Here is a 65,364-nt window from a genome sequence, read left to right as displayed (position 1 = left end):
TTACTTTGTGGTTTAAAAAGTGTGAATGTTTATACTGTAGTGCATTTGTTCATGTATATTTAAAGTATTTGGTAATTTTATAATTAAAGCCTTTTTAATGTTTTTAAATGGTTGTATTTGTGTTTTACTGCTGAATTACATTTAGCAGTTTCTGGCCACATTCGGCCCGGGGACCAAGCGAATCTCAGCCAGATCTGGCTTAAAGTGTCTGGGCCAGACCTGGGCCACATAAAATAATAGAAGTCACTCTACAGTATGCGGGCCAGATCTGGGCCACGTCAATAAATAAGAGTCATTTTACAGGTTGTGGGCCACATCTGGGCCAGAGGAAATTGTTTGAGTCGGTTTTCAGTGTGTGTGCCAGTTTTGGGCCGGGGACCCAGCCAGAACTGGGCCAGAAGTGAAGCAAGGTTGTGGCCCAGAGGTGGGCCAGACAAATTTTGCTATCTGGGGAGCGTTCAAAACGTCATGACAAAAAATAAAATAAAATGCATTACAAATTAAATTAATTAAACACGTTCAGGTATTTAAAAACCTTTATTCTTGGTTATGTGAATGTTAGACAACATTAAAGAGAACATTCCATTTTATTGTTTTGCGAACATTATGGGATATTTAAACGTTCTCTAAAACACGGAACGTCCAACTAAAATTTGTCAGAAAAACGCTCCATGCTCAATTTATACATAATGTTCTTGTGAACGTTAGTTAACTTGAAATGAATATTCTCTTAACGTTTGTTCATAATTTTGAGAGAGCCTATAGCTGGGTAACTGCACTCCGATTGTAACCGAGCCGACCAGACATGAGGAGTGCGGATCCAATTGCAAAGCTTTATTTCTGAACATAGACATGGTCATAACAGGCAGGGTCAAACAAAGGCAAACAGGTATATAGAGGGCAAGGCAAGAGAAGTATTCTAAACAGGTGTGTTCAATCGTGGGCTAACAATATCCAGAGGGTTTAGACAAAAGAGGTAATCTGTAAACAAAGCAATGGTCCGGGCTGGGATAAACAGTATCCAAACGGCAAGGCAAGGGTTAATCAAGGGAACACGGGCTAGAATAAGAACGCGGGAAAAACAGGCAAGGCAAGACTTATGACAACTAAGTAGACAAGGCTAAACAAACACAGAAAGGCTAGGTAAAGCAGCTATGGCTAGGAGAGGGACATATGCAGAACTAAACAGAGTTAAACATAAACACAGAATGGCGCGATAAGGCAGCTAACACTAGTAGAGTACTACACACAGAACAATACTCAGCAAACTGTGAACAGAAGTCCACAGTTTATATAGGGTGTGTGATTGTGTGATAGCTGTGTGATCAGAGCATTCAGCTGTGTAAGTGCAATCAGTGTAATCAGCTGTGTATGTGTCATCAGTGCAATGGATGATGGGAAATGCAGTCCAGTGTGATGTATGGTGTGAGAGTCAATGTGGTGAGCTAGTGACCTCTGGTGGTGAGTGAACGGAAGTTCATAGACCGGATTTGTGACACCGATGTAGTCAAGAGGCTGCGATAATTAGATAAAACAATGCAAGTGCCATTTATTCTAAAGCACGTAAATGTATGTGCTGGTTTGCAGGAAAGAAATTTAGGACATTTTAATGCCTAATGAAACTTGACACCAGTTTTGTAACAACAAATATATAGCCTACTCAGTCATTTTCTGAACAAATAAAAAATTATTTTCTGTAGAATTTCCAGGATTTTACTGGCAAAAAGGTTGTCAATAAAATCCTGTAAAAATCATGTTAATTGCTGTAAAATAGATTACAGTATAATTATAATAATGCATATAAGTATAATAATTGCTGTATGTGAAATGCACACTGTAAAAAATGTGCTGCTAAATAACGGTAATCTGACAGCACTGTGAACTTATTTAATTTGAGTCCACTGAGAAGGAATAGCTCTTAGTATAAAACTTTAAACACTTAATGTGTAATAGTGAAATAACTAAAAATATGACTTTAACTCAAATCTTTATAGTTCACTTTTAGCTAACACACATGTATGCACTGAAGTACATAAAGAGATCATTTCTGTATTAGCAACTCGGCAGTTATTGCTTTTAAATAAAGCATCAGAACATCAGTGTTTGGGGCTCATCATTGACTGAAGCACAGGCTCTACTCTCCACCACAATGGTGACCCACAAAACTACATTAAACTAACAGATCTCTCTTGTGCAAAAACACATTAATACAGCTCAGATTAATATTTACTCTCCTTATCAGTTAATGACTTTGCATAACTTTTTTCTCTATGGACCTTCACTAATATTTCAGTGAAAATAACTTGTTTGGTTTAGTAAATCAGACTGTTACGTTTTACAGTATATTACTGTTTTTCTTGATTTTAAGGTAACTTACTGGCTGATTTTCTACAGTTTGTTCCCTAAATGAATTACAGTTAAATTATATTTCATGCTGTTTAACCTTTAACCCTTTAAACCTCACAACAAAATCCTCAGTTTTAAGTGAACACATACAGTAATATGTCTACACTACACTAGTGTTAACTAGTGTTAAAGTAACACTGAAGCAGTGCTGAAGTTAATGAGATAATTAAGTGATTAATTAAGTGATGATTGTGCATTAGTGATGAACAGCTGCTGTTAACAAGCAGAATCACTGAAGGAAAGAGAAACACAAGAAGTACAACTGATGAAATCAACTGAAATAAAAGAAGACATCAAATCTCTAAAGATCTGATTAAACAACACCTAAAACAACATTGCCATCTTCACATTTCTAACTAGACTGATGCTATTTCTGTCAGATATGTACAGAAGTGCTTATTGAGAATTAACAAAGGTTTAGATGTTGTTGTTGTTGTTTTGGGGCACTACCATGATGGAGATCAAAAAAAAAAAAATAAATGACAATCAAGAAAATAAATAAACAGATCAACTCTGAACATCACAAAACATGCTACTGAAGCGCAACACAAAAACAAAAGCAAAAATAAAAACAAAAACACATAGTAAGAATTAAGTAAAATAATGGACAATTCAACAGCATAATTAATTCATGCTGCGATGTATGCTGGGAGTCATGGTTTAGTTTTGTCCTGTTCTGGTACCCAGCATGCATTGCAGCATGAAGCTTTTGATTGTCAGCATTGTTGAGATTCATATGCTGATTCTTGATGTCTGTGTGTGTCTAAATGATGCTGTAGTTCTAAAGGTTTTGTGCACACAATGGTATTTTTTTTCATAACAGCTTGTCATCTCGTCTTGCAGTGTCACATAAACCAATTATAACCTATAACATTTTACATTTAACGTTACCTATTTTGTCTCACAATTCTTTTTTGAGACTTTTTTTCTCGCAAATGTAACTTTATATTTTGTATTTCGGACTTTATAACTCGATTTAATTAAACAATAGTGAGTTTGTCCATTCTGAGGGGGAAAAAAAGACAGATGTTTGGGATATAACTCAAAAGAGAGAATGAAGAGTTGATTTTTCTTATCAGAATTGTGAGATATATCATATACTACAAATTGATTGCTTTGCTAACCCAAGTTTGTGTGTCTTCTTAATGATGATTCCAGTCGTAATAGAAAAGAGAATGTTGTTTGCTGGTTTTACAGCTGCGAAGAAGACAATAATATAGAACTGGTTTACACCGCACATGTGTGGAAAAACATATTGGATCCATAGCCTCCTGAAAATAGTGACTTGTGAATGTACAACAGCGCAAATTAATGGGGCCAAGCCTTCTACTATTGATGCTTGGCAAGGTTTTTTCTTTAACATACTCGATTATATAAAGGAATAACTTTTTGACTCTCCTTTTTGACTGGACCTTTAAAGTATTGATTATATGTCTGTTGTTTTGTTTTGTTTGTTTTGAATGAATGTTCTGTTATGATGACAGAAACGATCATCAAAAATGCTATTTCCTATTCCTATTTAGCGCCCAAACTCTGGAGCAATCTACCTAACACTGTTCGGGAGGCAGACACACTCTGTCAGTTTAAATCTAGATTAAAGACCCATCTCTTTAACCTGGCTTACACATAACACGCTATCACAATTCTATCATTCAAATCCGTTAAAGGATTGTTAGGCTGCATTAATGAGGTCAACCGGAACTGGGAACACTTCCCAAAACACCCGATGTACTTGTTACATCATTAGAAGAATGGCATCTACGCTAATATTAGTCTGTTTCTTTCTTATTCCGAGATCACCATAGCCATCCGATCCAGTCCGTATCCAGATCAGATGGTGGATCAGCACCCAGAGATGACCTCTACAGCCCTGAACGTCAGCAGAGACCAGGACACCTAGATGAACCCCAGAGACAAATCCCCAGTGAGGACCTCTTCACCTAGACATCCATCGGGACAAGACCACGGGAACCAAATGAGTCCTTTACAAAATCTGACTTTGCTGCAGTTGGAATTGAACTGCTGTTTCGTCTGGCCAGATAAAGCTAGTTTGCAGCCCTCGTCCCTGGTTAGGCTTTTACATAAAATCAAAACAACCAAATAAAAAACAAGCACAATCATCACAAGAAACAAAACGAGTACAAATAAACATATATAAAGTTAACTGTGTGTGTATATGTTGAACATATTGTCATACCTGAGCCCACATGCAACTTTATACAAAGTCACAAACATAAAATGTAAATCAACCTGCATACAGAAATAAATTGTAAACTACACCAGCCTGAGGTACGTACTCAAAGTTCACATTGCTGAAAAGATTTCAGCCATTGTTTCAGCTTTGTAGAAAAAACTTCGAATTCTGATTGCAACTTTAAATCAACAGGCATGGTATTCCATAGATGTGAACCTTTTACTGAGAAGGATGATTGACCCATAGTAATTCTGCATCGCTGATCTCTACAATTCCCACTTACTGCCCCTCTGGCTTTTTGCCCCATCGCTACAGAGTTTTTTGTATCAACTGACAGACTATATCAGGGGCAAGGCCATGTATACACTTAAATACTGTTTTTATAAATGAAAACTTTAAAAGATTATCAAAACTTAAATTATACTTTTGAAGAATTTCACAGTGATGCCATTTCATTGGTTTCTGATCCATTACTTTTAAAGTTTGTTTGTATAGTGACATCACAGGCTTAACAACTGATTGAGAAGCTTGACCCCCAAATTATCGCACAATAGGTCATATGTGATAATATCATAGCATGCATAAACATTTGAGCTGCTTTACATCGTCTTATCATACGAAAACAGTTCAAATTTGTCTTGATAGTCTTAGACATTTTCTTAATATGGGCATCAAACTTAAGTTTAGAGTCGATAAAAACACCTAAATATGTTAATTCACTTACTACCTTGATTTCCTTTTGGTCACTTTTGATTTTAAATACATCCAGTGCTTTGTTCTTTAATGAAAAACACATTGAAACTGTTTTGTTGTAATTTAAAGTTAAAGAGTTATCCTGCAGCCACTGGGAAATACAGACCAGTTGCCTGGTTAACATTTCTGCAGCCATATTAGAAGTTTCTGCTGTTACATAAATAATTGTGTCATCTGCATACATTTGACAATCAACCTCCTTGCAACTTTCAGGTAAATCATTTATATACAAGCAGAAGAGCAACGGACCTAATATTGAACCTTGTGGTACACGTAGTTTGCATTTTTGAAGTGACACACCATTAATTTTAACACATTGCTGTCTACAATCCAGGTATGATTTGAACCAGTTTAGAGCTTGTTGAGAAAAGTTGAGTATGAGTACTGCATGATTTACAGTATCAAAAGCCTTTTTAAGGTCTAGAAATACTGCTCTCCCTACTTTTCCTTGATCCAAACTACTTTTTAGGTTATCTATAAAATGACATATAGCCATTTCTGTTGAGTGCTTTGGCCGAAATCCAAACTGCTTAGGCTTCAGCAGATTATTATTATTATTTATTTTTTCCAAATAATTCATTAATTGTTCAACCACTAACTTTTCTAAAACTATGGAAATTACTGGCACAATTGAGATGGGTCTATAATTACACACATCATCAGTCTCCCCAGACTTAAAAACAGGGGTCACCACAGCTGTTCTAAAATTGTGTGGAAACTCACCAGTTTTAATAGATAAATTTACCAAATGAGCTATTGGGCTTACCAACGTTTCATTAATGTTTTTTAATAAAAGAAGCATCTAAACCAAATATATCTTTAGCTTTTGAACTGTTTAGTTGATTAATAATTTTACCAATTTTATCTTTGTCAACCTGTGAAATATAAAAAGATGATGAATTTTTTACTACATCATATGTTAAACAAACAGAATTGAAAGTGGTTGCGAGTTCTTCTACTGATTTAACAAAAAAAGTATTAAATTAATTTGCAATTTCCAAAGCATCAGTGCTAACATTTCAATTTATATTCAGCTTTTATATGCCTTTACTTTGACTACATTTCTGATTGGTTAATTTATTCATATGTTTCCAAATTAGTGAGCAATTGCCCTGAGATTCAGCAAACAACTGCATGAAATAAGATGACTTTGCTTTTCGAAGTTCACTAACCACTTTATTTCTTAAGCCTTTAAAAATCAATATATCTGTTCTGTATTTGCAAGTGTGTCTATCACAAAATCACAGCACTCATTTAGATTATCAATTTTAAATATTCTCTCCCAATTTATATTATTCAACTCATTTTCAAACTGAAACATTTTCTATTTGGGAATTCCAATTTGTGAATTATTAACTCTAGATCCAAAAAACGGCTCTGAAATCGTTGTTTCGTTAATTTTCTGGCAATCAAGGTCAAGTTATGATCAGACAGACATGTTAACAAATTATAATTTTTTGTAACTCGCTCTGGTTTATTTGTAAAGATTAAATCTATCAGTGTTTTACTTATTTGAGTGATTCTTGTAGGGCTCATTATCATTTGATGCAATTTATATTTAGATGTCATATTTTTAAGTTGTTTTTTTTTTCTTACTATTATTCAACCAATTCATATTAAAATCTCCCAATAAAATTATTTCAGTGTGGCAATTAAACAATTTAAACAGTTCATCAAAATCATGGTAAAACTAATCATTATGAGAAGGAGGGTTATATAACACCATAATATTAAAATTCATTCTCGCTGATAACACTACATTTAAAATTAAACATTCTAACCAAAAAGTCTCCCGTTCAATCACAGAACATTTAAAAGTATCTCTAATATAAATCAGTACCCCACCTCTTTTACCAGACGATCTATCTTTCCTGCAACATGTATAACCAGGGACATCAATCATATTTGTAGGAATATTAGTGTTTAACCAAGTTTCACTCAGTGCTAAGAAGACCACATTTGATTCACTCAATAATTGTTGAACTACATCTTTTTTTTTGATAAAACACTACGTATATTAAGATGACCTCCAAAAGTACCTTTTGGCTTTGACTTTAAGTCCCAGATCACTTTTGCATGATTCACTGTTTGAAAGTATTGCAATTCTTTATGCTTACATACTGCATAACCAAAAGTTCCTTTACCAACATGTGGTTTTGATGACTTTCTAGCAAATTGTTCCACGTTAGGCAAATTATTTGTATGTGCTCGATCAATGTAGAGAGCAGAGTTTGGAGCTAGTTTTTGCAAGCCATTTCCTATGATTTCCAGTGAAGATACCAAGATCACTGTTCTCCACTTCTGCTGTTCCAACAATGACTGAGTTCTGATTAAACTCCATGAAGGAGCCACTATCCCGTGCGAGGCCTTTAGAAGGCCTCACCACCTCAACACCATGTGTGTCCACCAGTTCCCACTGCAGACATCCTTCAGACCGCATATCAACAGACAAACCCAAGTTGATGTTAGTTGAAGGGCCTGGGTTTATGGAATTAGATTTGTGCCAAATAAAATGAATGTAATTTTTAAAGAAACGTATGAAAATATCAAGTGAAACTGAATAAAATGTCTATGAAACTAAAAAATAAATAAATTACAGGCAAAATCTTTGACCTTGTTTTTAATACACTGCAGGTTTTGCAACTGTTTTCTCATCTTTCATTCGTTGATCTGTACTTACAAATGCACTACCAGAGTTTTCATTTACGCTTCTAAAGTTTTCGTTCGCCATTCTGGCACAAAGCTCTCGTGAGGGCGGGGTTAACAGCGGTGTGTTCTCATTGGCTACTGAGTTTTTGATTGACAGCTTCTTGACCTGGAAGTGAAGGCGTCAGTATCTTTGCGCCTGTGTGCATGTGAGCGTCTGTTAGTGGCTTCCTATTTCATTTTAATGATATAAAATGATATATAAAGATTTTTTATTATTATTTTATCAGTATTTTTCTGCTGCTACACTACATTGATGAGATGATTTCTTAGGAATAGCACAGATGAATGATATAATCATCATGATCATCAATCATCGTCGTTATCAGGACACTCACGGTAAGTTGTCTTGATTTAGTCCAATCGAGGACCTGGTTATCTACACACAGTTACAGTCTTCAATTAGATCATATTTGCTTCGATTAGTTCATATTTTCCCCCAGCACATAGAGTGTACAGTACTAAATTTACTGTATCTGATAATAACCAATGCTATTTTACAAGCCCGCTGTCAATCACTGCGCTGTCAACTTTAGCAAGGTAAGCCGTTTTACCATGCTTTTTCTGTTAATGAAAAAATAGTCACTTCAGATGAACATTTCGGGGGGAAAAACAAACAAACTTTGACAAATAATGCCTAAATATATATCCAAATGCAAAACCTAATACATGCAAATAATTATGACTGAAAACAGTTTCCAGCAACTAGGGTATACAGTCATGATTAGGCCTATACAGAGCCATCTAATGGTTACACAGCGGTATTACAGATGATTAATGGTATATAACTTTGAGGTATTTTTAATTTAATAATATTATATATTAAATAATTATATTGTGTATTTATTTGTTTTAAATATTTTAAGTTTGAAATGTGCCATGGGAGTTCAAAGCAGTTTGTATTGTTAGACTATAATACATGTCCTTTCTCTGTTTCCAGGGAGCGGAGCAACTTTTCCATAAACTTCTGATGCTGACCCAGAGGATGTAGTGATGGTACCAGAGATCCACTGCCCTCATCAGACAAGAATCTTATGGTGTTCAGACACGTCACCTTTGAATGACTGGGATCTTGATCTTCAGACACCTGATATTATGCAAATATTTTTACTTCTTTGGAGCTCTAGATAAAACAAACACTGTTCACAAGTACACAAATATATATATTTTTAATTTTACTCACCCTCATGCTGTCCCAAATGCATATTACTGTACTTTCTTTCTACTGAACAGGTAAACACAAGTTAAGAAGGAGGGTTATATAACACCATAATATTAAAATTCATTTTTAGGCAAATAATTAATCTCTGTGACTCCTAAAGATGCTTTAAAAACCACACACAGCGACCGTGACCGTAATCCATCTGACCTTAGTTTTTAAATCAGTATCTTTTGAAGTGAAACAACAGATAAGAAAAACATTAATAATATAAACTTTTGACTATTAATAATCGCTTCCACTCAACTGTCAAATGTGCATGGGTTACAGTTTACTTGTGTTATGTGGATTCTCAGAGATGGATTATTTCCTTAAAAATCTTTGTGTCAAGAAAGAAAGTTATATACATCTGGAATAGCATGAAGGTGAGTAAATGAAATAATTGTATTTTTTTGGCGTGGACTATCCCTGTAAAGACTGATATTGCACTCCAGTACATTACATACTCATTCACTGTTTTGTAACTTATACTGTAACAGGAACTGTTGAAAGGATCATTGCAGTTTTTAAAACATATGAATTTTAAACATTCTGTATGTTATGTTCTTGTGCATTTTGTGTGGTAATGTAAATTATAATAATACTGTGCATTATGTATACTATGCAGTTAGTGTTTTGTGGATTCTGGTCTTTCCGCTCACAACATAATTGCATCCAAGACTTTCACTTTGATACTTCTGTATATGCTATAGTGACAATAAAGAATGGCAATTTATTTGAATTAATTCATATTTTCATTTACATTCATTCAACTGGTTTATAAAAGTCACACTTGAAAGAGTTGATGATTGTTAAAAATGTATTTCCAATTTTAAATGTTAGATGATGTTAACTAAGTAAAATAACTAAACAAAATGATCATCATGATAAAAACAATTGGCAGCAAGAACATTCTTTGTGTGGAATATGTAATAAAATAAGCTTGGTTGCCTGGTTGGAGTGAGACTTTCTTGACGTCTGAATATCACAGGATAGTATTATATTTCAAATGTAACAGCTCAACCTAATTAGACCCTATAATGCAAAAGAATCAAGAGCAATAAACACATATAATAAGAGAATACTGAACATTATACAATATTTCCAGTATTACAGTACTTTAATAATTAAACCTCAATATGACCTTTTTCTCACGCATTTTCTCATGCTCCTAAAAGCTTATGTTGACAGAGTAGTAGCAACAGATAAATACAGATTGAATTCAAAAACAAAACTCCTAACTTTATATCATTAAAATGAAATAGGAAGCCGGTAACAGACGCTCACATGCACACAGGCGCAACGATACTGACGCCTTCACTTCCAGGTCAAGAAGCTGTCAATCAAAAACTCAGTAGCCAATGAGAACACACCGCTGTTAACCCCGCCCTCACGAGAGCTTTGTGCCAGAATGGCGAACTAAAACTTTAGAAGCGTAAATGAAATCTTCAGAATCGTAAACGAAAACTTTAGAAGCGTAAATGAAAACTCTGGTAGTGCATTTGTAAGTACAGATCAACGAACGAAAGATGAGAAAACAGTTGCAAAACCTGCAGTGTATTAAAAACGAGGTCAAAGATTTTGCCTGTAATTTATTTATTTTTTAGTTTCAAAGACATTTTATTCAGTTTCACTTGATATTTTCATACATTTCTTTAAAAATTACATTCATTTTATTTGGCACAAATCTAATTCCATATGGGTTTAGCTGTATATCACCACTTAGCAAGAGCAAAAAGAACAGAACTTTCAGAGCATGTCCTTTCCTTCTGCCTTTTATACGTTGTTTAACTTGGTTTGCAATGAAAATTTCTTGATCGCATTGCCAACAAGCTAAGTAGAAAACATGATATCCATGTCCACAAAAGTTCAGTGCTGATATACTAATCATAGGTGAAGTATGGGCAGGGATACTTGATGTTTCACCTTCAGTCAGGCTCAAGCAATGACCAAAAGGGAAACAAAGAAACCACATACAGAGTAGCCATATGAAGACATACCGTTTATTTCTGAAGTTGGTGTTTGGTTTTTCACTTTGGTCCTGATTTTGTTGATAGTATCTGTCCTTTATGTTGAAATGTAGTAGGTTATATGCATAATCCATAAGTAATTGGAGAAACTGCAAACAACTCAGCCATGTGCCAACATATCCTTTGTCTCCAAAACTGGTGTTTAGAGTTGAAATTCCTGTGTTAAGCATTCCATGATATGCTTAATCATGTGTAATCGTATACACATTGTTATGAGTAATTGTGGCTGGAATAATAATGTAGCTGTAAAAATAGTTGCCTGCTGAAACTGAAATATATTGTATAGTACATCTTCATGACTAGATACATGGTGAGTTTGTCTTTACTATACATGTTAGATGTGAGTCACTCATCCGGAAGTAATCCTGTCAGATCGTCCATCCTTTGAGTGAGTACAGGTCGGCCAATCTGGTTTCGTCCATTAACGTTAACCTTTTCAAATAACGTGGTCCCAGAAAATGAGTGGCCTTACATATGCATGTAAAATCGGAATTTCTCCAGTTATTGTTAAAAAAAAACAAGTTAACAGATTTCATAGCTAGCATTTGTGAAGCGGTCAGTGGAATCTTTCTGCCACCACCGAAGCTCCGCCCACAGAAAAAACTTCAATGTTTACTAACAGGAAAAGGGACTATACAGCAGCTATAGTAAATAACCTGAAACTAACAAAAAAGCACACCATAGCATTAGAAATTAGCCACTGAATGAGCTCAGTGAATCAGGCAACTAGATGGTGATTACACCGTCATCAATAATTAACCAAAACCACTTAATCACACTTATAATTCACTTATTCACTCATTAGTTTTCATTATTTCTGTCAGGTGGACTATATTAGTAAACTCATGTAGGGAATAGTGAATGAGGGTGTAGGGTGTGATTTGAAACACAGCCTCTGAGTGTTGACTCTGAACACTGTAAATTCACAGCACTGAATAAGGCTACTTTCTTGAAAACAGCAAATATTACCCAGAATGCAGAATGTTTTCTATGAAATTTTACTGTTTTAATGAAAAAGCAGTTTGTTACTGTCAGAATATGGCCATTTTTTACAGCAGTTGTTTACAGTGTAATGGTTTACTGCAAGAGATTTACAGTTTACAGAGAATGTGCAATAAAACAATAATAATAGTAATCCAGGAAATACCTGTAGAGTAACAGTGTTTTTTTTTATCAAACTTTTTCAAGAAAAAAAAAAAAAGATATTTTACTGTAATTTAACAGTTTTTGTTTGGTAGCTGCTTCTACCAGTCATTGAGTTTATTTTTATTGATTTTTATTTATTTATTATATTTAACCATTACTCCCTTTAATGGTAAACGTTTTGGCACGTTTTTTATTTTTATTTTTATTATTATTATTTTTTTTTTACAGTGTGGTCTACGTTGAGCCCTGTTCACTTGAGATGGATACAAATACATCTTTCAAATCCAAAATTTAGATGCCATTAGATGGCATTTCATTTCTGCTGAAGAAAGAAAGTTAGTCATAGTAAACGATAAGGACATTTTCATTGTTGGCTGAACTATACCTTTAAATTATTTATTTTGCTATGTATATTCTGTTTATGGAAAGACTAACTGTATATCCAATACTGTATACTGAAAGACTAGGATAAATATTGGAGGGGGTTAATTGCTAGTTTTGGTTAGGTTAACAGTCAGGGGTATAGAGTTTACACCCCTTCTGATTTCTTTAATTTTATCTGCAATAAGTTTTCCACTTGTTCCTCCCGAGATGACTGCTCCTCCTCCGATTAAAACTACAGGTAGTGCCACTCCTCCAGTAGCAGCAACTAATGCTGCACCTCCAGTAACTGCTGCTCCTGCACCTACTACAGCTCCAGCCACTAATGCTACATTTTTAACCTTCTTTTTCAGCCTGTTTTTTTCTTCCTGCCTTACATTTTCTTCATATGCTTCAATTATTTTCCTCTCTTCCTCTCTCTGCTTCCTCTCTTCTTCCCTGATTTTTCTCTGAGCATCCTTGTACATGTTACTGGTGTAATGCTGTCCTCTGTTCTCCATCACCATTTTGTCTATCTTCTCCAGCAGTTTATTAACTTGATCTCGATTTTTATCTCTGTTATTGAAAACATGATACCTGCCTTTACACTGTTCAATTAAGCTTTTAAATGCCTCATCTCTTGTCAGAAACTCCTCTATAGGTATATCTAACTGATCTCCTCTAGTGAACAGAATGATAGTGTAATGAGCAGCATCTTCTCCAAAGTTTCTCTGAATCCATTTCACTGTAATTTTCTGTTCATTTGTGAATCTCTCGTCCAGTCTGATGACAAGAAGAAATGCATGAGGACCAGGAAGAGACATCTCGACACACTTCACTAATTCATTCTTCAGTTGTTCTTCACTCATTGATGTATCACACAGTCCTGGAGTGTCAATCACTGAGACAATTTTACCATCTACCATCTGCTGATGTTGTTGGCATTTCACGGTCACAGATTGAGAAGACAATTGTTCTGTGAACATTTTTTGTCCCAGGATGGTGTTTCCTGATGCGCTCTTTCCAAACCCAGTTTTACCCACCAACACGATCCTGAGATCTGATATGATTAGAGAAGATAAAAATGGGATAAATAAAATTATATTACTTTGTTTAAGATAATGTAGTTTTTTATGTGCTATATAAAACTATATTATATTTTATAGATTATACACAACAATAACTTGCTGTACACATTATTTAAGTGTCGTTTTCAGGTGGAATATGGTACAATTTGTCAGAATATCTTGGTAATATTGTTCTAAAAAGTGTTCTCAAAGTAAAGATCTCAGATCAAAAGTTTAATGAAATATAAACAAAAACCTCAATTAATTTGTTGTTCACTGCTTATTTAAGTATGTACAGCCCATTTGGCATTGTCCCTTGACACTAATGTTTTTTTGTCCTGTGTTGTATTTTATGTGTTTGAGAATAACATTTGCATGGCATTTTTGAGTATTAAATTGTAACATGACATCATATAGAGCTGTATATTTTTTTTAAGAGTTTTGTGTCACTGTTTTTAAGAAATCGTTTAGGAAAAGTGTATATATTTATTAAATGTTCTTACCTGCTCCGATCAAGTTTTGTTCTATTGGTGTCAGTTTCTTGAGGCTGCCCATTGCAAATCTGTCCCACACTATATTTATTTGCTCTTGTTTCATCTCTTCCTCTCGCGCAGTTGCTTTGTTGCTATTTTTTCCCTCTTGTTTTTCCTTTTTTATTCTGATCTTGGTTAGAGGCTTTAAGTAAATATCATTATTGTAATACTGGTGATTATTCTGTTTGATGATTTCATCAATCTTTTCTAGAAGTTCTGTGGTATGAGATAATTTAATCTCATTTTTGCTGTTGATCACATGATAATTATTTCTGCAGTGACTGACCAACTCCTGAAATTTTGTATCATGTATAAAGAGCATCCATTTTATCCTTGACATTTGTTCTCTTCCAAAAAACAGCACTATTGTGAACTTCAAAGCTTGAGCTCCAAAGTTCTCCTGAATTTGCTCCACAATGTCCCTCTGCTCCTTTCTGAAGTTTTCTAGGTTGATGACGAGCAGGAACACTTGAGGACCAGGATGAGCAAGATACAGACTGTTCATCATCTGCTGCTTCATCTCTTCATCAGTCAGTTGAGTGTTGAAGAATCCTGGAGTGTCGATGATGGAGATGTTTCTGTCTTCTACTCTTCCTGTCTGTATCTCACTCTTTCTGGTTCTGCTCTCTTTAAATGCCTCTCCACCCAGTATTGCATTTCCCAATAAACTTTTTCCAGCTCCAGAGACTCCCAGTAGCACGATCCTCAGATCATCACCTGAATCACCTGTCAAACAGTTAATGCTATTAGATGGAGATATTGATGATTTATAAATGCTGATTCTAACATGTCTGATTTTCAACCCCAGTCATTTTATGCTATTTTGCCAGAGCAATTTGTTCACTCATGTGTTAAGATGTGACTTTTGACTTTATACACAGTAAAACTTTTCACTGTAAATTTACAGTAATTAACTGGCAGCAGCTTCACCAATAATTTTCACCTATATTTTTAGTTTGTTTGTTTTTCAAGTCAAGTCACCTTTATTTATATACAGAGGTGGACAAAGTACACAACTTCCTTACTTGAGTGAAAGTACAGATACTACTGGTCAAATACTACTCCACTACAAGTGAAAGTTGTAAAGACAGATTTTTACTTAAGTAAAAGTACGGAAGTACATGTTTTTAAAAGTACTTAAGTATCAAAAGTAAAAAGTAAATGCATTGTTTTATTGTCGCATTGTTGTATACTTACAATACCTTATACCACTAATGCAACCTACTGAATACACTGATTAGCTTGTATTATCTTTGGAATTAAGAGCTTTTATTGTCACGCGATAAAGAGACAGGATTCAGTAGCGGATGCAAAACAAACAGTTTATTGATTATCCCCAAAGACACACAAGCAGGGAGTCAATGATAATCCTCGCGGATGAGCAGAGAAGTCTCTGTAGCGCAGGGATGCAATGGCCAGCTCACCGAGGACGGAATCCCAGGAAAGGATTGTGAAGATGAACCCGAAAGCCAGACACTGGAGCCACGGAGTGAGCGGGAGCGCGAGGACAAACATCAAGGATCTGACAAAACAGACGAGGTTAGCACATCTGATATAGCCCCGCCAACGAGCCACACCTGGGAATGATTAGCCCTTGGCGGTAATCAGACACACCCACTCCCACACACACACACAGCACAGATGAGACCGTGATCCCATGAACCGTGACAGTACCCCTCCTCCTAAGAGCGCCTCCTGGCGCTCTCCGCAGACCTTACCTGTTGATTGTAATCATCAATAAGTGAGTGATCCAATATGTCCCTGGCAGGAACCCAACTTATCTCCACCAAATACTGGAATCCGCGTCCCCTCCGTCTCGAGTCCAGAATACGATTCACCGAATAGGTTTCCCATCTACGAGACGCGGCGGTGGGGGAACCGGAGTAGGCGGATTAAGTCGTGAATGAAAGACTGGTTTAATTTTGGAAACATGGAAGACGGTATGAATTCTCCGGTACACCGGAGGAAGTTTGAGGCGGACTGCCACTGGACTAAGAATCTTAGTGACAGAAAACGGGCCAATAAATTTAGGAGCAAGTTTATTACATATGGGGCGAAGCGGAATATTCTTTGTAGAACGCCACACTCTTTGACCTACGACGTAGACGGGAGGCCTTGACCAGTGGCGATCGGCCTTGGCCTTGGTGCACGCTCCCACCCGGAGAAGAATCTCACAGGCTCTTTTCCAGGTGCGGTGACACCTCTGGACGAAGGCGTGAGCAGAGGGGACAGCGACTTCAGACTCCAGGCTGGGAAAAATAGGTGGCTGGTAACCTAAGCTACATTCAAAAGGTGAGAGGCCCGTAGACGACACTGGTAATGAGTTATGAGCGTACTCAACCCACGAGAGTTGTTGACTCCAGGAAGTGGGATTCTGTGTGACTACACACTGCAACACCCTCTCAAGATCCTGGTTAGCCCGCTCAGTCTGACCGTTGGTCTGAGGGTGAAACCCCCGAAGACAGACTAACACTCGCCCCCAGCAAACGACAAAACTCTCTCCAAAATCTGGAGAACCGGTCCACTACAGTCAAAACAACCGTATTGCCCTGGGAGGGGGGGAGGGCAGTGACGAAATCGAGTGCTATGTGGGACCAGGGTCTCGAAGGGACCGACAGCGGTTGGAGTAGCCCCTCTGGTGGACGATTGGAAGTCTTACCCCGAGCACAGACTGAACAGGCCAAGACAAAATCCCGGACGTCGCGTGCCATGGAAGGCCAGCAGAACCGTTGTTTAACAAGAAAGCTAATGCGACCAATTCCTGGATGGCAAGCCACATTCGAGCAATGACCCCACCGGATCACGTCGGACCGTAATCTCTCCGGCACAAACAACCGGCTCGGAGGGCATGTAGGCGGAGGCGTTACCCCTTGTAAGGCTGTGTGAACCTTCGACTCGATCTCCCAAGTGATAGTAGAGACAACTAATCTCTCAGGTACTATGCACTCGGGAGAGCACAGGCGTTCGGGAAGGTCAAAAATGCGTGACAGCGGTAAAGGGTAAACTCGAAATGACCGAAAAATAATGCCCAGCGAGCCTGCCTGGAGTTAAGGCGTTTAGCGGATCTGATATACTCAAGGTTCTTATGATCGGTCCGGACAATAAAGGGAACCCCCGAACCCTCTAACCAATGACACCACTCCTCCAAAGCCAACTTAACGGCCAACAACTCTCTGTTACCAATGTCGTAGTTGCGTTCAGCGGGAGATAATCGATGAGAGAAAAATGCGCAGGGATGAACCCTGTTGTCCGAAGCAGCACGCTGAGATAACACCGCACCTACCCCCACCTCCGGTTCAGCAGCACTCGACCACCTGAACGTCACCCTGGTGGAGGTCAAGGCAGTAAGAGGAGCAGCTAGTTGACTGAAATTGCGAATAAAACGCCGGTAAAAATTGGCGAACCCCAGAAACCTCTGCAGGGCCTTACGGGAATCAGGGGTTGGCCAATCCACCACAGCCTTAACCTTCTCGGGATCCATGCGTGTTCCCTCGGACGAGATGATGTAACCCAAAAACGGAACCGACTGTGCATGAAACGCGCACTTCTCCGCCTTGACAAAAAGCCCATTCTCGAGCAGCCTTTGGAGCACTCGTCTGACATGCTGAACATGTTCCTGGAGAGAAGAAGAAAAAATCAATATGTCATCCAGGTAGACATATATGAACTGATCGACCATGTCTCTCAGCACGTCATTAACGAGTGCCTGGAAAACCGCGGAGGAGTTGGATAGCCCGAACGGCATAACAAGATATTCAAAATGCCCCCTGGGGGTATTAAAAGCGGTTTTCCATTCATCTCCCTCTCTTATGCGGACCAAATGATAAGCGTTGCGCAAGTCCAATTTAGTAAAAAGGGAGGCTCCCTGCAACCGCTCAAAAGCTGAAGATATCAACGGCAAAGGATAAGTATTCTTTACCGTGATGTTGTTCAAGCCTCGGTAGTCAATGCAAGGTCGCAAGGAGCCATCCTTCTTCCCACAAAAGAACCCCCAGCTGGAGAAGAAGAAGGGCGAATGAACCCGGCTGCCAGAGAATCAGAAATATATTTCTCCATGGCCCCCCTTTCTGGAACAGAAAGTGAGTATAACCTGCCCTTAGGCGGAGACGTACTTGGAACTAGGTCTATAGCACAGTCATAGGGACGGTGTGGAGGAAGAGAAGCAGCCCTGGACTTACTGAACACCTCCTTCAGGTCGTGGGACGTTTGACAGGTTCACCGCCTCATCCTGCAACAGAGAACAAGACAGAGCGGAACATGCAGACACAAGACAAGAAGCATAACATGACTCGCTCCATGCGTTCTCTCTCCTCCCGGGAAAGCCGAGCTCTCCCCAGCTGCATGGGTTCGCCTCCTGGCGGATGACTGATCGCATCATCGGAGTTAGTAGGAGAATATTCGAAAAACGCGACGTCTCGCAGGTGACGACCTCACTGACCACCTTGCTGAAGGCGAGAGTCCAGGCACAGTGCCAGATCTATGAGTCCGTCCAAATCAGGAGGTAACTCCAGCATGAATATTTCTCTTTGGATGCGATCAGCCAACCCATGCCGGAACATGTCCCACTGCGCCTCCTCGTTCCACTTACTCTCTGCTGCTAGAGTCCGAAATTCAATCGAATAACAGGAGACGGTCCTCTCTCCTTGCTGGAGGTCAGCTAATCGCTGAGCTGCCTCGCGGCCCGTCGCCGCACGATCAAAGACTTTTCTCATCTCCTCCCGGAGGGCGTGGAACGAGGAACAACAGGGATGTTGGTTCTCCCACACCGCTGTTCCCCACAACGCTGCTTCCCCTGTCAGCAAGGTCAACACCAAAGCCACCTTGGTCTCCTCCGTAGCAAACGTCAGAGGCTGGAGGGAAAAGAACATAGAGCATTTAGTTAGAAAGGCTCTGAAGAGATTTGGCTCGCCTTCGTACATCTCTGGCGGGGGTAGTCGGGGGTTCACACTGATGAGCGATGTCTGCTGGAATCAGGGGAACAGGCGGTGGGGGTGGCGCAGCAGGTGCTCTTAAAAATTGCAACTAAGGAGTATACTCAACGAGAGAGTCTTGGAGGTAGAGTCCATGTAGTGTTTACGAGATCGGACGCTGGGTGAACTGTGGCGTGTGCTTTTATGTTGGAGTTGATGACTGTGGTGATGAGGTGCAGGTGAGCATGATCAGAACTCGGGTGATGTGGATTCGTTGTGATTGGTGGAGGGAAGGGCCTGACCGATCCATGACAAATGAGTGTAATTGTGTGTAAATGCTTATTTGAAACAAAGGATAAAGGCGTACCGTGAATTTAAATAGTACATGAAGATTATTGTAGATGCCTGGGGTTTGTGATGTTTTTGTTTTTATGATGTATGTATGTTTTGTGAGGTTTTGAAGCTGCTTAAATTGCCCTGTAAAGGGACAAATAAAGATATTACTACTACTACTAAATTAGTGAACTTCACAACATGTGGCTAGTGTTAGGTATTGTTTGAATTTTATCCATTCCGATTCTGCTTATCGATTTTCAATTCTTATTGATTCCCAGTTTAGATTCCAAAATTTTCATTTAGCCTACTTTTTGATCATTTGTTTGCAAAAATAAAATAAAATAAAATAAATATATATATATATATATATATATATATATATATATATATATATATATATATATATATATGTATGTATGTGTATTTATGTGCAGTGTTTTGACAATAAAACAATGTTCAGATTTATATACTTCCCTGACCAGTTTTTAGCAGCAATTTACCAGTAGGCATAAATTTATATATATATATATAGTAAAGTGAGGGTAGAGTATTTGACAGATATATTAGCCTACCATTTGTATTGCCATAGTTTAACTACAAAAATCACACTATACTTAATATAATGAAACTATGTTAAATTTGAGGTTACTGAAGTTTTACTACAAATAGCATATGGTTGCTATAGTGAGATAATAGTAAATTTGTGGATATTGTGATTTTACTGCAAATACCATAGTTACGATTACTATAGTAAAAACATGGTTAATTTTCCAAAGGGCTTTAATGAGCTAACACATGCCTTTTTAGAGTGCTTTCAGCTGTGCAGTAGCACAGACGTTTACATTAGTTTAGCGGGGAAGGTCCTGAGGTTGCCAGATTTGCGTAAAAAAAAATCAGCCAAATGTCAATTCAAAGCTAGGCGGAAAACTGCAGGCTTAGAAATACTGTAACACATGGCAACACAGGAAGGTCCTGGCAGATCGCGGGCCGGATTTTCGCAGAAAAAAAGGGTTCAGTGAATCTGTAAAACTGTAAAAACTGCTACATATAACGACTTTCTACTTGGGGACCTTGATATAAATGTAGTTGAATAGAAAGTATGATATTTGTCTTTCAAATAATTTTCCAGAAAAAAATAATACTCAAGTAAAGTACAGATACTCGAGAAGTGTACTTATGTACAATACTCAAGTAAATTTACTTTGTTACTGTCCACCTCTGTTTATATAGCGCGTTTAACAATACAGACTGTGTCAAAGCAGCTTTACAGTATTAAGTAGGAAAATAGTGTGTCAATAATGTAAAATGACAAGATTAAACACTCAATTTTCATTTAAGGCAGTTCATCATTGAATTTCGTCCAGCTCAGTTCAGTTTAAATAGTATCTGTGCATGTAGACGATATCACTGGAAATTAAGTGTCCCCAAATAAGCAAGCCAGAGGCGACAGCGGCAAGGAACCAAAACCTCATCGGTGACAGAATGGAGAAAAAAAACCTTGGGAGACACCAGGCTCAGCTGTGGGGCCAGTTCTCCTTTGGACAGAAGAGCCAGCAGTTTGTGCAGAGGACTCATCTGTATTTTACTGTATTTAGAGTTACAGGGTATAAAAATTGTCCTGTAAATTAACAGTAAAATACTGGCAGCACATTTGCCTGTAGTTTACTGTACATTTTACAGTACTTTAACTACTTTACAGAACGTTGCTGTAATTCACTAAATTGCATTAACTGCCATGTATGTTTATAGACTAATGTTTATATTGTGTTAATAATGTGAGCACATTTGTACTCTTTATTAGACAATAAATCTCACAAGATCTCAGCAGAAGATGATGAAACAAACAGCATTACCATCTTCACTTATTACTGACCAGACTGACTTTATTTCTGTCAGAAGTCTAAAAAAAAAGTCTTATTGAGAATTACAAAAGTTTAGATATCGATGTTTTATTGAAAATAATAGCTTTGTTTGAAGACAACTTTATGGGGGCTGCTGTTTGCTTTAGTTGGTCTCTTGACTTTTAATGGGTTTTTTTTTTGTTTTTCTCTGGTTTTTTTCTGGCTGCTGTAACTCTTTGTTTATAAGACACATTTGTTATTGAAGAAAAGACTAGAGAAAATTAGATCAAGTGATCTTGATGACCTTTTGGTGATAATGCGACCATCATCAACCACAGTCTGATCTTTGATTATAATCATAATGTTAATTATTATACATTACATTACATTAATATACATTAATTATAATGTAGTGATGGGCAAATGAAGCCTCGTGAGGCATTTATGACTTTCCTCTGATTGTTTCGGGAAAAGCTTCAAAGCTTTGAGTGTTGAAATCAGTGCTTTCTGGTGGTTAATACAAATAAAGCAGCCAAAAGCCTGTGAAAGAAGTTCTGTCGGATGAAGCCCCCACCACACATTCCATAGATCCATTCATGTAACGTGCACAAATAAAAGCCTTACAGTATTTGTGTATGTTTAATTTCTGTCTCTGATAAATTAATTTACACATTAACTGTAGCATTAAAAGCCAGTAATAGAAGAATAGTGTACACATATGAATTGCATATGGCAAATATTTAATTTACCTGAAATAATTTGTATTCTTCATATTTGTATGACTGGGTATTTAAAAATGTAATGGAATAAGTTTCTCACATGATGAATGAGTTAATGGAATTAATAATTTCTTTATGTACAAACTGATTAAATCTTAAGCTTTTGGGTTTATTTTGCATCAAACAGAAGACAACTTTAAGAAAATAGTGTATAAATACTATCTAAATTAATTTGGTTTATATTTTTATACAATAAAAATAAAACGTACTTCAATTAAAAAGCATGGACAAAAAAAAACTATGCATTGTTTTCCCTCATAGCGTAAAAAAGCACCTGATGGAGTTTGAACTTCACATCGAACTGGCACAGACATGCCTGTTCAGCTAGAGTCGCCCTGAAGTCGTGCATCTTTGGAAGCGGAGCTGCGTGGAAAGTACCAAAAATGCCGTGCACACTACCACACAAAATGGGGCTGCGTGAACTTCCACAAACACTGTGATGATGTCATATTTGCCGCACACACCCAAACAAACTTGCGGACGCGTAGAGTATAAATCAGCCTTGAGGCTTCGTTTGTCATTGGTCATGTGATTTCTACATTAACAACACAAGCCTTGAATCAAAGCTTCATCTTTCACACCCCTTTATTCTCAAAACAAGCTCCATGGGGCCTGTTCCATAAAACGATTTTACCAAATAAGGCAGGCTTATTTCAGTTAGTCTGACTTATTTTGAACCAAATCAACTGAAAATAAATCAGACTAACAGAAATAAACCATGCTTATTTGGTAAACTTGTTTTATGAAACAGACCTCTCATGCCTTGGTTCAAATGTCACATCACTACCTTGATGTGTTAGTTATTGACCTACAAGTAAGCCTGTTTGCTTTATTTTTGTGTTTATTGAGATTGGTATTGAGTTATTTATAACTGTGTCACACACATGCCTGCAGCCGTTGTTTCTGTTAGTCTAGTTTAATGATGCTGTTCTATGAGTGATTGTTTCTTCTTTATTGAGATGTATATCACTGTTTTGATTTTCAATTATAAGTTTATGATTTGATTTTGATATTTTGAGCTGTTTATACCAAACTAGTGATCACGTTCTGATGTGCCACGATTATACCCAGATAGCAAGAGAGCAGGTGAAAACCATTGAATCAATGATAAAAATAGTTGATTTGTCAATGTTAATGGCATTGAATTAATATCACTTTTGCACCCGCAATTAAAGTTGAAAAATTGTAGAAATTTCAACAAACCACCATTATTGTGATCAGTGCTCACTTTATTTCTTGACTCTTGTTTTTAATCAAGTTAACTGTTTTTCAGTGCTTACAATAGTGTTTCAATATAAACACTTATGCATTAATAACGAAAGTGATGTTTTAAATTTAAGTTGGAGTATAGATTATTTTTTGTGATGGGTGTCAAGCCGTAATAAAGTTGAGAAGTAATACTAAAAAGTGTTGAAATTGAGTGTTTAGACTTTCATTTTATGTAAGTGTTCCATTTCATAAATGCAAAGATACTGTGGCAAAATATACAGAATGATTTAGACAACAACACTCATCATACCTCAACAATGGTCACAATCATCAAACTAATTCAGATAAACAGATCAACTGCAATGCATGATGAGAGTCATGAATGAGTTTTGCACTGTTGATACCCAACATGCATTTCAGCATAAAATTTTATTTCATTATTGTTACCATTGTTGAGCCTCATACGCTGAGTCTTGATGTCTAATTGATTAAGCAATTTAATGAGTTTTGTTTTTGTGTGTTTTCTGTGAATTCATAGAAGAATTATAGCTGTACCACTGCTTTAATTCCGCACTGTCATATCACATTATTCAAACATAAAAAAACAAAACACACTTGTGAACAATTATTTAAATAATCTCACAACGATTACAGACACCATCACCTGATCCCAATGGATCTTAGTTTTCATTGCCTCAACAAATGTATTTTAGCACATTGTTACGAGTGACAATGAAAACCTAACATTAAAGTACAAAGAGTCAAGAGCCCAACTAAAGCAAACACTGATCACAATAATGATGGTTTGTTGAAATTAAAAAAAAAAATTCAACATTAATTGCAGGTGCAAAAGTGTAATTCAATGCCATTAACATTGATAAATCAACTATTTTTTAACTTTGATTCAATGGTTGCTTGCTATCGGGGAATCCATATATGGAGGGATGGTTATCATGTTAGATGATCGATTATGCCTTATAATGTACAGTGTGATACTTTATTCTCCTTCTTTGGATTGTATATTTCACTGAGAAATGTTACAGATGAGGATTTAGTATGCTTTGACTGCCTTTATGTACCAATGAATGTTTACTATTCTATACCTATTTGTTGTTAGTTATGCACTATCCTTTATTGTATTTCTTGTGCCGTAAAGGTATTGCCTGTTGATATTCTCTGATCAATACATCCCCTAAACCACACCACCTGTCTCCTCATCCTTATATAATAATATAAGTAAAACAATCATAAAAAAACCAAACAAAAAAATCATTACAATAAAACCAGAAATTTTTAAATTAAAATGACTTAAAAATTGATTTAAAATTAAATTAGAACAATTAGAAATACAAATGATTATACATAAAATACAGTGCAGTCAGTTCGGATGTAGCACAGTGTTCATTCAACAGATGCACAGCTAAACAGTTTTGAGTCTGGATTTAAATGTGGCTAATCCGGGGAAATCATGGCCGAATGGATAGAGAGTCCAACTTGCAACCCAAAGATTGCGGGTTAGATTCTCAGGTCTGGCAGGGATTGTAGGTGGGGGGAGTGAATGTCCAGCGCTCTCTCCACCCTCAATACCACGACTGAGGTGAGACCCTTGAGCAAAGCACCAAACCCCCTAATGCTCCCTGGGGCAAGCGGATTCCCCTTGTTTTGTATGAACCCTTAGTATTTCTAACTGACTCAATCCTAATGATCTGAATGGTCTGTTAGGTTTATATTCAGTGAGCATACCTGCAATGTATTTAGGTCCTAGGCCATTGAGAGATTTATAAACTAGTAAAAGTACTTTAAAAATCAATCCTAAATATAATTGGAAGCCAGTGTAAGGACCTGAGGACTGGTGTGATATGCTCAGATTTTCTGGTTCTTGTCAGAATCCTGGCAGCAGTGTTCTGGATGAGCAGCAGCTGTCTAATGGTCTTCTTTGGAAGGCTGGTGGGGAGACAATAATCCACCCTGCTTGAGATAAAGGCATGAACAAGTTTCTCCAAGTCTTGATTGGAAATAAAACACCTAATTCTTGCAATGTTTTTGAGATGATAGTATGCCGATTTAGTTACTGCTTTGACATGACTACTAAAACTAAGTACTGTCTCCAGAATCACACCAAGATTCTTGACTTGATTTTTAGTTGTTAGACCCCTAGAGTCAAGGTATGCATTCGCCTTGAGAACTTCATCTTTGCTTCCAAATGAAATGACTTCAATTTTCTCCTTGTTTAAGTGAAGAAAGTTCTGGCACATCCAACTGTTAATTTTATCAATGCATTGGCAGAGGGAGTCAATGGGTCGGTAACACTTTACAATAACAGTACATGAATTATCATGTACTAATACCTTAATTAATAATTACTTGACTATGAACTAATGAAGAGTTAAGACATGTATTAATCAAGAACTAATGAAGAACTAACTTAACTACAACATGAGTCATATGAATTACCTCATGAATAACACCACCTTAATTACATGTTAGTTCCTGCATGTTAGTTAATGTATTAATTAACACTTTGGGGTAAACTAAATCAAACATGCTCTAGAAGAAAGATTCATGAAAATGGCACACTGCAAAATTGTTTATAAATTTTCCACCTGCAGCTATGTCAGAAACATCAGTGAATGACAGTGGATTTCTTGCAATATTTACGTTTAATCTAACTCATCCAACGCACAATGATGCATTCATAATTAAAAACAACTTCATCTCATCCTGTTTGGAGTGATTCCACTGCTGCCCTCCTACAATAACGTATTCATTAAGCAGATGCGATTTTCCAAATTAAAATCAGTGTTAGCATAGAGATGATGGTAATGTTATGGATTGGTTTACTGTCTTTATATCATAATAATGCACTGAAATCAGACGTTTGTCTTGAGTTCTTGCTCTTCTTTTGGGCCACTATTGCCCCTTCAAAATGTTAACCTTCCTCCTACCGTTCAGTTCCTTCTCCATCCAAATGCAGCCACATGACCTCTGCTCTTCCACTTTTTTACAAACCACCAAAAAACACCAAATATCTGATTTAGATGATCTGAATATGTATAAAACATGTGTAATTGATAACTTTTTAAAGATGTGCCCTCCAAGACAAGTCATGACATGATACATTGACAACTCATGAATTCATGTTAAGTTATAAGTAATTAATGATGAGTTAATAATATTGTGCCCCCCCAAGTAAAGTCATGACATTATGATACATTAACAAGTCATGAATTAATGTTAAGTTAATGATGAGTTAATGATATTGTGCCCCCCCAAGTAAAGTCATGACATTATGATACATTAACAAGGCATGAATTAATGTTAAGTTAATGATGAGTTAGTAATATTGAAATGATAACATTTCGTTTTATTGTGTGATTTCTGCTTCCGGCTCGTTTCCAATAATAGGACTACAAGTTAAACAAGACTTAACTTTAAACCTTAAAATAAATAACATTTTAAATGGTTTAACCTTTACTTGTCATGAAATGTTTACTTTGTTTGCCATGGGCCACAAAAGGCGTAATCTCCGACATGCTGTGAGTGACAATAGAACTATAAAAAAAAACACCAAAACCGCAACATAATTATGAAATTAAACAATTTTATTCGTGCGCTGTAATCCAGATCTTCAGAATCCATACGACTGCGAGGAATAGACCCAAATCCAAGCCTTTATTCGACAATCTTCATCTCCATCCCGAGCAGTGAGTCCAGCGACCGTAAACAGCAAAGCCCGCGCTGACTGACGCGTTCGTTACAAATTCAAATGTTGCCGCTTCAAACGACAGGTTTTTACGGCAGGATAATCGAACGCTCATTGGCTCTCGCCTGCATTCGTCACAGATCGCGACATGCCGTGTTTCTGGTGAGGTGTGTATTTGAATGATGCTAGCACGCGCACGCTTTCACGAGTTCGCTGAGAGGGAGAGGATCAGGAAAATAATCTGGATAATATTTTTAGCGATTAACAACATAAATTCTGCTCAAATGAAGATATCAATCTTTCATTTGAAAGCCATGTTTCTAGCATCTGTAAAACTGCGTTTTTCCATCTCAAAACTAAATTGCGACCTATGCTCTCAACGTCAAATGCAGAAATGCTAATTCATGCGTTTATGACCTCAAGGTTTGACTATTGTAAATAAATGATTGTAATTGCATTTATCTGTCTGTCATGTTTTTCTTCTACTGTACAGACATAGCTTTGTTTAGGTGTAGATGTAGGAGTGGGATTAGCGATTATAAAAACTTTTAATGCTATATTGTTACTAAAATGGTTATTTTCTTGCATGTTTATAAAATGTTTAGGTTTGGAGGTAGGTTAAGAGGTCTAAAAGTCTAAATCACTTATTGATAAAATGATAAAAATGCATTGATATGAATATCTTAATGAAATAAAAACAATATTACTAACTCATCATTAACTTAACATTAATTCATGCCTTGTTAATGTATCATAATGTCATGACTTTACTTGGGGGGGGCACAATATTATTAACTCATCATTAATTACTTATAACTTAACATGAATTCGTGAGTTGTCAATGTATCATGTCATGACTTGTCTTGGAGGGCACATCTTTAAAAAGTTATCAATTACACATGTTTTATACATATTCAGCTCATCTAAATCAGATATTTGGTGTTTTTTGGTGGTTTGTAAAAAAGTGGAAGAGCAGAGGTCATGTGGCTGCATTTGGATGGAGAAGGAACTGAACGGTAGGAGGAAGGTTAACATTTTGAAGGGGCAATAGTGGCCCAAAAGAAGAGCAAGAACTCAAGACAAACGTCTGATTTCAGTGCATTATTGTGATATAAAGACAGTAAACCAATCCATAACATTACCATCATCTCTATGCTAACACTGATTTTAATTTGGAAAATCGCATCTGCTTAATGAATACGTTATTGTAGGAGGGCAGCAGTGGAATCACTCCAAACAGGATGAGATGAAGTTGTTTTTAATTATGAATGCATCATTGTGCGTTGGATGAGTTAGGTTAAACGTAAATATTGCAAGAAATCCACTGTCATGCACTGATGTTTGTGACATAGCTGCAGGTGGAAAATTTATAAACAATTTTGCAGTGTGCCATTTTCATGAATCTTTCTTCTAGAGCATGTTTGATTTAGTTTACCCCAAAGTGTTAATTAATACATTAACTAACATGCAGGAACTAACATGTAATTAAGGTGGTGTTATTCATGAGGTAATTCATATGACTCATGTCGTAGTTAAGTTAGTTCTTCATTAGTTCTTGATTAATACATGTCTTAACTCTTCATTAGTTCATAGTCAAGTAATTATTAATTAAGGTATTAGTACATGATAATTCATGTACTGTTATTGTAAAGTGTTACCAATGGGTCTATAGTCATTTGGAGATAAGGCTAGGTAACTCTGGGTATCATCAGAATAGCTGTGATAGGCAGTTTTGTTCTTTCTCATTATTTGACTTAGTGGGAGCATTTACAGGCTAAACAAGAGCGGTGCAAGAATTGAGCCTTGTGGGACTCCGCATATCATTGACGTCCACTTAGACTTATGGTCTCCTTTACTCACATAATAAACTCTCCCTTCTAAGTATGACTGGAACCATTCTAAGTACCATCCCAGAAAGCCCGACCCAGTTTTCCAGTCTCTCTAGAAGTATGTTATGATCGACAGTGTCAAACGCAGCACTAAGATCTAGTAGTCAGCACTGATATTTTGCCAGAATCATAATCAAAATCTAAACCTCTGTTAATTCTCAATAAGCGCTTCTGTAGTCATCTGACAGAAATAAAGTCAATCTGGGGTGTGTTTCCCAAAAGCAATTATGGTCACAAGTTCCATCGTTACCAATAGAGTTCATTGGAACTTAGCACCATAGATTGCTAATGATGCTTATGGGAAACATAAACAGTAAATTCCCCGGTATTAAATCAGCACAGCTCGGTGTACATCCGAGAACCACCAGCAGGGTGTTAAAAGTAACACTGAAGCAGTGTTAGAGTTAATTAGGTACTTAAAGAGGGGGTGCTGTTTCATGCATTCAGAGTTGTTTACACTGTTAAAGAGTTGGATTCTCAAGCATAGACAAAGTTTCAAAAAACTATTAGGACGTATTTCTGTGCCAAAAATCTTACTTCCGGGTTCGTACAAGTTTCGTGGCTATTCATGACGTAAACGAGGGTGGAACTCCTTATATGGGCATTTTTCCCGGGAAACGCGCACCTGTGCATGCATCGACCAGAGCGAGAGCAAGAGCAAGTGCGTGCCCATCAACGTGCTTCATCCGGCAAAAATCTTTAATTTCTTCTATTACTCACAAAAATCCATAGGTTTAGGAATAAGGATAAAGTTTATGTGATTAAGACTGCATGTTTTGATCAAAGCAGATTCATAATAAATAATTTAAAAAAAGTTTTTGTACAAGTTAATTTGTGCATTTATTAATTCTTTCATGAATTCATAAGTTATTGTGTACTCAATCCACACAGAAAAACACATTTTATTTTATTGCTTTTGGGGTTCTCAGAGCAGAACATGATTTTTACATGAAAAAATTAAAATATATACATATTATTATTATTATTATTATTATTATTATTATTATAATTATTATGGGTCCTCTGGGATATGCATCACCTTCACCTTTTGACCACAAGATGTTGTTAGTGTGTGCATTGTTGGAAAGCTTTGAGTAAAAAAACTTTTTATGATACACTTGAGAGGAAAGCTTTGGTGCTTTGAAAAGCTTCATTTCACTATCACTACTTATAAGTTGTAATACTTGTACAAGTTTGTGTTAAATCTAGGTGTCTTGTCATTTATTAGACTTCATTTTGCACACTTGATTTAATTGTGTGCCATATCTGTGTAATAATAGCTTTTATGAAAATAATAAAATATGCATAATGTTCAAATCATTCAGACATCGAGAATCAGCTTATGAATATCAACAATGGTCACAAAAGTAAAGTTGAGCCGTGTCATTTATTCATGCTGCAGTGCATGCTGGGAGTCATGGATGAGTTTCATTCTATGCTGTTGCCCTGCATGCATTGCAGCATGAATCTTTCTTTGTTGAGTGTCACCATTGTTGAGATTCATGAGCTGATTTTTGAGGTCTGAATGATTCAAGTGTTAGGATTTTAATCTATTAAAAAATATTTTTCTATCATAAAAATTATCATTATTATTTTAACTCTTTAGGCGCCAGAGTTTTTTTGGAAAAATGCTGGATTTTGACATCAAGATTTCAAAAGCTTGTGGCTTGAAAGGGCTTAAAGATAGAGATCTACTGTAAATTAGAAAAATGTTGGGCATGACCTAAAGTTTATGTGGGGTGTAAATATACTCATCTAATTTGCATATTATGATGTCATCAGGGGGCGGCCCTCTTGAATTTCATTATATTCAGGAAATAGTAGATATTGAATTGATATTTGAACTTATTTGCATGTTTTTTTTTTGTTGTTGTTGTTGTTTTTTTGGTCTTTTTATCCTCATTGCAAATAATCAGAAAAGAGGAAACCAACAATAAAACAGGAGAAAGTACTAAATTATTACCATATTACTATACTATATAGTAGTACAACGCATGTGAACAGTAGCCTACTTTTTGATCAGTTCATCAGTAATATTCAGGAAATAATATATATTGAATGGATGTCTGAACTTATTTGCATGTTGTTGTTTTTTTTTTTTTGTCTTGTTATCCTCATTCCAAATGATCAGGAAAAGAGAAAATCAACAGTAAAACAGAATAAAGTAATAAATTATTATTATATTACTGTGCCATAGTAAAATACATGTACCTATTTTTTGATCAGTTGACCAGCTATCTGCCCAATCAGGTACCTAGGTGACAGTTTATAGTTCTTGAGAGTATGGTACCTCTCATTGCATGTCACAGCGCACAGACCTACCCCTCACTGACTGCACCTGTACTGTCTACCCTTTGAGCGCGCACGTTAAGAAAGAAAGACGCAATCTGGCCGATCATCAGCAACGCGATGCCTCTCCTATGGACACTACGACCACGTCCGCCCCTGCCACCCCCATCCCCGTTGGGCAAAGTCTCGAAATGATCACTTGATGGTGCTTCGTGAACACTCTCGCCTTTTACGGCGGCACCATTGCGCATGCAAAGATGTACCGGGAGATACGCGATCATTAGAGGCCGATCGTCATTTTCAAAAGGCAAATATTCCCCTTCAGAGTCAGAATCTGCGAATAACATTTGCAACACATCCTCACAGTACAACTTTTTATAGCCATTTGGCGATTTTCTCTCACAAATCTCACAATTTACTCAGACGCTATGAACTCAACTGCTTCTGCATCAATGACATGATGGCTCACTTTCTCTGCTATTTCCTCGAACAATTTTGGTCTAGAATCGAAGTACTACATGTCTGCCATCTAGTGGTAGGGAATACAAATAAGATATTACACCATATTAGGAACTACAGTCTATTTAATGAAGTATGATGTCTTGTCGCAATTTTGCGACTTTGTCGCTTAGAGGGTTAATTCCCACCATATTTCTGGTGTTATCTTTCAAACTAATCTAACTAATTTGATCGTTCGCTTTTAAAACCGCGAGTGCAGCGTGAGTGCAACTCATTCATTTGCCAGTCATTAGCATTCATTAGCCAGTTAGCTTGTCACTCGCGGTTCCAGTCGCGTTTCTATTCGTGCCTACTATTGTTTTCTTTTCTTTTTTTCCCGCTTCGTTTTCATTTCTCTCTCGCTCCATTTTTCATGAGTTCATCAAACAACAGTGGTAAGTGGTAAGTTAAGTTGGTATCATTCATCAATCATGGTGAGTAATGGCTTCTTCTCCTGCTATTGTTGTTTGCACTGTTTGCCACATGTACAGTTTATCTCTCTCTGTCAGCAGTGAGGGATTCATATGTGATAAATGCAGGGAAATAGTTAGGCTGACAGAGAAGGTTTTGGAACTAGAGACACGCATCCAAACTTTAGTTGAGGATAGTAAGAATGTGAGGGCTGTAGATACTACTTTGGATGCGACTAGCTCAGCGAGTCCTGTAAATTGTTCGGTTCCGGTTGAGCCTGTGCAGCAGGGCAACTGGGTGACTGTGAGGTGGCCTAGTCGCGAGTCAAAACACCGCTCTTCCGTTCCGATTAGAACATCAAACAGGTTCTCCCCACTCAGTGACACAGCCACTGAGAAATCTGATAAAAGTGCTCTAGTTATTGGCGATTCTATTGTACAGAACATGAAAATAGAGACACCAGCCACCATAGTCCATTGTTTACAAGGAGCCAGAGCGCCTGACATCTTGGCAAATTTAAAAGTGCTGACTAATGCTTAACGTAAATTCAGTAAGATTGTTATCCACGTCGGTGCTAATGATGTTCGACTTCGCCAGTCGGAGATCACTAAAAATAATGTTAAAGAAGTGTGTGAACTTGCAAATAAGTTAAGTCGTGACGTATTGTCAAGTATGGTGACCCCTACTTGAAATTGGTGCTCTGCATTTAACCCATCCAAGTGCACACACACAGCAGTGAGTAGTGAACAAATGCACACACACCCTATTGCTCCAGCACCCAGGGAGCAATTAGGGGTTCATGGTATCAAAGGTGGAGAAAGTGCTGTTCTTCACAATCCCCACCCCACCGCGGGAATCGAACCAGCAACCTTCAGGTTACAAGCCAGAATCCCTAACCATTAGGCCACGACTACCCCTATACGATGTCAGACACTGTAATATGCTCTGGTCCACTCCCTGCTTACCATGGCGATGAGATTCATAGCATGCTGTCGTCATTCAATGGCTGGATGTCTAAGTGGTGCCCACAAAATAACATAGGCTTTATAGACAATTGGACGAGTTTTTGGGGCAGACCTGACCTGTTGAAAAGAGATGGTGTTCATCCCTCCTGGGGTGCTGCCGCTCTTGTCTCTAGAAATATGGCACATAGTCTTCGAGTTCGTATTTGACTAACTGGGGCCCAGGTCAGGAAGCAGACAGACCGGCTAAACCGACCGTCTGCTAGCCGCCTCACGTCACAGAAGTCAGTTAATTCTCATCACATAGAGACTCTTTCATCTAGATATCACACTATGGAGATTGTGTCTGTTCCCTGAACTAGAAAATACAGAAAACATCCAAACCAAAGTAATAGTAACAATTTAATTGATGTTCAACAAATTAAAAAAAAGATATAATACAGATAAACACATGATAAATCTTGGCTCATTGAATGTTAGATCCCTTTCTTCAAAAGCACTTTTTGTAAATTATATGTTCACTGACCATAAACTAGATGTGCTTTGTTTGACAGAAACCTGGCTAAAACCAGATGATTACATTACTTTAAACGAGTCTACACCCCAAGATTGCTGTTACAAACATGAACCGCGTCCAAAACGTAAAGGGGGAGGTGTTGCTACAATTTATAGCAATATTTTCAGTATTTCTCAGAGGTCAGGTTTCAAGTATAATTCGTTCGAAGTAATGGTGCTTTATACAACGTTATCCAAAGAAACAAGTGTTAATGATAAATTCCCTGTGATGTTTGTACTGGCTACTGTATACAGGCCACCAGGGCACCATACAGACTTTATTAAAGAATTTGCTGATTTTCTATCGGAGTTAGTGCTGGCTGCAGATAAAGTCCTAATTGTTGGTGATTTTAATATCCATGTTGATAATGAAAAAGATTTGTTGGGATCAGCATTTATAGACATTCTAAACTCTATTGGTGTTAAACAACACGTGTCAGGACCTACTCATTGTCGAAATCATACTCTAGATTTAATACTGTCACATGGAATTGATGTCAGTGGCATTGAAATTTTGCAGCAGAGCGATGAAATCTCAGATCATTATCTAGTCTCCTGTATATTCCATATAGCTAAAGCTGTAAAGCCAACTCCTTGTTACAAATATGGTAGAACCATCACTTCTACCACAAAAAAACTGCTTTATAAATAATCCTGATTTATCTCAGTTCCTCAGCATATCCAATAGCTCAGAACAACTTGATGATGTAACAAAAACTATGGATTCTCTCTTCTCTAGCACGTTAGATACGGTTGCTCCTTTAGGCTTAAGGCAGATTAAGGATAAGACTCCAACAACGTGGTATAATGAGCACACTCGCGCCCCAAAAGAGAGCAGCCCAGAAAATGGAGCGCAGCTGAAGGAAAACAAAACTAGAGGTATTTCGTATTGCTTGGTGGGAAAGTACCCTATCCTACAGAAAAGCATTAAAAACTGCTAGATCTGATTACTTTTCGTCTCTTCTAGAAGAAAACAAACATAACCCCCGGTATTTATTCAATACAGTGACTAAATTAACGAAAAATAAAGCATCAACAGGTGTTGGCATTTCCCAAGAGCACAGCAGTAATGACTTTATGAACTACTTTACTTCCAAGATCGATACTATCAGAGATAAAATTGTAACCATGCAGCCGTCAGCTACAGTATCGCATCAGATAGTGCACTATATATTTTCTGAGGAACAATTCCACTCATTCTCTACTGTAGGAGAGGAAGAATTGTATAAACTTGTTAAATCATCTAAACCAACAATATGTATGTTAGACCCTATTCCATCTAAACTACTAAAAGAGCCTCTTCTAGAAGTCATAGATCCTCTTTTGGGTATTATTAATTCATCATTGTCATTAGGATATGTCCCCAAAACCTTCAAATTGGCTGTTATTAAGCCTCTCATTAAAAAACCACAACTTGACCCCAAAGCTCTAGTTAATTACAGACCGATCTCAAATCTCCCTTTTCTGTCAAAGATACTAGAAAAGGTAGTATCCTCACAATTATATTCCTTCTTAGAGAAAAATGGTATCTGTGAGGAATTCCAGTCAGGATTTAGACCGTATCATAGTACTGAGACTGCTCTCATTAGACTTGCAAATGACCTGCTTCTATCATCTGATCGTGGTTGTATCTCTTTATTAGTTCTACTGGATCTTAGCGCTGCGTTTGACACTATCGACCACAACATTCTTTTGAATAGACTAGAAAACTTTGTTGGCATTCACGAGTTAACACTTACATATAATAAATAGAATAAAGTTTATGCGTATTTGGTGTGCTGTCCGAGGGGAGGGCTCCGAGCTCGGAATTTTGGCCCAAACCCAGAGTACCCCCCTACAGGAGAAGGGGTGGCGGAGGGATGCTGCAAAACTGCCAATGAACAGAGGTAAGTCTGCTGTGTATACAGTATATACACACATGTCTCTTATCTTGTTAACGGCTTTTGTTTTCTCAAAAACACAATCATGTACGTACAAGCTGCTCACATATTATTGTAGCCCAGTTTGTGCTGAATACAGTGTTTTTAGACTTTAGCCATTAAAATGTTTATAAGCAACTGAAAAAAGCACAAATGTCAGGGCATATCAAAACTTCTCCGGGGCCCCAAAACACCCTCAGACCCCAGAGGGTTAAAGCTTGGTGAACTCTGGCCTGCGCATTCACATGACATGATACCGTGTGACCAACGGCAGATCCATAAGTCACAGCATGACCTCCTATCTGAATTAAAGAACACATTTAAAACTGCAGCACTGCAGAAAAGTGGAGTAGATTGTATGTTTTTACATTTAAGATGTATTATAATTTGTTACCTGTTGAATTTAAGTTTTTTAAGAAAGACGCTGCAGAGCGTGACATCATATCACGACCGTTGCGGCATGTGAAACAATTTTGCATGCTCAAAGTCTAGTATGACCGTGGCTTCAGCTGTAGGCCGTGGGAAAGGGGAGTGGATTGTGACTTTTGACGGAAAATTCTGAAATGCCTGAGTAGTCTGCAGTGTTGTCTATTTAACTTTTTTTTTTTTTTTTGCCAAATTTAGCAACTTCTCACCTTAGCAACTTGTTTTCCAAAGCACATAGCAACAAATTTAGCCATTTTAAAAATTTTGCAACTTTTATTATGTTTTAAAAAGTGATGCTAAAAAGACATACATTTTCCTCTTAACCACACAAAGAAGAAAGTATTGAAAAGCTAACTGATCGGCACATCAGCTAGAGACTTTGTAATATGCACATCACATGTGAATTAGGTTGCTAGTTGCACTTGTTCAATAATAATGGTTTCTTTATGATACACGTTATTTGTTAGTTTGTGCCTATAATTGTAGGTAAAGTTGAATTTATTTTCTCGAAAATGTATCTTTTTCATCCGTTTATCTGAGTGAAACATGTAATTTAAATAAAATGCAAGTGAAAATTCAGAAAATCTAAGTAGTTTCGTTGTGTATTTTACACAGTTGTTTTTTTGTTTTTTTTGCACATTGACATCCTTTTGTCACAACGCTGTTTAAAACTTTTAGCAACAAACGACCTGCCTTTGCGACTTTATCTAAAAATTAATTTGCAACATGGCCTGTGCCGCTAGCGGAGGCAGCCTCGCACTAGCGTCTGCTGCTACAAGAGCTGGAGGCCCGGCTGCATATGACACTGTGGCCGGTAGAGCCAGGGTGAAAAGTTGAGCCGAAGCGGGAAGCGAGTGAGGCTTTGCCGTGGTGAGATCTGGGGCATTTCCCAGGCTCATTGAAGGCCTGCCGCTGCGACCCAGCGCTTAAGGAGAATTCACTATGCTCCACTTTCCGATCGGATAAATTGTTGGCACAGCCGAATGATAAGAGGATGCCGGGGAAGAAGTTTGGAAGTGACGCCGGTGGAGGCGAGGTTAAGCCTCGGCGTCGTGGAGAGCGTGTGGCTGGTCGAGCAGAGCACAGCGGCCGTGACGAAGCCAGGAGCTCAGTGGCCGTGTCTGGTAGAGAAGGAGCGATCCTTGGGCCGGCAGATTGGCCGGAACATCCAAAAATCTCGTTGTTTAGAAGTCTGTGATATAATGGCAAAAGGTGCAAACCGAATGCTGCAAAACTGCCAATGCTGCAAAACTGCCAACGAACAGAGGTAAGTCTGCTGTGTATATATACACACATGCCTCTTATCTTGTTAACTGGGTTAATTACTGATTGTTCTCCTCTCTTGTTAATTAGGTTAATTATCTGAACGTGCTCCTCCCAAACTTTGTTAATAAAAGATAATTTAGTGGAAGTGCCTTAGCATGGTTCAAATCGTACTTATCTGACCGCCATCGTGGCAGTGAATGAAGAGGTACACTGTAAAAAAAAATCTGTTAAATTTACGGAAAAATACCGGCAGCTGTGGTTGCCAGAATTTTACCGTGAAAAATACGGTAGCTAAATTTTAGGATTTACAGAACTGTTTAAATTTACAGTGAAAAACCGTATCTCATTAACTGATACAATGTTAATACACAAACCTTTTAGTTAACTCATTTTATTTGCAGAAACCGACTACGCTTAAATTATCCAACTGCCATTTGTTTATAGACTAATATTTATAATGTTTATGTAATGTGAGTATGAGAGTATTGAGAACTATTTTGTTTAAGCCCATGAAGAAAATCTTACTGATTTATGCAAAGTCATCAATTCAAATCTCTTGCAAATAACAGCAGCACACATACATGATCAAAACTAGCAAAAACGTTCTCATTACATCAGTAACTACACAGTTACTGCCTTTAAATAAAGCAACATGCAGCATAACATCAGTGTCTCTCTGTCCGTCCTTGACTTAAACACAGGCTCTACTCTCCAGCACAATGGTGACCCACAAAACACAACAGGAAGTTGACTGTTAGGTTTTACAGTATTTTGCTGTTTTTTTGTCTTGATTTTACGGTGAAATACCGGCAGCTGTGGTTGCCAGTAATCTACTGTTTTTTTCAGTTTGCTTCCGTAAATTAAATTCATGGTATATTTCTGTTAAAATTACGTTTCACAGTATGTTTTGTCATCTCACACATTTAACCCCTTTAATCCCACAGCAAAATCCTCAGTTTTAAAGAGCACTTCTATGTGTCCACACTACAGAGTGTTGAAGTAACACTGAAGCAGTGATGAATTAATGAGAGAATTAAGTGACTAATTAAATTAGGATTGAGTTTATTGATGAACACCTGCTGTTAACAAGTAGAATCATTGAAGGAATGAGAAACAAGAGCAGAGAAACAAAACTTACAGCTAAAGCCAAGATGAAATCAACTGAAATAAAACACATGAAATCTCTCAAGATTTCAGAAGAGGGTGATTAAACAACTCCACACCAGCATCTTATTACTAACCACTTTTACTTTATTTATGTCATATGTGTACAAAAGCTCTTATTGAGATTTTAGTTGTTGTACTTTCATTTGAAGTCACCATATTGGCGATCAGTGGGTGCTTTAGTTGGGATCTTGAATCGTGACTCTAACATTGGTTTTTGTTTGCTTGCTTTTAATTAGCTGTGTTTATTAAGCACAGTTTTTAAAGCAAAACACCAAACAAATCTATCATCATCTGGAGGCTGATTTTTGTGATGTCAACACCAACATGATCTAGTTTAATTAATTGATTATCCCGTGTTAAGTCTCTTATTAAACATGTAATATGTTAATTGCTCCACTGATACTACAGCAATCAAATGTTGTGAAACAGCTCTAACCAGAATATGCACAAATGAATGTACTGAACTATGGCAGAACTTAAACACACACAGACATCAGCAATCGGCATATGAATCTCAAAATTGGTGACAATCAAAAATGATATAAAATTTTTTAAAACGGTTCAACTCTGAACATCACAAATCAGTCTACTGAAAAGTAACAACAAAACAACACCAAAATAAAAGCAAATAAAGAAAATATTAAGAACATTCAGCTGCATAATTTATTCATGCTGCAGTGCATGCTGGGAGTTTTGTACTGGCACCCAGCATGCTTTGCTGCATTAATTGTTTTTTATTATTAATAGTCACCATTGTTGAGGTTCATGTGCTGATTCCTGATGTCTGTGTTTCTAAATGGTGCTGTAACTCTGAAGGTTTTGTGAATAAAAGGTTTTTAAATTTTTTTCATGGTTTGTCAGCTTAATTTGTAGAGTAATATTACTACCATAAACAATGTGAAAATAATTACAAATCACCCATATTGCTTGACACTAACTGACGATGACCACCGCGTTTAAGTTTTAACCAAAACTACTTAACTACAATTTCTCTTGGCTTTTCTTGTCATAATAAATGTGCTCTACAAACACAGTTACAACAGCCAAAAAAAAACTAATTTTAAAGAGTCAAGGGTCAAGAGCATAACTAAAGCAAACACCGATCACCAAGATGGTGAGGTCAAACAAAACATTTGAAATAAAATATAAACCTCTGTTAATTCATAGATATATGACAGAAATGAAGTCAAACTGGTTAGTCACAAGTGGAGCTGGTAATGCTGTTTGTGGAGTTGTTTAATCATCCTCTGCTGTTTTATTTCAGTTGATTTCATTTAAGGCTGTGGCTGTATGTCAGTTGTAGTTTTGTTTCTTGTTCTTTCCTTCAGTGATTGTGTTTGTTAACAGCAGGTGTTCATCAGTGTCTGAATTCACTCATATGTTCTCAATCACTCTGTCTAGTGGACTATATAGTGAAGTAATGTAGGACTAGTGAATGAGGGTGTAGGGAGTGGTTTCAGACACAGTCTATGAGTGTCGACTCTGAGGCTACTTTCTCGAAAACAAAGGTTAGATCTATTACAGTTATTCACTGTATATAGTAAGGAAACTTACTCTTAATCATTTAACAGGTTATTACTGTGGTATTTTACAGTTTTTTACTGTTAAAATCACAATCATTTTTTACAGTGTATCATATCGATCACAAGTGCAGTATGGAGTACCTCAAGGCTCAGTACTAGGGCCGTTACTTCTTACACTTTACATGTTACCCTTGGGAGATATTATCAGGAGACATGGTGTTAGCTTTCACTGTTATGCTGATGATACTCAGCTCTATATTTCTTCACGGCCCGGTGAAACACACCAAATTGAGAAACTAACGGAATGCATAATCGATGTAAAAAAACTGGATGACGAGTAATTTCTTACTGCTAAATTCTGAAAAAACAGAGGTGTTAATTATCGGACCTAAAAAACCCACATGTAATGACCTAGAACACTATCTAACCCTTGACGGCTGCTCTGTCAATTCTTCTTCATCAGTTAGGAACCTAGGTGTGCTGTTTGATAGCTATCTTTCATTTGAAAGCCATGTTTCTAGCATCTGTAAAACTGCGTTTTTCCATCTCAAAAACATATCTAAATTGCGACCTATGCTTTCAAATGCAGAAATGCTAATTCATGTGTTTATGACCTCAAGGTTAGACTATTGTAACGCTTTATTGGGTGGTTGTTCTGCATGCTTGATCAACAAACTACAGTTGGTCCAAAATGCAGCAGCTAGAGTTCTTACTAGAACCAGGAATTATGACCATATTAGCCCGGTTCTGTCAACACTGCACTGGCTCCCTATCAAACATCGGATAGATTTTAAAATCTTGTTAATTACTTATAAAGCCCTGAATGGCTTAGCTCCTCAGTATTTGAGCAAGCTCTTACCACATTACAGTCCGCCACTGCTGCGTCCTCAAAACACTGGCCATTTGATAATACCTAGAATATCAAAATCGACTGCGGGCGGCAGATCCTTTTCCTATTTAGCACCCAAACTCTGGAACAATCTACCTACCACTGTTCGGGGGGCAGACACACTCTGTCAGTTTAAATCTAGATTAAAGACACATCTCTTTAACCTGGCTTACACATAACACACTAATTTATTTATTTATATAGCACTTTTAACAATACAGATTGTATAGACTAATACGCTTCTATTATTCAAATCCGTTAAAGGATTGTTAGGCTGTATTAATTAGATCAACTGGAACCGAGAACACTCCCCATAACACACAATGTACTCGTTACATCGTAAGAAGAATGGCATCTACGCTAATATTTGTCTGTTTCTTTCTGGTGGATCAGCACCAAGAGATGATGTCTACAGCCCTGATCATTAGCGGAGACTAGGACACCTAGATGAGCACCAGAGACATATCTCCAGTGAAGACCTTGTCTAAAATACAATAAAACTAAAAATATAATAAAATACCTAACTACATAATACTATTATTATTAGAAATTGCAACAATATAAAAATAGAAATACAATACATTTACACATGAGCTAAACTGAGCTAGACAAAGACATCTCTGAATTCAATAATGAAATGCCTTTAACTGACAATTGAGTGTTTAATCTTGTACATTACTGACACTCTATCCTCCAATTTGATACTGTTAAGTGCTTTGACACAATCTGTATTGTTAAAAGTGCTATATAAATAAAGGTGACTTGACTTGACTTAAGAGCCCAACTAAAGTATACACTGATCACCGTTAGGGTGACTTCTTATTGTTCATGTTTTCTTCAGTGATTGTGTTTGTTAACAACAGGTGTTCATCATTAATGACTCAGTCAGCACATACTTAATCACTTTCATTATCTCATTAACTTTAACTCTGCTTCAGTTTTACTTTAACTCTTTTGTAGCGGGGCAGCTCAAGAACACCGAACACACAAGTAATCTGGTTCTTTTGTCTCAAGGCTGCCCATGCCGCTTTGTCAAGCCAACATTGTTTGTTCACGAACATTAGCTTCTAGTTGACATATTGTGCTCTGTATCTCTAAACAGTTTGAGCACCAACACATTGTTCATTTTTTTGTAAACCCTTTGTGTTAGAGATTACAGAAAAGATGCCTCAAATAACTAACTAACCAACAAGTAGCACTGCAATGTGCGAATATCTGAAAGGATAACCAATTTTTTAACCAGCTTTGAATTGTTACAAATATGTCTGCTGGACGAAATTGAAGTTGCCCTTGAACACTAATTACTAATATCTTGCAAATGTACGTTAGAAAAAAATTACATAATGAATGTTTTTTTTTTTTTTTTAAATATTGCACAATGTGAACTGACCAAGCAGGTTAGTTAACTTTTTAAACTGCTAACAGGCTCTGTCACATTCCTTTTGTATAGATGGTTGCTCAGATGTGACAATCATTTATTCATTTGGCAGGTGATGTATCCAAAGCAACTTATTGTGTAGTATAAATTTCAACAGTATGTGTAAGATCAAACCCACAACCTTGGTATTGCTAGCTCTGAATTTTAACAGTTAAACAACAGGAGCACCTTTATGCACTTTTGAATAAACATTGATTCTTTTTTTATACTAGTATTGTAATGAAATGTACGGTAAAGTGTAGTAGAACAAAAAGGTTGTAAAATGTTCACTATGTACATGATAATTACCTTAAATGTTTACTCTATATTTCATCTTTTAGTTCTGTTAATGCCAAAAAAATGTTAACAATTAAAAATAAAAATTGTTTGAAATTACAGTATATTGCAGGTTAATAACTGCATTATTTTCACAGGCCGTCACTTATAACTACACTCTCAGACATTTGTTGTAAACAAACAACATCATACTGTGTTTCTACAGTGCATATTCTTAATTCTCAGTATTATATTAATCAAGCCGTTGTCTGTGAGTGTCATATATGTTTATTTTATTTAGACTGACCTTCATATGCTGATGCCATTTTGTCTCTTGCAGTTTGTTTTTGTTGTTCAGAATCCCTCTGTCTTTGTCTGACTGTGTGAACTGAATAAGAGAAACTAAACTGTCTCATGTACTCTAAATATTAAGCAACACCACCCATTGGCTGTTTATTAGACACCACCCCACATACCACAGTATGCTTTTAACAATGGCACCCTGGGCAGTCCCAGACTCCTAAATCACAGACTTTTTTTTCCCAGTAGTTAGTATGGTTGATTAGTATGGAGTAACAGCAATGAAATTTGTTTCTTGTAAATAAAGTGTTTGTGAATCTGAACAAAGATTGGTTTAAACACCATCCAATAGCATTGTTTTTGTTTTTATTTCAAATCAGTGTTCTGTGAATGCACTTTGGTCCATGTACTTATTTCCTGTTTAATGTCCTGAATCTGAAATGGAATAACAAGAAATGGAAATATGTGTTTTCATTTTTTGTTTAGTTTAACAAACTGAAAATGAGATTTCGGCTTGATTTTTTTGTTTTTCATTTGTGGTTTACAAATCAGTTTATGGCTATTATATTTAATTCGCATCTGGGTGGTGCTGAAACACCACTATTATCTGGTTTGTCGAACCACTCCATCTTTGGCATGGCCTTAATTCTGTCAGGCAGAATATAGGTGTGTTCGACTTCATGCAGTGCTGTGCAGACCAATTGGTGGCTGAATTGAATCAGTGCATGTCGGTTAGAAATTTTGTAAGATTGGAAACAGTGCCAACGGCACCGCAAGAGTGTTTCGAGAGCAGTCGGCTGACTCAGCTGGTGCAGTTTCTCCAATATGACTGCAGGAGTGATGATGAGGACAGCTGTTTCACAATTGAATCGAATTCACCGCACGACAACAGATATTTTTGATGAAATCTGAGAGATTTCTAATCTTGCATAGACAGCAATGCAACTAAAACGGTCAAGGCACAGAAACGTAGGGGCTCTTGTAACGTCCGGCAGCATTGTGAGTCAGTCGATTGATCCGCTCCAGATCGCTTACAGAAGGAAAAGAAGAGCCAGCAAAATTTAAAACAGTTAACTTCAAAAATATTTATTTATTTATTACTATAAAAAAAAAAAAATTCTTTGTCACATACATGAAGAATCAGAGTATGAATCTCAACAATGGTGACATGCTTCATGCTCAAACGTATTCTTGGTGCATCTTACGGCGCTTTTCCACTGCATGGTACAGCTCGGCACGCGTTTCCACTGCAGTTTAGTACCGATTTAGAGCGGGCGGGATTATTCACATGTCTTTACAGTTGTGCTGCCTCTACTGCCGTGTCTCCTGGAAAACTTTTTCATTCTGCGTTGCTCCATCACGCTCTCTCTGGATCCACTCCTCGGCTATCAATGAGAGGAATGTCTGTACTTCCTCAACAGACCACGAAACAGCCATTTTTTGGTTGTTAAAAGAAAGGTGTGCTCATTCAAACCAGTTTGTTCGATCCTTCACTGGCTGTGCTGATTTAAATCTAGTGGGTCTGTTGTGTCTCGCGCCGCAAGTTCAATGACGCAGGCAATGACGATTTTCTCCGGCCAATCAGTGATCAGCAGAGTTTACGCGTCACATTTTGGTAACGGTACGGGTCGCTTGGAACCTCAGCAGAGGTGGTACTGAAAAAAGTACCAGGTACTGTACCCAGTGGAAAACCCCCCAAAAGTGAACCATACTGAACTGTACCGTGCCGTACCATGCAGTGGAAAATCACCAATACAAAACTCATCATTGGCTCCCAGAATGCATTGCAGCATGAAGCATGTCACCATTGTTGAGATTTATAAACTGAACTACTGACACACACAGACACCAATAATCAAAGTGATTTGTGAATAATATGTTTTAAAAATTGAAGCCAGAAATACAGATTATTTGATTGAATCACATTACTACAGTCACTAATATGAAATGAATAGCATAGATTAGACTTTAGATGCGATCAGCTGGTCAGACCACTACATGATAATATTTTCAACATCAGCAAGTAGCCATCATCTGATCACGTTTTCTCTTACTGTTTTTGCCATAGTAGACATAGTTACAGCAGCCAAAATCTAACATTCTAAAAACTAACATTGAAGCGTTTGAGTCAAACTGCCCTGTAACGATCGGCCTTATCGGCCAAGTACATATATTTAAAATGGGGTCAGATTAAACTGTGTGAGGTAAAATAAGTGTTTTAAAAGGATGAGACAACAAGACTTTGAAGTCACTTTTGCGTGCTTACTGTGTGGAGCTAAACCGTGACTGGGAGGAGGGTTAACCCTGGCTATTACTTGCTGCAAGGGAAGTACAGCAAGAGAGTTTGGGATTTAGCCCAAATTATTTAGTTTTCGGTCATCGCGTACGTGGTCCTCTTTCTGTTTTGCGTGAGGGACTAGGTGAGGAGGATCCTCCGCAAAATTTGGTTGAGTATGTGAATGGTTTTCGCAGACGTTTGTTTTTGGCTGGATTGACTGCACAGAAAAATCTTGCTGTGGTGCAAGAGAAGATGAAGCAGCACTTTGATAAGCATGCTGAGGGTCGTGTCTTTACACCAGGTGATCAGGTGTTAATTCTGTTACCGTCTCCTGGATCCCCTTTTTGTGCTAAGTTTATTGGGCCATATACTGTTCTTCGGAAACTGTCTGATGAGAACTATCAAGTTGCAACCCCAGATAGGCGGAAATCTAAGCAATGCTTCCATGTAAATTTGCTTAAAGCTTATCGTTCTCAAAATTCTGAAATTCAACCAATGAAATCAGTTGTCCCTGTTGCTCCTACTTCTTTTGAGTCTTATCAACTTTCTGTTGAGGGGGGAGAAAATATGGTTGTGAATGAGGATATAGTAGTTCCTGAAGATTGTGTTTTGCTTCATCGATTAAAGAATTCAGAGACTCTTCAGAATTTAGATGCTCTGTTTTCACATTTGACACAGGTTCAAAACAAAGACCTAACCCAGTTGTTATGGGAGTTTCCTGGCTTGTTCTCAGATATACCTACTCGTACTCATCTGATACAGCATGATGTTGATGTGGGAGATGCGCAACCTATTCGTCAACATTTTTATAGGGCTCCAGTCAGTAAGAAGAAAGCATTGGAATCTGAAATTCAGTATATGCTTGAGAATGGAATAGCTGTTCCGTCATGTTCAAGTTGGGCTTCACCTTGCTTGTTGGTGAGGAAATCAGATTCAACTCATAGATTTTGTACTGACTATCGCAAGCTTAATGCCATCACTAAGCCCGATGCTTTTCCACTTCCTCGAATGGAGGATTGTGTAGATCAGGTGGGTACAGCTAATTTTGTGAGCAAGCTAGATCTTCTTAAGAGATATTGGCAAGTGCCTTTAACTCCTAGAGCTAGAGAAGTAACCTCATTTATTACATCATCTGGATTATACTCGTACTCTGTTATGAGTTTTGGTTTACGAAATGCACCTGCCACCTTCCAGAGACTGATGAACCGAGACTGATGTTATTGTTTTCAGTGAGACCTGGGAACAACATTTAGTTCGTCTTCGAGCTCTTTTAACTCGGGTTGGCTGAGGCATGTCTTACAGTTAACCTGGTCAAGTGTGAGTTTGCCAAGGCTACTGTAAGATATTTGGGAAAAGAGGTTGGCCAAGGTAAAGTGTGTCCGGTTCAGGCCAAAGTTCTAGCCATTCAGCAGTTTCCTTCTCCGTCCACTAAGAAGGAACTCATGCGCTTTCTAGGGATGGTCGGTTATTACCGGGGTTTCTGTTTTAACTTTTCGACTGTGGTTTCTCCACTGACTGATTTGCTTAAGAGTTCGGTGAAATTTGATTGGAGCGAAAATTGTCAGAGAGCTTTTGAAAATGTTAAACTGTTGTTGACCACTGCTCCTGTTCTGGCTGCTCCGAGGCTGGAGATGCCATTCAAATTACAGGTGGATGCCAGCCAGGTCGCTGCTGGAGCTGTCTTGTTACAGTCAGGGGAGAATGGATTGGACTATCCAGTAAGTTTCTTTTCTCGTAAATTTAACACCTATCAGAAGAATTATTCAGTGATTGAGAAAGAGGCTTTATCTTTAATTTGGGCACTTCAGTTCTTTGTGTATGTGGGGGGAGGAATGCCCGTAGAGGTGTATTCCGATCACAATCCTCTAATATTTTTGCATTCTTTACAGTCGCCGAGTCAGCGCTTAATGCGTTGGGTTCTCTTTTTACAGCCTTATAATTTGATTGTTAAACATATTAAAGGATCGGATAACGTAGTGGCAGACGCGTTGTCTCGTGTTCCTGATCTGACCAATTAAGTACCATGGTTGAACAGTAGTTTCTGTTTTTCTGTGCTCTTTTGTCGCCTTAATTTGCTTTCAGGATCCAGATTGCTGGTGGCAAGATGGGCTGTGTGGGAGAATGGAGAGAATTGTGAAAATCATGTTTGTACTAGGATCAGAGGTTGTATAATAACATGGGTATAGGAATATGATTTCTAAGGTTATGGTGGTGGGATTTGTTTTTTTTAAATCTGGTTTGGACCAGATCAGGGTGGTGTGTGACGGTTCCAGTGAGTAACCGGTTAATTCTGAGTTGCAGGTGATTGGCTGAAGGGAGTGGTTTCACACCTGAACGGAATCATGGTGCTCTTATGAAAGACTGGGCAGCTCTTCCGGGAGTTAGTAGGAGGAGATGTGGGGACTGAGCTTGTTCTGTTTTTGTTTGCTCCGTTTTATGGGTTCCTCATGAGACTATCGGAGAACTGCGGAGATGTGAGGGATAAGGGAGATCATCGCCACCTTTGATCCATCTCTTTTGGGATGGTTGTTGTTTTTGGAGTTTCCATGGACTGTGAATGGTTGGACTGATGTCTTTTATAAATGCTACACATTTACATGCACCTGCTGACACACTGACTACCATTTATACTGACATTCGATGTTCTGTCTTACACGGATAAATAAATTCACTTAATTAGCTGTGGCGTGTGGTGACTCCCTTATTTTGTTGCGTTTCAGAAAACAGAACATAACAGGTCTCTTTGACGGATGATGATGAACGGTGAGGTGGTTGGTGAATGTGAGGTGGCTTCTTGCTAGGGGCGATGACGACACACTCCTTAGTCTCCACACCACACAATTTGCAGGCCCCGACAAACCTCCAGACGTCTTCGTGGATCGTGGCCCACCAGGTAACACCCAGGATTCGTAGGAGGGTCTTCAACCGGCCATGGTGTTGATCCTGTGTCCTCCGATGAAAATGCTGTATGGTTTTCTGTACCAGGGACTTTGGGACGATGAGCTGGATCTTGTAGTTGTCCTTGTCCTTCTGGATCTGCCGATACAGCAATCTGTTTTGGTCCTGCACATATATCCCATTGGTCGGTGGTGTGGAAGGAGAGATGATAAGTCCTTGCAGAATGTCGTCATCACCCTGTGCGCTGGTGAGTTCCTCTCTGGAGAAGGGAAGGTGGGAGAATATGGCGGTAAAGTCTGGCCCGGCTGAAGTGGTGGCACAGGGTTCTCCATCGTTTGCTCTCTTGTCGGTTTGTGAAGTGGTTGAGGCAGTGGGAACGTTGGCCGGAGGAAAGCCAGGGGTCGACGTGAGTGGCACTGGGCTGGTTGTTGTAGTGGGAGGGGAGATGGCAAATTCTGGCTTCCTGATCTGTTCCAGTTGTTTTGCCCATTTTTTGTTTCTCCTCTTGAAACACTCAGTAACCTCTCTCTCTCCAGTGTTGCCACAGTGTCCTTTACACCTTCCTCCATCTTGGCAAACTTAAAATCCACAGCCTCTCTATAAAACACTTCACGATTTATATTACTATCAACAGTCTTTAAAATCCTTCTCCAGTTTTAAAACAAGGTTTTTAAGAACAGCCACCTCAGCGCGAAGCTGTACACATTCGCATTGATGTAAAACCCGTTCATCATTAAAACCAGTAGATGTATTAAAAGAAGCAGCATTATTTTGTTTAGTCATCATCTTAAAAACACTTCTCTCAACACAGCTTTTAAAATCTTTGAACGTTCCCCGTACGGGCCACCATATGTAACGATCGGCCTTATCAGCCGAGTTACATAGATTTAAAATGGGGTCAGATTAAACTGTGTGAGGTAAAATAAGTGTTTTAAAAGGATGAGACAACAACAAAAGTAGAAGGAATAAATAGTGTATTTACAGAATTCACAAAGAACTTAAAACAACACAATAAAACTAGAAATCCTAGGCTGTTAAAAGCACAGAGTCTTTCAGTTCCATACCGTTAAAACAGTCCTTAAGAAATCCAGTGTGCTGTAAGGTCCAATGTAAAAGTGTCCACCAGTGTATATATAATCCAAAGAAAGTGATAATCCAAAACAGGTGAGATGCTGGAATGGAAAGCCCTTGAAACCACTCCTCAATCCAGCTGGTGCAGTCCTTTGGTCACTGACCCCGATTATTTTGCATGCTGTCCCACATCCAATTTCATGTCATGTGATCAGTCACATGACAGGCAGACCCAGACTCATTTAAAGACATACACACATTAAAATAGTTAAGAGGAATAAAATGGGTAAGACAACATGAAAACCTATTAAAACGCAAATATACATAAAAATTATTATAATATACTGAGCAGGTTAAAAGCCCAACTGCTGATCACAACAATGGCCATCAAAATCTAAACCTCTGTTAATCTCAATAAGAACTTTTTAAAATGTATGACAAATAAAGTCAATCTTGTTTATGATAAGTGAAGCTGGTAATGCTGTTTTTGGAGTTATTTAATGACGCTGGAGCTTGACATTAAGCAAAAGGTTGGTTTTCACTTTCAACTAAAATTTGACTTCTATTCTGAGCAATGTAAGTCCACATCTAGTGTGATGAGAAGCTTTATTAGAACATTAAAGGATAATGTTCTAACAACGTTATCAATAAACATTTTTAGAATGTTTTTAGAGAATGTTATCCTACCTTTTAGCAGAACAGTCTGGGAACTAAAATAAAACTTGCAGCTGAAAACATTCCCAGAACATGAACATTTCTAGACGGGATATGCCACCACAGGGGTTGCTCCCACACTGTAAAACCTAACAGTTAGGGTAACTCAAACCGATTGAGTAAACCGATTGCCTTAAAAACCTGACAAGTTAGGTTAACTCAAACCGTTTGAGGAAACTTATTGTCTTAAAATATTTAAGTTTTTTAAAACTAATAGTTATGAGTACTCTGAACTTATTTCAGTTGAGTTCACTAAATAAGATATATGCCCAACAAGTCACGGTAACTCAAACCGTTTGAGTAAACCGATTGCCTTAAAAACCCAAGTTAGGATAACTCAAACCATTTGATGAAACTTATTGTCTTAAAACTTTTAAGTTTTTAAATCTAACAATTATGAGTGCGCTGAACTTATTTCAGTTGAGTTCAGTAAAATAAGACATACATTGCAGTTAAGTAATTAAGTGATTAATTAAGTGCTGATTGAGCATTAGTGATGAACACCTGCTGTTAACAAACAGAATCACTGACAGAAAGAGAAACACAAGAACTACAACTGACTTTAGACACATGCTTAGATGAAATCAACTGAAATAAAATACATTAAATCTCAAAATCTGATTAAACAACCCCACAAACAGTATCACCAGCTCCACTTATTAATAACAAGACTGACATCTACATAAGATCTTATTGAGAATTAACTAAGGTTTAGATGTTGATTTATTGTTTCATTTGAAGTAACCATGTTAGAGATCAGTGTCTGCTTTAGTTGGGCTCTTGACCCTTGACTTCTGTGTTAGTAGTTTTTTTTCTCTGGTTGTTATAACCATGTGTTTTTCAAACATGTTTGTTATAACTCAAAAGCCCAGAGGAAATGATCAGTAGTTGGTTGTTATATATTTATAATGACAATCATCTATTAGTGAGCTGATCTCATTGAGAATAAACACAACTCATTGTGTGTCTAACCTCTGATTAAATTAATGTATTGATTATAGTAAAAGCGATTCTAAAAGCCACTGGTTCTGTGACAGTCAGTTAATATAAAGGACTTTACAAACAGTTTGTCCACAAAAAGTTTTAATCTATGGCAGCAATTAGACTCACACAGACATCAAGAACCAGCTTGTGAACCTCAACAATGGTGACCATTAAAAAATAAAAAATAATGCAGCAATGCATGCTGGGAGCCATGGATGAGTTTTGTACTATGCTAGTACCCAGCATGCATTGCAAAATTATTATTATTATATTTTTCTAATGGTCACCATTGTTGAGGTTCACAAGCTGATTCTTGATGTCTGTGTGAGTCTAATTGCTTCCGTAGATTAAAACCTTTTGTGGACAAACTGTTTAGAAAATCCTTTATATTAACTGACTGTCACAGAACCAGTGGCTTTTAGAATCGCTTTTACTATAATCAATACATTAATTTAATCAGAGGTTAGACACACAATGAGTTGTGTTTATTCTCAATGAGATCAGCTCACTAATAGATGATTGTCATTATAAATATATAACAACCAACTACTGATCATTTCCTCTGGGCTTTTGAGTTATAACAAACATGTTTGAAAAACACATGGTTATAACAACCAGAGAAAAAAAACTACTAACACAGAAGTCAAGGGTCAAGAGCCCAACTAAAGCAGACACTGATCTCTAACATGGTTACTTCAAATGAAACAATAAATCAACATCTAAACCTTAGTTAATTCTCAATAAGATCTTCTGTAGATGTCTGACAGAAATAAAGTCAGTCTGGTTATTAATAAGTGGAGCTGGTGATGCTGTTTGTGGGGTTGTTTACTCAGATCTTGAGATTTAATGTATTTTATTTCAGTTGATTTCATCTAAGCATGTGTCTAAAGTCAGCTGTTGTTCTTGTGTTTCTCTTTCTGTCAGTGATTCTGTTTGTTAACAGCAGGTGTTCATCACTAATGCTCAATCAGCACTTAATTAATCACTTAATTACTTAACTGCAATGTATATCTTATTTTAGTGAACTCAACTGAAATAAGTTCAGAGCACTCATCACTATTAGTTTAAAAAAACTTAAATGTTTTAAGGCAATCAGTTTCCTCAAACTTTTGAGTTACCCTAACTTGTTGGGTTTTACAGTGTAGGAATGTGCAGTGTGACATGATCAGGATTAATTGTTGACTCTAGATAAAGTATAAACAGTGTGAAATGTACAATAAGATTACACAGGATCCCCTTTAGCACTATAACTATGCTCAAATTATATAACAATAAAAAAGAAAAATAAATTCTAATAATTAATCCAGGTTAGGCAAATCTTGGTTTATTTATGTGAATGCAATGTGTGGTAAAAGCAACCACTTTTCCCTATGAGGTGTGGGATTTGATTCAAACATGTTACAACATTGTGTGTCTGAACTCTTGTTAGCTTCAGAAGCTGTTAAAATGAACAAAATCCCTTCTTCCAAATATCCCTGAAACTGATTCAAATATAGAATCTTATGAATAGACTACTGAGAGAAAGATAATGTCCCTCAACTCCAATTTCAGTGCATTTTTAACACTCCAACAGGTATGTTCTGTGCATATTGTTTTGATAGAGGGAAACAAGATGCATTCCTAGTATGCCTAGTAACATTACTTATTCTTCAGACATTCTGCTTTAAATACAATAAGTATCAGCTGTATACAAAGTGACCAACATTTGCTTTTCAGCCACTAAAATAGGGAATATTCAACAATCTGAAAATGGAGCCTCATTGAGGTCCCCATATCTCTGGGACTGAACAACGTAGGGCCTTGAAAATGAAGATTCCAAAAGAAAAGTTTATTAAGAACTAAAATCCAAAATCATAGTGCGATATCTTTAATACTTCAGTTATAGGCATGCAAACTTTAGAAAAAGAATATTCATGGCACTCGGACAGGTATGTTCAATACAGTTGCTTTGACAGAAGTAAACGAGATACATCTCTAGTTTCAACATTATTTGTTCTTCAGACATTCCTCTGTCTGAAGAAAAGTATCATCATATTTTTGCAAATTGACCCACATTTGTTTTTTTACCACTGGAAATATGTACATTTTAACAATTTACTCTTGGAGCCATATTTAAATTCCAATATCTCTGGAACCGAACCATATAAGGCCTTAAAAATGAAGATGCCAAAAGGAACATTTGTTAAGACCCAATATCTAAAAGGGCATTAAGATATCTTTCTACTTTGAGTTACAGGCATGCAAACTTTGGAGAAAAAAACTTAATTCACACAATTCAACAAAAATTGCTAAAGTCAACATATTTTACTAACAGACCTACCAATCTCTGTGTAATAATTACATTATGATGCTGCCATTTTTCTGAAGCCATTTTTACCCCTGTAATTTGGCTCTGAATCTCAGATGAAAATTGCCATTTTGAAATTTGGTTGATTTGACACGGAATGACCCAATAGTATTTGGCTGGGCAAAAGGGGAATGTGCACACTGCTTTCATTTGTAAATATGGAAGATTTTTTTCTGCTCCAGGGAGCCTTGACATGTTGATATTTAAAGAAGAGAGTACAACATATATTTTTTTCTTTTTTTTTTTAAAGCTTTTAAAGAGGTTGTTTTGATTTTGAGGACCCTTCTTGTGGCCTAATCTTATCTCACATTTTTTTCGACATAGGGTTATTTATTTATTTTCACCTCTAAACATCATCTCCAAACATTTAGTCCAGGCTCTCCCTCCTGTACTTTCATGGCCTCAGGTGTATGCTTGAGACACTCTGAGTCAATGTCCGGCTCCTGGTATATACACAGTAAAACCTCCAGTGTTAAATCAACACTCCCAGTGTATATATAATCCACACTCAGAGTGTTAAAAAAGTAACACTGAAGCAGTGTTAAAGTTAATGAGATAATTAGTTTAGTAATTGAGTGATGATTGAACATTAATGAAGAACACCTGCTGTTAACAAACTGAATCACTGAAAGAAAGAGAAAAAAAACAGAAAAAAGAGGCGAGGCGAGCAGAAATACAAGAACTACAACTGACTTCAGTCACAGCCTTCGATGAGATCAACACAAGATAAAAGAAGACATTAAATCTCTCAAGATCTCAGCAGAGGATGATTAAACAACTCCATAAACAGCATTACCAGCTTCACACGTTACTAACCAGATTGACTTTAGATGTTGATGTTTTAGTTTTGTTTGAATTACCATTATCGAGGTCAGTGTTTGCTTTAGTTGGGCTCTTGGCCCTTGACTTAAAACGTTATAATTTTGTTGGCTGCCATAATTGTGTGTTTGTTTAGACCTGTTAGTTATGGCAAAAAATAAAAAAAGCCAAGAGAAAATTAGATCAGGGCTGGTTACGTTTCGATAAAGTTGTAATCAGCGCATAGTGGCTTAAGTAACTGATGTAATTTGGAGTATAGTCACTGGTAGATTTATTAGTTAATTTTGTTATTGAGGTTATGATGTATGTAGTCTAACATCTGACAGTTTTGATATTAATCTGAAAGACTTTTGAAACTTATTCTGCACTGAAAGTGTTGCGTTTCTTCATCAAATAGACTTCAAGAATCAGCATATGAATCTCAACAATGGTGACAATCAACATAAAGCTCCATGTTGCTGTGCATTCTGGGAGCACCAATCAAAACTCATCCATGGCTCCCAGCATGCAATGCGACATGAATAAATTATGCAGCTGTCTTAGTATTTTCTTTTATTCTTACTATTTCCTTTTGTTTTGCTATTTTGTTGTGACTTTTAGCAGCGTGTTTTGTGATGTTCACAGAGGATCTTTTTATCTGAATTTGTTGATTGTCACCATTGTTGAGATTCTTACGCTGAGTCTTGATGTCTGTATGATAATGCAGTCTTAAGCTTCTAGTGCCGATTTACTTTTGAAAGTCTTTCAGATTAATCTTGAAACTGATGGCTCAAGCTCTATATTATATGTGAACAAAGCCAAAAATGTTAATCAATCAATGATGATGCTATGAATGAAATCAGTTATGGAAATCACTAAATGCTGGTGACCTCTTTATGAAAGACCAACCATCAACACCCGAATGACATAACTAACATGTCTAAACAAACATGCAGTTATGGCAGCCAAAGTAATTGTATTGTTTTAAGTCACGGGTCAAGAGCCCAACTAAAGCAAACACTGACCTCGATAATGGTAATTCAAACGAAACTAAAACATCAACATCTAAAGTCAGTCTGGTTAGTAACGTGTGAAGCTGGTGATGCTCTTTATGGAGTTGTTTAATCATCCTCTGCTGAGATCTTGAGAGATTTAATGTCTTATTTTATCTTGTGTTGACTTCATCAAAGGCTGTGGCTGAATTCAGTTGTAGTTCTTGTATTTCTGCTCGTCTCGTCTCTTTTTTTCTTTGTTAACAGCAGGTGTTCTTCATTAATGCTCAATCATCACTCAATTACTACACTAATTATCTCATTAGCTTTAACACTGCTTCAGTGTTACTTTTTTAACACTCTGAGTGTGGATTATATATACACTGGGAGTGTTGATTTAACACTGGAGGTTTTACTGTGTAGGTTTTGAGTCAGAGTCTGTCTCTCTTTCCGAAATATCTGTGTTGTTAGATTGAGTACCCACACCTTGACAATTAAGATCCAGCCCTAGATCCCAGATCCCATCAGAAAATAACAGTTTGTCCGGTAACAGAACAACTAGTCAGCAGAGTTGTCGATACCCAAACCCTGTTTACAGCAAGTCTTGTCTGGTACCCAAAAATACCCAAAACGACTGTTAACAGTCTTCTGTCAGTCAAGAATTTGACCGAGGAATGCCAGAGAAGAGCGGAAGCAGAAGACGAAGTGATGATGGTAAAAAGTAGCAGAGTTTATTGAACAATCTTAGTTGCGTTTGTCTCAATGCTCAGACTTTGTCTGATGAGCACAAATTCAACAAGTATTCAAACCCCTTCATTTTTTTTTTGTTTTGTCACATTTTATGTCGCAACCTTATGTTAAACTGCTTTAAATTACTTTTTTTCCACATCAATCTACACTCCATACACCACAATGGCAAAGCAAAAACAGAACTGTCACAACTTTGTAAATTTATAAAAAATAAAACACTGAAATAAGTACATTGCATAAGTATGCATACCCTTAACTCAGTACTTAGCTGAAGCACCTTTAGAGCCTTTTTTGTTTGATGCGACAAGCTTTGATCATCATCATCTGGCAATTATCTGCCATTCTTCTCACCTGTTCACCTCTTAAGCTCTGTCAGGCTGGATTGGGGCAGATGCACATTTTCAGGTTTCTCCAGAAATATTTGATTGGGTTCAAGCCCAGGCTGTGGTTGGGCCACTCAATGGACATTCACAGAGCTGTCTATAAGCCACTCTTGCTGTGCTTAGGGTCATTGCCCTGTTGGAAGGTGAACCTTCTGCCCAGTCTGAGGTTGTGAATGCTCTGGACTGGGTTTTCATTAAGGTTATCTCAATATTTTGGTGCATTGAGCTTTTCTTCTTCTCTGACGAGTCCCTCAGTCCCTGCCGCTGAAGAACAGCCCTACAACATGAGGCTGCTACCAGCACACTTTACTTTTGGCATGGTACTCTGCAGGTGATGATCAGAGCTGGTTTCCTTCAAACATGATGCTTGGAATTCAGGTTAATCAGACCAGAGAATCTTGTTTCTCACAGTCTGAGGGTCCTTTAGGTGCTTTTTGCAAATTCCAAGTGTGTTTTCATGCGTCTTCACTGAGGAGAGGATTGAGTCTGGCCACACTGCCATAAAGCCCAGATCGGTGGGGTGTTGCAGTGATGTTTGTCCTTCTGTAGGTTTCTCCTATCTGCGTATATGATCATGGAGCTCGACTAGAGTGACTATCAGGTTGTTGATCACCACTCTAACCAAAGCCCTTCTCCATCAGTTGCTCAGTTTGGCCAGAATTTTTTTCTGAACTCTTCCCCAGATGTGTGGTTTGATGCAATCCTGTCTCTGAGCTATACAGGCATTTTTATTTTAATTTTTTTTACTTCAGGGCTTGGTCTTTGCTCTAATATGCATTTTCAGCTGTTAGACCTTTTATTAAGACATGTATGTCTTTCCAAATCATTCCCATTCAATTGAATTTGCCACAGGTTAACTTCACTCAAAGTGTGGTAACATTTACAAGCAAAATGAATACTCCTAAGCTAAATTTCAACTGTCCCAGATAAGGGTATGAATACATATGCAATGGAATCATTTAAGTTTTTTATCTTTAATAAATTTGCAAAGATGTTAAAAACCGGTTATTTACTTTGTCGTAATGGTGTATATAGTGTAGATTGATGTGCGGAAAAAAGTAATTTAAAGCGGTTTAACATAAGGCTACAACATAACAAAAAGTGAAAAAAAATGAAGGGGTTTGAATTCTTTCACAAGGCACTGTGTATATATATATATATATATATATATATATATATATATATGGCTGTGGCCAAGTGCAATGGATTATATTTACACTAAGTGAAAATAGCAGTATATGTTAATGATATGCTATTTACACTATGTTAAAGTAGCAGGATTTTCTGCCATTTATACTACTTATTGCAAATAGTGGCAATTATCTGCACTTCAGTATTGTAGTACATTATAAAACAGTATGTAACGTATTGAGTGTAAATTATAATTCTAATTTAAATTATTAAATGGATGCAACCTCATTGGGATAATAAAGCCCTCCCTACACCTACCCTAACCAATACTTTATTTTCAACTTTTTGATTATTTCCTTCATTTTTATTGAAGCTAAATGCCTTTCCGATGCGATATGAGATTTGAAAAGAGAGAAAAAAAGTTTGGCAAAACGCGGTCTCGAACTCGGTTCGATCACGTCAAAAATCATCCATTTTATGACATACGCCACTGGAGACATACTCTTGTATATGTCTTTTATAGTATCGACTATCCCAATCACACCTTGGTGGGCAGATTTAGTGTAAATAGCTTCTGCCAATAAGACGGGATATTTGCACTTAGTGTGAATAGACACTCCGTTTTGTTATACAATATATATAAAACAAAACTCCCTGTTGAACAACTTTGCAATAAATGTATTTTCATTAGTGTATTTGTGCATCCCGAGCTGAATAGGTTTTATAATCAATAGAGAACAAAACTATAGATTTGATATAAATATGTACTTTTAATAAATACTTTACTAGAAAAAAATGCTGTATGAATGCAACAGTAGTTTCCTCTGCTGGACAACAGCTGCCACCTTGTGGGGTATTTTGACTTGAGTACTGTGCTGTCACAACAGTTATGTGTCTGACAAAGCAAATTAATAAATATCCCTATGTAACATACACGATCAAGATGATAAACATTCCTGACACACCACTACAGTTAGAATTAATAACTGAACATGATAACTAGAACATTACAAAATACTTTAATATTTATAATTGTTTAAAATGTTTTAAAAGTATTTGTTTCAGCTGTTTAAAATGTAAGAGTTTGTCCAAATAAACCTCCTCTATATGACTGTAGTACCATGGACAGTAAATCGTTGCAGGCTGTAGTGATCCAAACATGTAATTTGCAGTGATGGGCAGTAGTGTCTCTACAAGTAGTGACGCTACTAGTTTAACTACATTTCTCAGTAGCGTGGCGGTAGCGTCACTGCTTTCTGAATCAAATAGCTTTTCGGTAGTTAAGCTCTTTTTTTGATCAAGTAGCGCGGTAGCGTCAACAAAAGCTAACGTTACATTTTCCAAAGAAAGCATTCTGAAACTCAAGCTCAAATCAGAAATAAAACCGCTACGGATCACTGATCCTGGATCAGTAAGTGACGCCACAGACACTAAAGCTCGTAACGCCTTTGGCTCCTCAAACTCTCAGTCAAACCTCATTATTCCTCCCGCCTCTTTCGTCAATGAAGTGCGGCGCGCAGTTTAGAGCATCTCAGCTTGTTTGCTATCTGAAGGTAAATAAAGAACTACTGTGTATCGCAAAACAACAGACAGAAACACTACGTTGAAAGCAGATAGTTTCCATCCAGATTGGCTAAAAAATAATATACCTTTTGGCCAGTTCCAACGTCTTAGACGTATTTGTGATACCGACAATGAATATGAGGTGCAAGCTAAAATCATGTCCAGTCGATTTTCACAAAGAGGCTATCCTATAGAAATTATACTTGATGCTAATAGGAAAGCCCAGTCCATTCCTAGATCAGAGCTACTTCAAAAAAAGAAAAAAAGATCCTCTAAACAAAACCAGGCTTTTTTCGTTACAAAATATAGTTCTTTGGCCAATCCCATAAAAAGGATAATATATTCAAATTGGAATCTTATTAAGAGTGACGCTGTGCTTAGAGAAGTGTTTCCTGTACCTCCAAAAATTAGTTTTAAGAGGGCCCCTACATTACACGATAGGTTAGTACCAAGTCATCTTCCTGCCAAAAAACAGATTACTTGGCTTCATAGACAATTAGAAGGTACTTACAAATGTGGGTTATGTAATCATTGTTCTAACATTAAAGAATGCAAACAATTCTGTGACTTTAAGACTAATAAGATGTACAACATAAAAGCATTCATTAATTGTAACACTACTTTTGTGGTATACAGATTATCATGCAAATGTGGATGTTTTTATGTAGGTCGGACCAAGAGACGTCTCAAAGACAGAGTATCGGAGCACAAAAATGCCATTAGGAAAGCCAATTTGGATTATCCTATGGCTAAACATTTCCAAAATGTGCACAATAGTAATCCAGAAGGCCTAATGGTTGAGGGTTTAGAAATGATCAAAAAGAACATTCGAGGTGGTGATCGATTAAAATTACTTTTACAGAGAGAAACATTTTATATATATAGTTTACAGGCCACAGTGTACCCTGGGTTGAATGAGGAAATAGATTTCAGTCCTTTCTTGTAATCATTCGCTCTCTTCCTCTCTTTCTTGTTCTCTATATGTGTATATGTATGTGTATATGTATATGTGTATGCATGTATATGTATGTATATATTTGTTTGGGCTTCATTTGTAAGATCCTTCCTTGTTTGTAGATATTGATGATGTATGCCATTTAGTGGACTGTATGTGTGTGTATATATATATATATGTATATGTGTATGGACATGTACATGTGTATGTGAATATTCACAGCCAGCCACCTAGTGGATTGTTTTGGCATACTCCATGTGGTAATTTACCATGTCACTCAGGTGTTTCTAATTTGTGTATATATAAAAGGGGAAATTGTTTGTCTGGGAAGCACACCCTGAAGAAGGCTATTTGTGCCGCTACGCGTGGGTTATTCCCCCCTCATGTATTTTATATTTTCTAATATGAAATAGCCAGTAAAATAAAGGCTTTTTAAAGGACTTTGAAGAAGAGTGCCTTGGATTTCTCTTTTTTAAATAAAGAAATGTTGATTGAATAAGTACAACGGTTTCTTTACTCAAAAAACACTATTTATAAAGGCTAATGCTTTTTTTGTTTGTTTGTTTGTTTGTTTGTTTTTTGTTTTTGAGGAGTGGAGAAGAGTTTCTCTAGCATTTGTTGTCGAGTCACAGCCAAATAGCTTGTGCGAAGCGCTGAATCTTTCATAATATGATACTTTGGCCAAATAACAGAAAAAAACTGAACGCCCACATGATGACAGAAAACTGGGGAAAACGGGACACGAAAAAAAAACATTCGCTGGTCAAAAGCTTCGTATTTGAACTTGATTTTGGTGAAATGTTTATATTAATATCTAATGACACATGCAACGATGCAAATAAACATAGTCTATCTGTAGGCCTAAACATCTATATGGTAACACTATACAATACGATTTCATTAAAATACATTTGTTACAGTATTTATTAATCTTTGTTAATGTTAGTTAATGAAAATACAGTCGTTCATTGGTAGTTCATGTTAGTTCACAGTGCATTAAAAAATGTTAACAAACAACTTTGGATTTTAATAATGCGTTAGTAAATGTTGAAATTAACATTAAGATAAATGCTGCAGAAGTATTGTTCATTCTTAGTTCATGTTAACACTAGTTAACTAATCTTAACTACTGAACCTTATTGTGAAGTGTTACCATTTATACAAATGTATCTGTATACAATAAAGCCACAATACCAACTACCAATAGGAGGTTTCCGGCCGACAGCAAAAATGTATTTTGCCCATGTCACAATTTGAGGTCAATCCGGCCCTGTATTTGATACTGATTATGTTGCCAAATTTGTTTGGAACAGCTGTTGAATAAACAAATAAACTGAACATGCCTGTCTATCTGCTTGACTGACAGTTTTATTGATCACTGAGAGAGCATTGACTTGGTATTATGTTGGTTCAATAGAATTTAAATTTTTTTTTTTTTAAATAGCTTAGATGTAGTAAACTACTTTTGCCATGTTGCCGTAGCTTAGCTTGTTACATTTCCCAGGGCTGTAGCTTTAGTGTAGTGAAGCTTCATATAAAGAAGAGTAACTGTTAGCTTAGATCACTACATTTTCCAAGTAGCTTGCCCAACACTGGTAATTTGTAGACGGTCCCTCAGATGAGCGATGACGTCACGACACTCCATAGAGGTAAGTGTGTTTATCAGCGTCTTTAAAACGTCGAGTTCTACAGAAAAATGTGTTCTGCTTTGTGCTCATAGTAGTCAGTAATGATAACTAACCGAAATTAGCCTTTTTTTTGATGCAGATTAACAAAGTTATTGAACGCGGAAGTCCGAATGTGCGAATATGAAACCAACTTTACCCAAGTACTGTACCCAAGTGTCCAACTGTACCCAAGTAAGTAATTGTATGTTCATAATCATGGTTTTTCAAAGATCATTAACCTCATTACAATGAAGCCAAATTGTTCAGGAAATCAGAAATAAATATACTTCATGTTGCAAATAAAATGTTGTACACGTTATAATGACTAATTTTATTTTATTTATTTTTTCTGCCAATGCATGTGTCAAAAACACGACTGGCACAGACAAATAACGTTAATTAAATACAAATCTTACCTGAAGTCAGTCACAGTGAGGTTTCAAAAGCCAGACGCCATACACGCTTGCAGAGCTGGTAAAAATAAGACTTGGGTAAAGTTGGTTTTATATTCGCACATTCACACATTTCTGCGTTCAATAACTTTCTAATTATATGTGCAATAAAGTTATTTTTTGCTAATTCTAATCAGCGACATCATTGTCAACCTACTACATTTTTTTCACAATCGATCAAAAAGGGCAAGTATTGTTTTAATGTCATACTTACTTGCGAATGTCCGCTGAATGTCCATGTGCGGTTAACAAAGCAATTGAATGCAATAGTCCGAATGTGCGAATATAAAACCAACTTTACCCAAGTAAAATAAAAACATACCGCTATATTTTCTAATTAATTTCATAGTTCCCCCAAAACAATTTGAATTCTGTCATCACTCACCCTTAAGATGCTCCAAACCATCTAAGACCTTCGTTCATCTTCGAAAGAAAAGCGGAGATATTTTAATGAAATCTGAGATTTATGTCCCTCCGATGAATAGATTCATCAAAGATGTTCACGTTTCAAAAAGTTCATCGCAAAAAAACATCGCCAAAGTAATCCATATGAATTGCGTGGTTTCCTCCAAGCGCCCTAAAGAGACACGATCGCTCTATATAATATAATACTGTTTAAATTTAGATTTATATGCACATTCAAAGGACATTTGCACGCATATGATATTTGATTTACTAAGCTCTCTGCTGCGAGCTTATTATAATGTTGAAATCCTTGTGGTAATTTCAGAAATATATATTAGAAAATAAAGGCGTCAAGCTTGAACAAATTTATAAACACCTATTACAATTAATGTATCATGTAATGAACAACAACCTAATCAACCAACGTAGCATAACCCATATTAAACAACATATTTTAAATATTGCAATGGTTAATAATATTTGACAAAGGTTTGTACATTGTAAATGTTAAAAATGTTTTTCAAAATATTGTACTTTTACCAATATTAAAATTATAAATACAAATATTTAAAATATAACCATAGGCCTACTGCAATATAAAGTACATTAAAAACCTACTAAAAGGTGTAATCATTTTGTTATGTTCTTACACAAAGTACACACAAAATATATTTTAAGTAAGAGTAACAAAAGTGTGTTTTTATTTGTAAATACACTAAAACGTCACTAAAAGTATGCTTGTGTTTAGTATATTCCTTAAAAGTGTAACTAAGAATATATTTATTAACATAGTATTTCTACTATACTTTTTAGAAATATAGTAATAGTGTGCTTGTGTTTAGCATATTCCTTAAAAGTGTAATCAAGCATATATTTATTACCAAAGTATTTCTAGTATACTTTTTATAAATACATTAAAAGTATGCTTCTGTTTAGCATATTTCTAAGAAGTATAACTAAGCATATATTTAATACAAAAGTACTTCTAGTATACTTTTTAGAAATATGTTAAAATGCAATTCAATCTATTTTTAATGCACTTCAAATAAGCATGTTGGAAATACAAATGTATTATAAACATACTACTTGAATTTCAAGTATATTTTTAATACATTTAATACTACGTCTTTTTCACCTGGGAAGTTACATTTCACACGACTCTACTGTGTAACTGTCCACTGATAATAAAGAATTGCTTGCCATATATTAAGTTTTTTCATAATTAACCCTTTTGTGTGTGTGTGTGTGTGTGTGTGTGTGTGTGTGTCTGCGTGTTTGTATGAGCTAATAATGTGTGCAATAGTTAACAACTAAATGAGACCTATGACCTTTTTGAAGAGCCAAACAGACTTCTGAGGAAGATTAAATTTAGTTTCTTCCCCAAACATTTAGCCAGATTGATTAAGATAAATAGGCTTAAACAAACTTTAAATCCCTTGATTTATATCCCTTGTCTTGTATGAATATTAAACTGTGTTCACAGGTAGAAAAATATCAGAGCCAAACTCAACACCATCTGTGTCAGAGAAGAGAAACAGATAGAGATGAGCTTTAGTTGTGGTTTGGTTTGTTCTGTTTGACCTCGGTGACGCTAACCAGTGTGAAAGCAGGAGTTGATCACTAGTTTCTGCTTATTTACTTCCGTAGAGTTATAAATACAGCTAATGCCATAATTACATTAAATATCCACCAAAGTGTTGTTTCATTTTCCTTGTTCATACTGGAATATTACTTAATGGAAAATTGATGCTGTTCAGTTTTATTGTTACGATCGCCGGCTGGATTGCCCATGACCCTTACCAAAAAGTAGTATAATTTGAGTTTATTTTATTAAGTATACTTAAGTAAAGTTCAAGTACATTTTTAAGTATACTTTAAGTACTAAGTATACATATATCAGTGTACTAGTAGTATACTCATAAGTGTACTGTTTCAATACTCCTTGGGACTAAATCAGCCCACTTTCTAGTATATAAAAGTAAACTTATTAAATAAGTAGTAAACTTTGAGTGCACGACTAGTTTACATCAAAGTTTTTAGCTAGTACTGCAACTATACTAAAAGTATACCTTATAGGTATACTAACTTATAGGTATACCGATAGTTTACTAATTAAATACTTGTAGTAGCATTTTTAGTATACTTTGAAGTATACACTGTAAAAAAATTGCTGTAAAATCTACAGAAACTTACTGGAAATTTTGGTTGCCAGCAAGACTGTAAATTTACAAAAGTTCTGTAAATCAATAATTACAACTGTACTGTAAAAATACAACAACCTCTTGCGTGCTGTAAAATTGTTGTGATGGTGTGTAAACATTTGGTTAACTTATTTCATTTGAGTCCACTGAGAATGAATATTTTTTAGTATAAAACTGCAAACACTTCATTTGTAGTAGTAAAGTTACTAAAAACACGACTTTAACTCAAATCGCTGCAGTTTATCATCAGCTATAGCACACATGCATGTGATAAAGCACTTAACAAAGAGATCATCACTGTATCAGCAACTCTACAGTTACTGTCTTTAAATAAAGCAGCAGAACATCAGTGTTTGTGGCTCATCATTGACTGAAGCACAGGCTCTACTCTCCACCACAAAGGTGACCCACAAAACTAAATTAAACTAACAGATCTCTCTTGTGCAAAATAATACAGTTCAGTTAAATATTTACTCTCCTTATAGATAACACCTGCTGTTAACAAGCAGAATCACTGAATGAAAGAGAAACAAGAACTACAACTGACTTCAGCCACAGCCTTAGATGAACTCAACTGAAATACAAGACATCATTAAATCTCTCAAAATCTCTCCACAAACAGCATTAAGTCAAGTCAAGTCACCTTTATTTATATAGCGCTTTTAACAATACAGATTGTGTCAAAGCACTTTAACAGTATCAAATTGGATGATAGAGTGTCAGTAATGTATAATGATAAGATTAAACACTCAATTTTCTAAATTTTCAGTTAAAGGCATTTCATTATTGAATTCAGAGATGTCATTGTCTAGCTCAG

General features: G+C 36.8%; 1 protein-coding gene across 2 annotated transcripts; it reads right to left on the bottom strand.

Moving 5' to 3' along the window:
- Window positions 1–10,845: 10,845 nt before the first annotated feature.
- On the bottom strand, window positions 10,846–43,042 carry LOC131520768 (GTPase IMAP family member 8-like). Of its 2 annotated transcripts, XM_058745235.1 has the most exons (5): window positions 42,966–43,042; window positions 18,572–19,243; window positions 15,818–15,915; window positions 14,364–15,119; window positions 10,846–13,853 (listed from the first exon to the last, which is right to left on the bottom strand). In XM_058745235.1, exons 2-5 carry the CDS (start codon window positions 18,769–18,771, stop codon window positions 12,919–12,921), a joined length of 1,989 nt encoding a protein of 662 aa, XP_058601218.1. In that variant the 5' UTR covers window positions 18,772–19,243; window positions 42,966–43,042; the 3' UTR covers window positions 10,846–12,918. The 2 variants fall into 2 exon arrangements, with proteins under 2 accessions (XP_058601218.1, XP_058601219.1); XM_058745236.1 differs by lacking the exons at window positions 15,818–15,915; window positions 18,572–19,243 and having other exon boundaries at window positions 42,966–43,032.
- Between the last annotated feature and the right edge of the window lie 22,322 nt (window positions 43,043–65,364).

The sequence above is a fragment of the Onychostoma macrolepis genome, chromosome 15, assembly GCF_012432095.1.
Source record: "Onychostoma macrolepis isolate SWU-2019 chromosome 15, ASM1243209v1, whole genome shotgun sequence".
Taxonomy (NCBI): domain Eukaryota; kingdom Metazoa; phylum Chordata; class Actinopteri; order Cypriniformes; family Cyprinidae; genus Onychostoma; species Onychostoma macrolepis.
The sequence above is the reverse complement of the archived record's forward strand: the minus strand, read 5'-3'. Positions and strand labels throughout refer to the sequence as shown.

What these genes read in the sequence shown, in the direction of transcription:
- LOC131520768 (XM_058745235.1), bottom strand. Translation starts at nt 18,771, where the DNA reads ATGATGCGATCAGTCATCCGCCAGGAGGCGAACCCATGCAGCTGGGGA. An exon ending in CGACCTGAAGGAGGTGTTCA is followed by an intron (nt 15,916 to 18,571) that starts GTAAGTCCAGGG and finishes CTGTTTTGTCAG; the next exon opens with ATCCTTGATGTTTGTCCTCG. An exon ending in ACAAAACTTGATCGGAGCAG is followed by an intron (nt 13,854 to 14,363) that starts GTAAGAACATTT and finishes TAATCATATCAG; the next exon opens with ATCTCAGGATCGTGTTGGTG.